Source organism: Papaver somniferum, chromosome 5, assembly GCF_003573695.1.
Source record: "Papaver somniferum cultivar HN1 chromosome 5, ASM357369v1, whole genome shotgun sequence".
Classification (NCBI taxonomy): domain Eukaryota; kingdom Viridiplantae; phylum Streptophyta; class Magnoliopsida; order Ranunculales; family Papaveraceae; genus Papaver; species Papaver somniferum.
Window position 1 is genome coordinate 84,464,364 of NC_039362.1, and position 72,089 is coordinate 84,536,452.

The 72,089-nt window shown below is 37.5% G+C and overlaps 2 protein-coding genes across 2 annotated transcripts; both read left to right on the forward strand.

Annotated features, from left to right (window-relative positions):
• Positions 1 to 22,115: 22,115 nt before the first annotated feature.
• On the forward strand, positions 22,116 to 25,650 carry LOC113282071 (GTPase activating protein 1-like). Its single transcript, XM_026531003.1, has 3 exons — positions 22,116 to 22,569; positions 23,424 to 23,519; positions 25,039 to 25,650. The coding sequence occupies exons 1-3, from the start codon at positions 22,375 to 22,377 to the stop codon at positions 25,327 to 25,329; spliced, it is 582 nt and encodes a 193-aa protein (XP_026386788.1). The 5' UTR covers positions 22,116 to 22,374; the 3' UTR covers positions 25,330 to 25,650.
• Positions 25,651 to 36,750: 11,100 nt separating this feature from the next.
• On the forward strand, positions 36,751 to 40,028 carry LOC113282072 (probable auxin efflux carrier component 1c). Its single transcript, XM_026531004.1, has 6 exons — positions 36,751 to 38,216; positions 38,300 to 38,567; positions 38,731 to 38,816; positions 39,099 to 39,256; positions 39,448 to 39,524; positions 39,627 to 40,028. Exons 1-6 carry the CDS (start codon positions 36,950 to 36,952, stop codon positions 39,691 to 39,693), a joined length of 1,923 nt encoding a protein of 640 aa, XP_026386789.1. The 5' UTR covers positions 36,751 to 36,949; the 3' UTR covers positions 39,694 to 40,028.
• Positions 40,029 to 72,089: the final 32,061 nt, after the last annotated feature.

Below are 72,089 nucleotides of genomic sequence, written 5' to 3' on the forward strand. Positions count from 1 at the left end.
ATCTGTGGGAGACAAATTTATCCTTTTATAAACTTTTCTGTGTGAGACAGATCTGTTTATTATCAAGTCTGTGATTTTGGGTTACAACAACTCTTGGTTGTGGGGGAGATCAGCTAAGGGAATCAAGTGCGCAGTATCCTGCTGGGATCAGAGGCGTAGGAGTATAATTGTACCTTGGATCGGTGGGAGACTGATTGGGGTTCAACTATAGTCCAGTCCGAAGTTAGTTTTCAGTAGGCTAGTGTCTGTAGCGGCTTAATACAGTGTGTATTCAATCTGGACTAGGTCCCGGGGTTTTTCTGCATTTGCGATTTCCTCGATAACAAAATTTCTGGTGTCTGTGTTATTTCTTTTCCGCATTATATTTTATATAATTGAAATAATACAGGTTGTGCGTTCGTGATCATCAATTGGAAATCCAACCTTTGGTTGTTGATTGATATTGATTGATCCTTGGACATTGGTCTTTGGTACCGTCCAAGTATTCCTTGTATTTGATAAAGACTCGCTATTGTTTTTAGCTTGAGTAGAAATCAAATCAAGAGAGAGATATTAACTCCTTGAGATACTTTCATCTAGATTGAGTCTGACTGTCTAGTTGATTCTCTAGCAAAGTATTTCGGAGTTAGTCCATACAGATTCCTATGCGAAATATTGGGTGGTGTTGTTAGACCCCCGCTTTTTCAATAAGTATACTTGATTATTAGCAAATCTTACTCAACAGGATTTTTATGAGTAAGAATTCAACCCCGGTGATTAAATAGCACAAGTATGAGCTTTATGCTCATCAAATGAATATCTTCATGGTAATCATCTTTTTCCTTCTAATTTTTGGAGGAAACCCTTTTTGATATGAAAAAGTATCATAAAACTTATTGTCATCAAAATAAGATACTAAGTTTGAATCCTTACCAGAGAAAGTTTGTATGGAGGATTTTGATAGCTTGGTGATAAGATCCTTGTATCCTTCAATTATCAGATTAGGGTTGTCCTTCATATCTCCATTGTTGTTTCCACCTACCGGCACCTTTCTCACATCTTGACCATCATCCTTCACTTTAGATTGAGAAAGACTTTTCTGAAATCTCCTTGACCGATTTGTAAATACTACAATTAGTTCGAACGTTCGATGAGCATATTGAACTGACTTTCCTGGAAGAATTCACAGGGTGAGTACTAAAACCAATCGGTTTAGACATCTAAATGTCAGTTACACCTTTGAGTATTAAATCTAAGGTGTGTTGAAGTTGACCAAAGTAATTATCATTCAGCTTCAGTTTGCTCTTCCGCTGAACATGTCCTTTTGAATCACAAGAAAGATATACTTTCTGATCATCAGAGTGATTAGAGTGTGTAGCATTAGTAACATCGTTAGAATATTTCTTCCTTCCATGAAATGTGCTAAATCCATGATCAGTGGAAGAACCAAGCACCTCTTTAGCAATAGGAAGGGTTTGTAGTTTAGCTTCTGAAGCTGGTTTCATTTGAGAAACATGATTAGAACTAGCCATGTTTTCTAAAATTACAGTAGAATCAGAAGTAATTGGTATGACTGACTCCACATAACGACCTTTATCTTGAATAGAGAGATTACTCAATAGTCGTTCAATTTCACGGGCATCTTCCTTGAGTTTAGCCTCGAGTAAGGTTCGGGACGAACAAACTACAACATTTTCCTCACGAAGAACCCTTAATTAGTAATCACGATCTTTTACCATACCAACCATTGTATTGACCTTGTGTTTCAGCCTATTGATTTCAACTGCCTGGATTCTTACAAGTTTTAGAATCGCTGCACTCTCTTAGGATGCTTCCCTTTCTACTTCAGAATCAGATTCGTCATTAAGATAATCAGGGTAACACATATCAATACTTGTCTGTTTCATAGGAACAGAATGTTCATCTATACATGAGTTTGACAAGTCTTTCTCTTTAACATATTTCATAGAAACATGACTTTTGTCTCTGGTGATGCGTTTATCAGAGATACCACTACTGTCTATAGAGTCAGATTGCTACAAAAACAGACTTATGAGGTCTTAAACGTGTTTGCCTGCTCTGATACCAATTGAAAAAGCGGGGGTCTAACAATCGCATCCAATATTTATTTTAGGCAATCTGTATGGACTAACTCCAATATAATTCCAAGAGAATCAACTAGACAGTCAGACTCAATCAAGGAAAATATATCCAAGAGTTATATCTCAATTTCTCAAATCAATCTGCAATCGAACAGATAAAAATCTGTGAGCCGGATTAATATGAGATGGTACCAAAGACCAATATCCAAGCGTCAATCAATTTCAATCCACAACCAAAGGTTGGATTCACTAATTGATTAAACTAAGCACAACCTGTGATATTTCAATTATATACTCCCTCCGTCCTATTTTACTTGCCAAAATTGGTTTTTGCACACAGATTAAGAAATGTAGAGAGAGTAGATTTTTTCCCAAAATTACCCCAAGCTAGTATTTAAGATACGTAATTTTTACATATCTAGTTTTCTGGTCTTTACTTAAAGAATTCAAAAAAATAAATAAAAATAAAGGATATAGAGAGAGAGGATAATTTAAAATTGTGTATAGGAAATAGAATTACACAATTCTTAATAATATGACCTGATTCTAACAGAGGGGTAAATTAGGATAAAAATGGAAAAATATAAAACTTGACAAGTAATTTAGGACAAAAAATTCCCCAATTTTGGCAAGTAAACTAGGACGGAGGGAGTAGAAAATATAATGTAGAAAAGAAATAACATAGACACCAGAAGTTTTGTTAACGAGGAAACCGCAAATGCAGAAAAACCCCGGGACCTAGTCCAGTTTTGAACGCCACACTTATTAAGCCGCTACAGACTCTAGTCTACTACAAGTTAACTTCGGACTTGACAGTTGAGACCTAACCAATCTCACACTGATTAAGTACAGTCGCGTTCCTTACGTCTCTGAATCCCAGTAGGACTCTACGCACTTGATTCCCTTAGATGATCTGACCCACAACAAAGAGTTGCTACGATCCAAAGTCAAAGACTTGATAAATAAATCTGTCTCACACAGAAAAGTCTATTGAATAGATAAATATGTCTCCCACAGAAATACTTATGAAGTTTTTGTTCTGTTTTTTAATAAATCAAGGTGAACAGGAACCAATTGATACACCGAACTTATATTCCCGAAGAACAACCTAGTAATATCAATCATCTCACAATAACTTAACAGTATGGTACCGGAACAAGATATTGTGGAATCACAAAGAATGAGACGAAGAGCTTTGTGATTACTTTTTATATCTTACCTATCGAAAATTAAATCTCGAGAAAATCTTAAAGAAGATAGTACTCAATACGTTAGAACAAAGTAAGATCAGAACACGCAACTACAGAGAAAATACTTGGGTCTGGATTCAGAATCCTAATAAAGTCTTTATGTCGTTAACCTATAATGGTTTTAGGAAAAACCTAGGTTAAAGGAGAATCGACTCTAGTGGCAACTGGTATCACACAGGAGGTGTGGGGATTAGGTTTCCCAGTTTCTAGATTTCTCCCTTATATAGTCTTAAAATCAGGGTTTGCAATCAATGTTACCTTGGTAACAAAGCATTCAATATTCACCGTTAGATGAAAACCTGATTAGATTCAAGCTAATATCTTTCAGCCGATATATTTTCTTTGCCTGTTACACACAAATGAAATGTACCTTTATTTAGATATGGGTAACCGTACCTAAACATGTACACTTAGTTGGCTCAACAATAGTTAACCGAAGTTAGCCATATAACACTTTCATATCAACCTTGTTCATCTTAATCACAACTAGTTCAAATGACTCAAATGAAACTAGTTATAGAGTTGTTCAATTATTTATATTCTCGTAGAAGTGTACAAGACACAATTGAAGCAAAATCGGTTTTGATTCACTCGAATCAATTCATGAACATTATAGCCACGGTTTGCAAAGATTGCATTCCTTATTATATAAATGTATTTTTTCATGAGTATGTATACATACTTAACCAATTTTAGAACTTAACCCACTCAGGTATGCAAACGGGTACGCATACCTAAGTTTTCGGACTTGGTCTTGTTCGCCAGTATGCAAACGGGTACGCATACTGTCGTTCATGACAGAACTCAGTTGAAATGTACGCATACGGGTATGCACACTATAGTTCCCGGACTTCAACCGTTGAATCAGTACGCATACGGGTATGCATGATAAATTCCCGGACTTGGAATACACTTGCAACAGTTAGCATACAAGTACGCATATTGTGCTATATCCAATCAATGGTTAATTTTTCTAAACTCCAATTTTAAACATTGAAACATTCTTGGAAGACGAGAATAGCTATCTCACACGAACTATTAGCTTCAAAGCAATTTTCAAGTGATCAAATGATCAATACGAAACATTCCGAGTCTACATCAAATGACTGTCTCACACAAATCATATAAGATGTTACCAGGCGATTTTCACATGATCATCTTTTGACTTTCGTCAAGAATAAAAGATGAACTTGGTTAAAGCGAAATCTTACCAACACATATTTAGAGAAAGATATAAGAGTTAAGCTCAGCTCAAAATATCAAATGTGTATAATGTAAAGTCTATATAGCTATACGACTTTTGTCTCAATAGGAGATAGAATAGAAATAGACTTCTAAGTGATATATGAGTTCAATTCTCCACATACCTTTTGTTGATGAAGTTCCACAAGCTCCCCTTAGTAGTTCTTCGTCTTCAATCGATGAACGCCGTGAAGTCTAAAGCTCAACTACACATTCTATCCTAATCCGAGATAAAACTATAAGCAGACTAGTTTTGACAACTAAAATTGACAAACAAGCTTGAGATAGCAACGCTTGCGAGTTCGACCGAGCAGTGCTCTAGCACTATCGAGCAAAAAATAAAGTGTTTATTTGACATTTGGGACTCTGGTAGAAAAACTTTTGTATCCTTCCTAATTTGGGGCCTAGGACATTTATTTGGGGACCTATAAAATTCCTCTCCCACCTTTCACAAATGGCTTCGGGGTGTCATATTTGACAATAAGATTAATTTATCCCCAAAAATAGTCCTTCTACTAACTCATATAAATACTAATCTTCTACTAACTCATATAAATACTAATCCTTATCATTTTCAGTAAAAATCAAATATATAAAAACCTAAACAGAAAAAACTTTCTATTCTCATCTAATCCTTCCAAATTTCATAAACCCTAATCAATTATTATTTTTTTGATCTTCTTCTCAAACGATCTCCGATCCAACCAAGAAAAAGTAAATCTCCATCAACGCGTTCTATTGTTAGCATTTATTCATTGATTTACAAGCTTAAAACTTCAATTTTGAAAAATCAAAATCTCTGATTTACCCAGAATCGGTTTATGTAAATCTATTGTATCAACCGATTCTGGGTTTTGTTCTTCGTCCATGAAGTGCGGAGGAACCGGTTTATAGGATAATTAGCATTAACCGATTTCGGGTTGAAATCAGAATATGAAAAGACATCACCAGAATCGGTTTATAAGTGCATTAGCATAAGCCAATTATGTAAATTTTTTTAACTCTGCGCTCCAATAATCGGGTTTTGTTTACGTGGTAATGTACTGATTGTGAAATTGTCTCTTCGGATTCCATTTCACAATCAGTTTTTAAATATGTATGACATAACCGATTCCTGATGTTTGAAATTTCTGTGTGTTTTTGTGGTTAGAATCCGATTACGTATGTTGTCCTATATACCGATTGTTGAACTAGATTTTTTTTTTTTAGATATGGACTTCGGTCGTCTAGCATTTTATTCACGAGAGTTTACTCAGGAGGATGCTCATTGGGTACTATTGAGGGGTGAATTCAGTTTTAGGTTCTACCCGTCCTAGCCACACCAAATGACCTCACTATACTAAGAATAGCAAGAGAGAGAGTTGCCTTTCCCTTGTACCTTGTCCTTCTTTATAAAGAATTTCCAAAAGCCCCTTCCTTTTATGACATCATGCCATGTGTCCTAAAATTCTTTAATTACTACTAATGCCATTCCTTCTCTAATAAAACCTCCTTCTTTCCTATTAATTCCTCCCTTATCCTTTCCATCTAATAGACACTTTATTGGTGGACTTGGGATTTAGTCCCCAAGTCCCCATGTCTCATGTTGGGTTTGCCTCCCTTTTTAGAGCACACTAGCCCGGCTAAGGGATGATATTTTTCGTGTATCAACATTAGTCCCCTGACTATTGGGTCAATTGTCAAATGACCCGATAGTCAAATCATCCTTCATTCTCGATCACCACACGTCGCAAGCAGCGGGACGTTTATTATGCCATTTATGATGACATTTCCTATATATATAGGTGTCGTTCCTTCTATTCGATCATCCGCTTCAAACACCTCGTTTTCCATTTTTGCTTCTTCCCGTAGGATACTTTACTTAAATGGCTCATTCCCTTCATGGGTACATTCTAACCTTAGCGCCTATTCCTGCACTGGTCTCAATGTTCAAGGAGGCGGAACTGGAGCGCCTGTTGTTAGTGAAGGCCGAAATTGAGGCGCTTCGCGAACAAAGATTAGAAAAAAGGGACTCCATGCGTTCCTAGTTCGCGGAACGTCATGAAGTGCATCAGGCGGCTTAGAGGGTCGGACACATGACATCTACCATTCAGCACGCTTTAGATGATGTTGTCACAGCTCGGTATGCTGCCAATTCGCTTCTCATGGAGTCCTCACTAATGAAAACAACTATAGATCATGCCATCGTTGATTGCTGTTCGTGTACCCCTGACCAAGTGACTCCGCGGCTCCCGGGGTACACTCTGTCCCTAGCGGATGTCTCGGCGCTCGTAAACTTGCTCTATCCCAAAGATGAGCTCGCACGTTTACTAGCGTTAAGAGCAGAGGTGGAGGCGTTGTGGGTTCTCAGGAGGACTCACTTAGACAAAACACGTAGGGAGTGTGATGAACATGAAGGCACTCTTGCGCTCGCTTTTAATGCGAGAGGTAAGGGTAAAGTTATGAGAGATATCCATAGGTTGATAAACGAGGCTAACTGGGAATTATCTCAGGCCACCGTTCAGTGTGACGAGGGGCGTTTAATGGCGGAAGCCGTGGATATGGACATTGCCCGTTGTCGCGAGCTGATAGTTGGTTAATGTTGCGTGTCGTTTTGGGCGGCTTATTTTGCTAGCTTTTTCTTTTATGCACTTGTTTTGGTATTCCGTCTCTTGTGGATTTCTCTTTGATGTTAGTACTATTTATTGTTTGTTTCTATGCTTCTCTTCCCTGTTGTTACTTTCACTACCCCTTTTTGTCTCGTGGATATTGCCCTCCTAGTCTTTGATCTCTAAGTCCCCAGGACTCGTTTCAAGTTTAACTTCCCTCTAGAAGGTACCCCAGAGCTGCCTGGGGAGCATCGTCTCCTGTATTTCATTGTCAATGTAAATCGACACGTATCTCTAGGTGTAACGAAAAGGGGGGGAGGGTATGGACGGTAACTGCACCGTGAATCACGCCCTTTACCTTTATATACAGTTCTTTACCCTAGTATGCTTACTAGTTTCTTTTTAATTTCATTTTCTCCTTCTCTTGGTCAATCATATTTCCTGCATGGCCGAATCTCTTCACGGATATGTGTTATCCTTGGTGCATGTTCCCACGTTGATTTCTGCGAGATTCAGACGCTGAGAACTGAAGCGAATTCTGCTTGTGAAGTCCGAAATCGAGGAACTTCGAAAGCAGGGGAAGGTAAATGGAGATGACAAGCGCGAGAACTTTAGATTACAGCATGAGGCGTACCGGACTGCTCGGCAAGCTGAACCATCAGGTCGCGTGCCATTAGAGATCCAACGAGCGCTGGACGAGGCTACTACCACTCGTGACGCGGCCAATCAATTATTCGCAGATTCTGTGATGTTTATGGCTACTATAGATCGCGCCATTTCCGATTTCCATCTATGGATTTCCGATAAGACAACCTCACCACTTCTTGGGCATACTCTGACCTTGGCGGCTGCGTCTACGCTCGTACCTCACTTCTATCTTTAGGAAGAATTGCGCGTTTATTGGTCCTAAAAGAGGAAGCGGGTTTGTTATGGACGCTTCAATTGATTCGTTAGGATAAAGCTCGTAAAGAGTACGATGAGCATGATGACACTCTTTCGATTGCTCGCGGAGCCGGCGCTGAGGATGAGGTTATTCAAGACATCCATCATTTGGTGCATGAAGCTGATCAGGATCTTCGTTTGGCCACTGCCCAGTGTGATGACGGACGTTTGATGGTGGAAGCTTTGGATGTTGATATTGCTCGTTGTCGGGCGTTAATGGATGATTAGGTTGCGTACCCCTCTGCAGTTTTTGTTTTTGTTTTGACACTTAGTTCCTATGTTCCCTTTTGTGTTTATTCTGAATCAGCAGGAATGGTTTTTGCTTTTAAGTTGGAGTATTGTTTTTCTCTGTTTTCTTCCCCTTCTTTCTTCTCTTTTTATTATTATTATTTTTTTTTATTTTTTTAATGCGCTTACTTCCTTCCTCTCGCGTTCGCGTTTCTCTCTATTTTTTTGTGAGAGGGGTATGCGTACTCCCTTCCTCTTTTATGAGGGGTTACCACTGATAAAAGAGGGTTAACTCCCTACTAACGCGCCTACTCCCCCTTCTTTTTGTTGAGAAGGTACTGGGTGGGGTGGGCGTTAGTGAAACTCGCCTACTCCCCCTTCTTTTGTTGAGAAGGTTTCGGGAGGGGTGTGTGTGTGTTAGTGAAACGCGCCTACTCCCCCTTCTTTTTATTGAGAAGGTGGGCGGGGTGGGAGTTAGTGAAACTCTCTTGCTCCCCCTTCTTTTAATGAGAAGGTGCCGGGGGTGGGTGGGGGGTTAGTGATACTCGCATACTCCCCTTCTTTTTGTTGAGAAGGTGCGGGGGGGGGGGGGGGGGGGGGGGGGGGGGGGGTGGGGGGGGGGGGGGGGGGGGGGGGGGGGGAAACGCGCCTACTCCCCCTTCTTTTTATTGAGAAGGTGCTGGGTGGGGGATGGGTGTTAGTGAAACTCGCCTACTCCACCTTCTTTTTGTTGAGAAGGTGCCGGGGGGGGGGGGGGGGTTAGTGAAACGCGCCTACTCCCCCTTCTTTTTATTGAGAAGGTGCTGGGTGAGGTGGACGTTAGTGAAACGCGCCTACTCCCTATTCTTTTTGTTGAGAAGGTGCCGAGGGGGGGGGGGGGCGTTAGTGAAACGCGCCTGCTGGATGGGGTGAGCGTTAGTGAAACTCGCATACTCCCCATTCGAAAGAGTGTTGGGTAGAGCGGGCATTAGTAAAACGCGCCTACACCTCCTCGATTGTATTTCGGACGGGTGATGTTGTCGGTAGAGGAAAGTCGATCGGGCGCCTTTGGCTTTTCGAGATCTTTTTCAGATTTGTCAGGTGATCAGGTGCCTTTGGATTTCCTGGGACCTTTTGTGAATTCGTCAGTCGACCGGGCGCCCTTGGAATTCCCGGGACTTTTCGTGAATTTTTCAGTCGATCAAGCGCCTTTGGCTTTCCTGAGACCTTTTGTGAATTTGTCAGTCGACCGGGTGCCCTTGGCATTCCCATGACCTTTTGTGAATTTGTCAGTCAATCAGGCGCTTTTGACTATCCTGAGACCTTTTATGAATTTGTCAGTCAATCAGGCGTCTTTGGCTTTCCTGAGACCTTTTGTGAATTTGTCAGTCAATCAGGTGCCTTTGGCTTTCCTGAGACCTTTTGTGAATTTGTCAGTCGACCAGGCGCCCTTGGCATTCCCAGGACTTTTTGTGATTTTGTCATTCAATCAGGCGCCTTTGGCTTTCCTGAGACCTTTTGTGAACTTGTCAGTCGATCAGGCGCCTTCGGATTTCCTGAGACCTTTTGCGAATTTGTCAGTCAATCAGGCGCCTTTGGCTATCCTGAGACCTTTTGTAGATACGTCGTTTTGGATAACTTACTTTTATTGCTCTGGGCAGATGTTTACATGGTGCGACTTCACGCATAAAATTTTTCAACCACTTGGCGTTAATAGGCGTTTTGACTTTTGAAAAGGCGAGGGTACCCAAATATACCTCAAGCTAAAACTTTTCCTACCTATAAGTCCTTTCTCCGAAAGTGATTGTCTATGGAATGAGTAGAGACAATACAACTAATCCGTTCACACTTCGTGTGATCGTCTATGGATACGAGATCGAGACAATACAACAACGAAGTATGTTACTTGATAAAAAGGTTCAGACTTAACCAAACACAATAGGATTCACTTATCAAGTAAATAGGAATTAACGTTTGTGTAATTTACTTTAATTATAATAAAATAATTATAATGCGGAAATATAAAGTAAATGACACAACAAGATTTTTCTAACGAGGAAACCGCAAATGCAGAAAAACCCAGGGACCTTGTCCAGAACTGAATACTCTCAGGATTAAGCCGCTACACAAAATTACACCTAACCTCGTATAGTTGAGACCAAGCAACTAAACCTATAGTTCACCTAGTTCCGTCTGTATTCCCACGCCTCCGACCTTAGTCGCGTACTTGGAACAATTCCTTTAGTTCGTATTACAAACAGTAAAGGAACAACAAATCTGTTTGGTATCAACTCTATTCAACCAAGTGATATGAGTCGGACAAAGGCTCTTCCGTTTATCTTAACATAAACTCCTTCGTAAGGTTCTTAGATCTATCTTATGTTCAATTACCGAAGTAATCATTTAAGATTAAGCCAACAACACTATTAATCCAAATAATTGTGTTGATGCTGATTTACTCAGTTAATCAATCCAATCCATCACAAAGATAACCCGATTAGTAATTGGATCCTCTTTTACCGAAACAAGTATTGTGCACACCAAAGATTATGAACCCACAAATCAGAAATCTTCAATATCTTCTTCTTCAAATCTTCTTAGATCTTTAATAAAAACCTGCACACAATCACTTGAATCTCTTGTGATCAATCACGCACAGAACAGACTTTGTTAACAATAGATTATCACAAGATCGTCTTTAGAACTAACAACAGTCTAAAGATCCATGTTGAAATTCTGAACTAGTTTGAGTGAATCTTATATCAGAAGAGAAGATTCTCAAGCATAAACAAACTAGGTGCAATCAAAGTTCAACCACTGTTAGTCAATCAAATCAAAGAAAACAAAAGATAAACCGCAATTATCTAGTTTCCCACCAATGGTACACGCTAGATCTTCTCAATCCCAAAGAAGATTTTAAACTGAGCGGTCGTAAGATATTTCGCCTAATTAGGTTACTCTCCTCTCCGAATAGGCGGCTACATGAGTAACAACACAACAAAGAGGAAGTCTGTTTTTACGAAAGATTAGTTTGCAAGAAAGGAAAACTTCAAGTATTTATAGATAAGGAAGTTTGGACACCAAGGAATTTCAAAAACCGAAAATATTCTCAAGATATTCATTGAAGCACAAATTCGGTTTTTATAATTCCTGGAAATGCTATGTCTAAAAATAATGATCGAAATCTCTCGGAAAATCTCTAATTAGTAAATGCATATTACTAATTGTTATTTCCCTACAAAATGAAGTTAAATACCTTAATTAAAAGATTCTTAAATTATTTATGTTTCGATCCTGGGATTCTCTTCCCTTAGCTATTAAGGAATAACTTTAAACAATTAAAGAAATAAACATTCATAGGACGTGTTCAAAGTATGTCGACATCTTAACTTTGTAAGTTCTCTTTCACACTTACAACCTTGAAACCGATTTGCCACACTTCCAAACAAGTTTAGAATTGGTTCATCTGACTTTGAAGAACTATGCGATTGATCAAATAACATTCAATCACAATCATGGGTTTAACGGTTCTACCAAAACAAGTTTCGGTTCTACCTTCCATGTGAGTACTGTGCATAGTCACACTAGCTTTCCAAAATTCGGTTGACTAGGTACTAGGATCGGTTCCCTACATATATATGGTATTTAACTTATATGTGTTGCACATGTCCATAGGATCGGTTCCCCTTTGCCTAAAAACGTGTTGCACATGTCCATAGGATCGATTCCCCTTTCTGCTATAAATCTTGCTGCACCTCATACAAGGATCGGTTCCCCTTTGTGATGTACTGCACCTCTTACTAGGATAGGGTTCGCTTTCCCATATTTGGTCAGACAAAAAATCACAAACCTGATCATACCATCTCAAGTAATTACTTAAGATCGGTTTCACTAATAAAAGTCATACCAATACATAAGTCAGGCCTTTGTGAATAGTTCTACCAAGAACACAACAAGTCGTGAACAGTTATACTCAATCACACATATTGGTTGTTCATAAGATATGCAATGAATAACAAAACCAATAACACCTGGCGATTTCCTTTTCGATTCACAAAGAAGTTTGTGAACTTACTTCCTTAGAACATATGTAAAACATTGTTCCCTAGGATGAAATACTCACCTCATACCCATACATAATCACAATAGCATTCAAATGATTATGCCGATGTCTTATCTACAAAGTTTAATGGTTAAGCAATAAACCTCGTAAGTATTCCTTGATACTATGTCTATCTAGAGTTCAAATATGCTTCGCAGTTTTGTTTTCAATATGCACAAATTGAAAGATATGTTAGGTAATGAAACAGTTCAAGTCAAATATCACTAACCTCAAGTGGAAGAATGATTGTTTTCGTTGTAGCTACTTGCTTCTTCACATCTTCAAGTCTTCGCAATACTTGTAAAGTCTCATATCCTAATACTTTCAAGCTAACCTATACAAAATTGACTCTAGTACATAATCAAGCGACTCTTAACATGAGTTTTGATTCACTAAAATATGACAACCAAACTTGACATACCAACGCTTGGTGGGTTCAACCGAGCTATGCTCTAACAACTTTGGTTCCGTTGTTCATATGCCTAAGCTTGTAGTATCCACTTTCTGTCACTTTCCTTACCATGAACGGTCCTTCCCAATTTGCATCAAACTTTCCGGCAACTGGCGTTTCTTTGTACGTGTGGGGCGATTTTTAAGACCAACTCATCCACCTTAAATGCTCTTTCCCTGGAGCTATGGTTTTAGTAATTAGATGCGTGCTTTCTGTAGGCTTCTGCAGATCTTTCCGCTCGTGCTCTCCTTTCCTCTATTGTGTCCAAATGGGCGAAGCGGCTTATTTCGTCAGGTGTGGTGTGGCTAGCCATTGCCACCCTTGCAGATGGGATCGCTATTTCTGCAGGCAGTATCACATCTTCTCCGTAGACTAGCGAATAAGGTGATGCTCTCGTGGAGATGCGCTTCGAAATCCTATATGCCCAGAGCGCCAGTGGCAGCTGTTCGTGCCATTCTCTATGATGATCGTGCACTGTTCTGCTAAGGATCCAGATGAGCGTCTTATTAGTCGCTTCCTCCTGCCCATTGCCTTTGGGGTAGTAGGGAGTTGACGCGTGGAGCCTTATATTGTATTGGCGGAGCAAGTCAATGACGTCCTTATTCATGAACGATTTTGCATTGTCTGCCCTGATTATCATAGGTGCGTCGAACCTGAAAATGATGTGCTCCTTGATGAACGCGACTACTGTAGCTCCTGCGTAATCTTTAAGGGGTATTGCTTCGACCCACTTGGACGCATACTCCGCGGCTGTTATTATGTATTTATGGCGCTTTGAAGACATCGGGTTAATCGGTCCTATGAGGTCGAGTCCCCAGCTATAGAACGGCCACAGCGTCACTATGCTGTGTAGTAGAGTGTGAGGTGCTTGGATCAGATTTCCATGTGTCTGGTAGTTTAAGCATTTTCGAACATGTTCCGCGGTATCGCTTTCCATGGTTGGCCAATAGAAGCCTCCCTCATAAAGTTGTAAGAACAGTTTTCGCATCCCCTGATGTTCAGCATCGTGGGACCGGGTCATTACCTCTACCGCCTCCCAATCCGACAAACACCGTAGCGCGGCGTTACCATAGCTTTTGCGATAAAGAACGCCCTCGTGTATGAAGAAACGTGTTGCCTTCTTTTGGATTGTTAGAGCCACCTTCCTATCACTAGGTAACCTCCTGTGTTGGATGAAATCAATATAGGGTTTCCTCCAATCTGCTTCTTCAATAACACAGACTTCCACTGGATGCGGTGGAGCTTGACAATCGGTGCATCTGTCTTGGAGTGCTGCCACTTGAGCTGACATGCTCGGACAATACACGCCCAACCTTTGAAGTTTCCTGTATAGGCGGACAACGCCGGTTTTCCCACATGTTTCCGCCTGCATCTCCTGGAGAAGCTTCTCAGCTTCTCTCTTATTCACACACCTCGCAAGGGATCCTACGGCTGCCCTATAGTACAAGTCTCATTGGATCACTACGAATTGCTTCAAGGCTTGGGTGGGGATCACTCATCCTTCATCCATCCGGGTCAGGTCTTCAATATATACCCGCCTCCAGTCGTCTGCTTCCTCGAAAGACAGGTCCTCTTTCCAAGTGCTTGGTAGCTCTTTTCTTCGTATCGTGACAGTGCCTTCTTCCTCGCCGTTCAATTGTACTTTTCTCCCCAGGGTTGCCAAGGCATCTGCGTTCTTATTTCCGCCCCTACCAGTATGATCCAGAGTCGACCCCGTTTGGTTCATTAATCTTTGGGCCTCTGCCCGATAGGGCGCTAAGTGCGGTTCTTTGACATGAAAGTCTCCATTCACTTGGTTTGTCACGAGCCTCGAATATCCCTTGACTTTTACGCTCTCCAGATTGAGCTCCTTCGCCATTCGGAGTCCCAAGATCAGTGCTTCATACTCCGCGACATTGTTACTACATGGGAAGTCCAATTTGAACGAGTATGAGAGCATCTCCCATTGTGGTGCTTCGAATACTACTCCGGCTCCTCCGGCAGTACCATATGATGACCCGTCAAAGAACATGGTCCAGGGCTTGTCAATGTCTGCGGCCGCCACTTCTCCGGGTATATATTCGTGTACTTCATCATTTCCTTCTCGATGAAACATTGCTATGAGATCGACTATTGCTTGTCCCCGAACTGCATTTGGGCGTTGATATTTGAGCTCGAACTCCGATAGTTGTAGTTTCCCCCTGGTAGTTCTCCCCGTTAGGACAGGTTTCGAAGCTAAGTAAGCTATAGGGTTCGCCGCCGCTACTACGATGGTTTCATGCGTCAAAAGATAAGGCCGCAACTTCTGCGTTGCATATATGAAAGCTAAGCACACCCATTCTATGCATGGGTATCTCAATTATGCATCTCGCAGAACCCGACTGACATAATAGATAGGGGATAGATCGTTCCCTCTCATGTTCTGTACGAGGACTGCACCTATTGCCGAGCTGGTAAATGTTGTGTAGAGATATAGAGGGACTCCACGTATCGGAGGCTTAAGGATCCTGGGGCTGACAAGGCATTGCTTTAGTTTCTCGAACGCGACGCACTGTATTTCCCCCCATACAAAGGGCACGTCTTTCTTTAGTAGGGGGAGGAATACAGTCATTAGTTGCGCTAGACCGGCCACGAAGCGTCGAATGTACGATATCCGTCCTTTAAAAGCTTGCAGCTATTTTGTGCTTGATGGTGGTGTCATCGTCGTGATCGCCTCAACTTTGCTCGGATCCACTCGGATTCCCTCACTAGTTACGACGAAGCCTAGGAATTTTCCCGACGTTACCCCAAAGGCACACTTGAGGGGGTTCATTTTTAGTTTGAACTTTCTGCACCTCTCAAAAGCCGTCTTCAGGTGAGAGGTGTGGTCATCGGCCTCTTGTGTTTTAACCACGATGTCATCGACATACACTTCTACCGTCTAATGCAGCAAGTCGTGGAATATGGACGTCATGGCGCGTTGATACGTGACGCCAGCATTTTTTAGGCCAAATGGCATCACCACGTAATAGAAGTTGTCGTACGGAGTTTGAAAGGCGGTCTTCTTTGCGTCCGAGGGGTCCATCTTTATTTGGTTGTATCCGCTGAAGACGTCCATGAAGGAGTACCTCCCTTTTCCTCCTATTGCGTCTAGCGTCATATCGATGTTTGGTAGCGGAAAATCGTCATTCGGGCATGCTCGGTTTAGGTCTCTGTAATCTACACAACATCTGACTTTCCCGTTTTTCTTTGTCACAGGTACAATGTTAGCTAGCCAAGTAGGGTGCTGGATAGGCTTGATGAATTTGGCCTTTAGCAGTCGCTCAACTTCTTCCTTTATTTCAAGAGAAGTGGCCCTAGGGAACTCCCTTCTTTTCTGTTTCGCGGGCTTGAATTCAGGCGACACCCCGAGATTGTGTACCACAAGATCGCTGTCTAGACCCGGCATCTCGTCATAATCGTAGGCGAAGACGTCCTTGAGTAGCGCGATCATGGCTTCTCTTTCCTCTTTATCTAAACTCTTGCTTATCGTGATAAGGCGCTTATCTTCTTGTGTCCCTATGTTGACCTCCTCCATCTCATCTACAGTGAGGTCCCCTGGTGTTCGTTCTTCGGAAACCTTGGCGATAGTGTATTTCAACTGGTCTCGTAACTCCTCGTCATCAATTGTGCTATAGGGAAGCTCGGACAAACTTAGTTCTGCGCTCTCACCAGGAGCCTCCGCTTCGTTCATTAGTACATCGGCGTGATTTTGCACATTCGCGGACACTCCCTCGGTTAATTGCTACAAGCGATACACGTGTCCTCCATCTGGCTTGGAAAAGCGCTGAAAGCTGGGTTACTCCTCTTGCTTCCTCTTCCTTCCTGTTGGAAACACCAGCCTGGATGGACTAAACACGGACTTGACCGGCTCCGATTTTTCTTCCTCTCCCCATTTTGGTAACGGGATGAGTTGCACTTCCGACACTTTGTCTTCTTCTTTTGGCGTGTCATAGAAAATTACGTCCGCCATGTATGCTTCCTCTGGGTCGAAGGGGTTACTTGTGGCAGGGGTTCGGTACTGCTTACCTCCTATGTTAGTCTTCACACATTGGTGGTATGTTGACGCGACCACCTTATGATTAAGCAACCAGCCCCGCCCAAGTAACACATAGAATGTAGTATCTTCTTCTAATACATAAACGGCGTAGGCCCTCGTATGGGACCAACATTCATGACCAAGTTGATGATCCCAATGGTTGTCTGAGCGTGGCCTCCAAACGCTTTCACCGTTGTAACTCGCATTCTGATTGCAGACCGTTGCATAACCAGGACGTCTAGCGTATGCATTGAGATTAGATTCAGGGACGCGCCTCCATTGATGAAAGCTCTCTTTAGCGGTTGCCTGTTGATGTACGTCGTGAGATATAAAGGTCTAAGGTGTTCCTCCAGATAGCAGATATCTCCATTTGTGAACACAATCGCCTCCTTGGAGAGGAGACCACAAGGTTTTCCCGCTGCTATAGCCGCTTTGGCCTTGGACGCTTCCTTGACCTGATCTTCACTGAAGCTGAGTGAGTCGAAGAACTGTTGGGTTAACACCGTTTTAGCGAACTGGCTGGCCACGCTATCTGTGTTTGCAAATGATGGGTTCTCCATCTCGACTTCGCACACTTCTTCCTCATTGTCATCCCACGGTTTCCAGATGCCTCCGCTTGGATCATGGGAGAGCATCATGACTTGGTGTTGGATCGTTTTTCCGCCTTCCAGATTGTTCAGCTCAATTTCGCATATTTCCAAAAAAAATTTGGAACATCCTCCGAAGGTTGAAGCAGTCGACCGTAGGATGCTGTATCTTGCGGTGGAAATGGCAATACCTGGAATCATTTGTGTCGATGGCGCTGGGGTCTGTCTTTGTTGGGGGCAATTGGGTTTCTTTGTTTGCTATCCATTGTTCCAATAATCCCACAATTTGTTCTTTGCTGCAGGGCAAGGGTGGTGGAAGTGTCTGCGTACTCCAACCCTCTCTACCATTATTTTCACGAGTATTTATACGCACGGTTGATACGGTGTTAACTGAGTTCCGCAAGATGTAATCTGGATTCGGTTCCTCGATGCAGTCGGCGATTCTTGCGGCTGCTTCTTCCAGCTCTATGAATGTGGGAAAGCGAAAGTTGACTAAGCTTTTATTAAAGGATGGAGTCATACCTCGTACACATATTTGCACTAGCACTTCCTCCCTGACATCTTCGTGGCAGTCCAAGGTGAAAAGACGAAACCTAGCAATGTACTTTCCTATCTCCTCGCCTGGGCACTGATTATATTTTCTCAAGTCTATAGTTGTGACTTTCCTTTTTGATGAATATAATTTTCCGAGGAATAGCGTGGACATGGTCGACCACGAGCCAATGCTTCCCGGTTTTAGGTTATCGTACCAAGTGAATGTCGTATCAGTTAGCGACTTTGGGAATTCTCTCAGACATAGTTTCCCATCAGCTGCGATCGTTTATAGTGGATAGGAATCGACTGAGGTGTTCCCTTGCATTGCCATGGCCATTGTAGACCTTAAATTTTGGCGAAGTGTAATCCTCCGGGTACTGATATTCTGTGATGCCGGAGGAGTAAGGACTCGCCATGAAGTTGTAGTTCTCTTGCTTTACAACCGTATAGTTCATATCTAAGTATCTTGCCATCGCCTCCTGTGTCATATCTACAGGTTCTTCTTCCTTTTCCTCCAAGTTCTCTGTTGTTTCTTTGGCACTCTTCTCGGCGTTGGCTGCCTTGATGAGTTTTCTCAATTCTTGTTCTCTGCGTATGTGGTCTTTTAGCTCCTTCTGCATCTCTTTGAGGGAGGTTGGATGAGTGGCGCTTTCTCAGTTTCCTGCTGTTTATCTTCTTCGTGCGTGGTACCTGGTTTCTTACTTATGTGATTGGGTCTGACACTATCCCTACTCTCTCTCCTTCTGGGTTAAGTGGGGGATGTTTGGACTCTCTGTCGCGCCTGAGCTGGCGCCTTCTGGTTGTGTCATGGTGAGCTAGGCACGAGCCTCCGGCTGTGGTCGCCAAATGTTTAGGGGTGAATTCAGTTTTAGGTTCTACCCGTCCTAGCCACACCAAATGACCTCACTATACTAAGAATAGCAAGAGAGAGAGAGTTTCCTTTCCCTTGTACCTTGTCCTTCTTTATATAGACTTTCCAAAAGCCCCTTCCTTTTATGACATCATGCCATTGTCCTAAACTTCTTTAATTAGTACTAATGCCATTCATTCTCTAATAAAACCTCCTTCTTTCCTATTAATTCCCCCTTTTCCTTTCCATCTAATAGACACTTTCTTGGTGGACTTGGGCTTTAGTCCCCATGTCTCATGTTGGGTTTTCCTCCCTTTTGGGGGGCACACTAGCCCGGATAAGGGGTGATATTTTTCATGTATCAACAGATACCACAACCAATGGTACCCACAAGGCTCTACAAGTTGTCCTATGGCCGTGAGACCAATCTTGAGCAAACTCTCTCACTGGCAGATAAGCTTTCACTAGAAGAGCTTGTTGATCTCATCAAGTTTGCGAGGAGAAGTAGGGATGCGATTGCAGCTGAGAGGGATCGCGACAGACATTTTTAGAAGGTATGTTTGAAAGAAATGGTTGAAGATCAAGCCTTTGATGAAGCTGAAGTTGCTGCACTATGATGTGGATGATCTCTTCTATATATTATAAGTAGTGTTAAATTTTTTGTTTTTAAGACTTTTAGTTGTTTGGATGGTGTATTTTGAAGATGATTATGGTTTAAAAGGTTTATGAATTTAACACACTTAAATTTTTAATTATAACTATGTGTATAATGGGTTTATGGCAAAACAAGTTTATGCATGCTTCATACTTTGTTTTGCAAATACAGGCACACAATCGGGCTATACGACTCCACTTATAAACCGATTGTTGAGGAATTTCACCATGGAATCGGTTTATGTGGGTGTCAGTATAATTCGATTCTTCATGCCTTATAAATGCACTTTTCTGTATCTTTTTCTAATCAGAATCAGATTACATGTGCAAATATATAAACCGTTTACTGCCGGTGAGAATCCAAATTTTTTACATGCACAAAATCGGTTTATGTTGTCAAACATAAAGACTGATTCTGTTAGGCATAAAAATCAGAATCAGTTTTTAAGGACATTCGAGAAAACTGATTGTGCCAAATTATTTCACCTTTTTCAAAAAACAAAAATTAGCCGTTGGGGTCTTTCTCTATATATAGAGACCTCATCCTTGGACCCAATTTGTTTCAAAATTGCTCATTCTAAACCCCCTCACTTCACATACTCCACAACTACTCATTTCATACCTCCACATACAAGAAATGATATCGTTTGACTCTGCCGAAGATTTGACAATCACCAAAGCAGGGTACGCCGAAAGTCGAGTTGTGGTTCACTCCTTGTCCGAGAGATTTTGGGCGAAGACATATAACAAATTTAGGCAAGATTATGGGAACTCGAAGAGAAGAAGTCTTCAACAAATCCATGATAGGCCCAAGTCATCAAAGATGCGATAGTTTCTTTTATAGGTATCCAACAACGGATTTTGAACGCTAGCCACTTTAGCATGTCCCTTCAACAATTTGTGAGTATCTTTATGGTTTATTCTACACAATCTACTTTTATCAATTTATAACTACCAAAGTAAGTTTATGTTGTGTTTTTGTAGCATGAAGCCCTGAAAGCGCGCTAATTGGAGGAAAATGAGGAAGCGTTCACATTTGACGAAAGCTATCAATTCATGGTATCCAAAATTTTGGAGTACGGTCTGGACTATATGGTGGGTGAATCAGACTTGGATTCATCCGACGCAGATTGATAGTTTTAGGAGTTTTTGTGTAGATTTTGTGGGTAGTTCTCACAAGACTATAACTCGTCCACCAGGGTCACCTAGGGGTTCAAAGACTTGATGCACGTGCTAAGTGGATCCTTGATTCCTACAAAAAGGAGTAGATTTGAAATGAATTAAAGTATGAATAATTTTTTTTTCTTACGAAAACGAAACCATCAATTTATATATGACAACATAAAAATCCGATTATGGGAATCGGATTTTATCTTCACATACTTGAACCAATTCTTGATGTCCTTCTTAAATACCAAAACACCAACCCAGAATCGGTTTTATGAGTGCATGAACGTAAACCGATTCTGGATAGTGTTTTTCGAAAAAAAATAATCATATTTTTTCAGTTGTTTGATGTTGATCGATTTACATTAGTTGATCTCACATCTAATACGGTGAATCAACACTTAAAATGATTAATTAACACTAATTAATCGGGGATATAATGGATAGAAAGAGAATAATTGGTTAAGGGTTTTGGGAAATTACTTCCTAATGATCTTTTTTGTCTTTTAGTAACAAACCCCAAATAAATGCCGCCTGTCCCAACTTAAGAAGCTTTTGAAAAAGCAAAGAGGTCCAAGTAGTGAAAAGAAAATGAAATGGATATCCCCATAATTAATAAAGGGGATACTAATATTATCGGGATGATACCAATACAAAAATCCAATGGTCCTCATTACTTGCTTTATATGGATATTGATTGATATTCCCCTGAACTTCTGGTATCCCCTTCTATAAATTATGTCAAATGAGCAGGATTGGGAAAGATGTTTTCAATGTGTACAAAAGTGCTAAACATCTATAGTTAGCCATATTAGGGTTTATCTTCGATCACAAAGTGTGTTGACCAGGTTGAGGTCGTGATATTAACATTTACAGAAAAACGGTCAAGGTATAGGTCGTTCTCTGTTTTACTTGATGTCCCAAGCTTTAAGATGAGGTAACTACTCCATTAGCTATACGTGTACGATCGGTGACTATAACTCGAGGAGCAGCGGGGGGATGGGGGACCGATGTAGGTGGGTACCCTCTTTTTTGGTCCAGGTACTTTCTCGTTTTCCAGAAAAAAAATCAAGGCTAAGAAAAAAAAGTGATGATATTTCTCCGTAACGGAGAAATATTAGTTCTACGATAACTAATTTTGTGTTTTTCCTCGCTAATGGCAACAATCACCAGCCATCCATGTTGCGGTATGCTTCTGTGCTTTCATGTTCCAGGTTGATCAGCAACGCGTAATTTCAGACAGTAATTATCGTCTGTTCCATGCTGACCACTTCAAATTTGGCAACATTCTAGGATCCCGACAACATTATAGTATTTATAGGCGTCCATTAAATACCACACAACTCGGGGTATCTCCACTTGAGAAAAGTCAAGTCAGTCTTTTTTGTCCACAAATATTTAACCATTTTAGTCTAAATATTTTCCCAAAAAATCACAAAAAGAAAAAAAGAATATGACCATTTTAAAGTGGATTTGATCTGGAAAAAAGTCTCTCTTTTGTTCCATTAATTCATTAAATAAGCAATAAAAAAGAAGAAATTTGTAGAACTACAGTCCCTTTTCTCTTCTGGTGTCTTTTCACATTAATTGAAATTAATTTGTTTATGGTATTATTTTTATAGCTTTTTCAGAATTGATTTATTACGACGTAAGTGGGGTCTTATATACAGAAGGATTGTCAAAATGGAGGAATCATCGCATCAAAGTCCAACTTATTCTAATTTCTCTTCACCACCATCTTCTCCATCTTCCCAAACACCATTTTCAATGGATAACTTGTTGGGTCTTCTCAGAATTAAAGTCATCCGTGGGATGAATTTAGCTATTCGGGATGTTCTTACTAGTGATCCCTATGTTGTCGTCAAGATGGGTAAACAGGTTTGATTTTAGAAACTTCATTTTTTTTTTTTTTTTTTCTTGCTATTTTTTGGTATTTTGAATGTGACCCATTTGTTGATTCTTGATTATTATTATTTTTTTTAGTATTTTCGTATGTTTTTGAGTGATCTACAAATTTGGATGGGATATGACCAAACCCTTCATGGGTTAAAGAGTTTTTGTTTATATCTGTAGAGAAAGGTGTGAGCTTGCCAATTAAGTTCTTATACTTCTGTAGAATTCTAAGTTGATGAGAAATTTTGGCCAAATTTTATTTTGATGTTCAATGGTCATGTTTTAATTTTTGTTGCTCCTCTCTTCGTGCTGTTATATATCATAGTTAATCACTAGAAATCTCACTCTTTTTTGTGACAACAACAGAGAAGGTTTGTTATTTACTTCCTCTTGATTTTAGAATCTGCTAAAAATACCTATCAAGTTAATTTGCAACTTCAGAGAGACAAAGTAATCTTGGGTTTCCCCTCATTCTTCAGCTGACTTGTTTGATTTTTAGTCCATGTCAAAAATGAGACAAAATATTCTTCTAAGTTTCCAGAGTTTACTTATCTAGTGTGCTGTACTGATTATATTATTAAAAAAATCTAGGCCGGTTTCCCGCTGTAGCGAAATCTTCTGAAGGTTGTCATTTCCAAATTCATGCTTATATGTAGTGCTAGTTGTTCGGTGGTTTGTTTGAGTTTTGGATAGAATCCATGGTAGGAGGCGAAAAGAAGGTCTTGTTGTCATACAAAGAGAGAGATAGTTACTTCTTCATCTTAATCTTGTTTGTTAAATTTTTAGTCGGTGGTATTGTTTTTGTGATTGTGTAACGAATGTTGCAAAATTTGATGCAGAAACTCAAGACTCGTGTGATTAAAAAAGATGTAAACCCTGAGTGGAATGAAGATCTAACTCTTTGTGTTCAAGATCCTAATTTGCCAGTCAAACTTGTAAGTATTCTTCCCTATAAACTAAAATGGTTGGACATTTGCTGTACAACAGCAATTTTTTGCTAAAACTTGTGACAAGAAAATCTTGTTCGATTGCTACATTTTTGGGTTATACATACCTTCTGTCTCTGCATTAACATTTAGATAGTTTTTTTTGTACATGTTGCCATTACTGATTTACTGAATTCTCTTTGCTGGTGCGAAACAATTGTGTCTGTACATACTTGTCAAATGCTTCTCAATTCAATGGGTACCTCGAGAGTGTTTCTTTCATTCAGACTTTAGTACTCCCTCCGTCCCTAATTAGATGACCTAGTTAAAATTTACTAGTAAATTTAGAAATGATTTATCTCTCAAACTATACAACGGATTTTCGTAAACTTTGTATCATTGGAAAGCATTTTAAAACACCTACCTAATGAATATAAATATGGCTATCAAATTTTACATATTTCTTATAATAATACTAATCTAGTACTCCACTTATTTATGGTATAGGTCATCTAATTAGGGACGGAGGTAGTAATATTTATCGTTGAAAGATGGTTTATGTGTATATTTTCTTTGTTGAAACTTGAAAGGATTAAACGGTGTATCGTTATGACTCACTTAAGTTTGGAACTTCACCTCGCCATTAGCCCATAAGTAATAAACTTAAGTACATCTTCACGTACTTGTGCCAAACAGCAAATTAATCAGTTATGGCTGTTAAAAAACAAAATGTAATTTTCTTGCTGATTCCCAGTAAAGTCGGTTAAGTTTTTATCTTGTAGTTACAGCTTTTCTAGGGTGCTAAAGATGATACTCTGTATAGCCAACATAATTAAAGATCGTGTTTGAGTTTTGAATCAGTCTGCCTAGACCTTGTCAAGATACTTGGCTGAGGAATATGTACTAGAAAGAAAAGAATGCTACTGTCTGTCATCATTTCTGTCACTTGCAGCCATTAATACTCAGTTTAGTAGAGGAATAATGCCTGGGAACAGATTTTCAGTACTCAATTGAGGAAAGAACCCAGACATAGAACGAAGTTCACTATATGTTATCTATCTTTTACACACAGCAAGACATTCCATGAATTGATATGGCTGTTTTGCCTTTCCTTTATGAACTGCACGAGCCCAATAGGAAAAAGGGGACTAGTACTAGCAGAAATACCTCCTAGTCCACAGGGTAGCATATGCATTGAGTTCATAAACTGTGAGACTTTTCTTTAGTTTCGCTTCTCTACCAGGATATTGGCAAAATGTGGCTTAAGATTTGCGGGTCTTTGAAAGTGCTTATGCAATCTTTAATCTTCAGTTGTACAATTGGGAACTGCTTCCTATCTGTTCTGCCTTGATGCTTTCCGTATTTCATTTTATATGACATTTGAGTCTAATCTTATTGTTTCCAGTTGCTGGAAAATACTGCACGAAGTTTAAGACACATATGAGCCATTTTTTCCCCTTACAAATTTTCTATGTGGTTACTGGAATCAGTAAATATTTCTCATGATCGTATTTATTGGTTTTCGCAGACAGTGTATGACAAGGACACATTCAGTTTAGATGACAAAATGGGTTATGCTGAATTTGATATAAAACCATTTTTAGAGGCTGTGAAGATGCATTTAGTCGGACTTCCAAATGGTACCATAGTTACAAAAGTGACCCCAGGCAGGAAAAACTGTTTATCTGAAGAAAGCATTATTATGGTGGAGGATAATAAAGTTGTTCAGAATATGATTCTCAGGCTCAGAGATGTTGAGTGTGGTGAAATTGAACTTCAACTCCAGTGGATTGATCTGCCAGGTGCCAAGCGTGTTTAATTAGGGGTTTCTATATATGTAACGTAACACCTGAATGGGTGCTAGTATATATTCCTATTGGAAAAACATACTAAACTGGTTGATGCTTCAATGGCAGACTTCCAGGTTAGTATTTAAAACCAGAGAATGATGTTTCGTGAAATCTTTAGGCTTGTAATTTTAGCAGTATTTCTGAACTTATGCACTGGTTTGGCATTATAGAGGTGACTAGAAACTTGTACGAAGAATGTGTTTCTCCTTTCACTTATGGCCATACCTACAAACCGTCCAATCTGTAATATATTAGCAGTATGTGCAATTTCATATTTGGTTTGAACTCAAGTCAGAACTGGTCTGCCTTAGAACTTGTTTGTTTGCAGCTGACTCGGCGTCTGAATCTGAGTCAACCCCTGACTCGGACCGAGTCAGCAGTCAGACCGTTTGTTTTCCATTTTGAGTCAGATCTGACTCGACCTCTGACTCAGACATAACCCCTGACTCGGACTCATTTGAGTAAGGTAACAAAATACCCCTGACTCATGGGACCAAACCACTGACTCACTTATTTCCGAGTCAGATGAGTCAGATCTGACTCAAAACAAACATATCGACTCAGATTCAGATGAGTCAGGTGATTTCACTCAGATCCAGATGATTCAGATCCAGACGACTCAGATGAGTCAGGAGTAAACAAACATGGTGTTAGACTTTCATAGTGTATTTAGAAGATGGAAATGGAGTAGTTTTCTCTTGATATGATTCCTGAAATGTTGTTTCCGAGGGGTGAGACAATATTTTCCTCCCTTTTGGGATTAAGATTCCAGCGTCGAGGAACTTAAAAGTTGCAGAAGGATATTCCACCCTGTAAGCCAACTTGCCAAACAGTAAACAAAGTGACCCTAAGTTGGAAAGGAAAAAAGCACATATGTTCTTGTACGAGTCTTAAGGAACATCATGTGTTCCAAGGAGGAGTTTGAAAATGTAGGTGAGACATGAGAGCGGTGAAGCAACGATAAGAAGATAGCCGTGCAGCCGTGCTTTAATATAATCAAAAGAGATATTGAAAACTGCTCCAAGTGCTGCGATGCGTGCAACTAAACGTGGTCTTGGACTCTTGGTTGCTCATTCCCACTTCAGACTTCTATGCTACCACCCACTGTCTCTTTCTGACACACTTCCTTTTTTCCTCGGCCAATTATTATTAGAATCTTATATTCAATGGCTTTTTGATCTTTTGTCGCCTGCTCTTCTCATTAGTTGCCTCCTAAAACATCAACTCCTACCTTTTTACATCAAGTTTTGAGACGTTGGAGTATTTAAATTTGCCAAGCCAAGTTTTCGTTTGAGACCAGCCTGGTGTTGGAGTATAGACGTAGGTTGCAGGATAACATCATTGTCAAGATAGTCAAAAGTCTCAAACTGGTAACTTTTCATTTCAGCATCTCAACCAAGTCAACGGTCAACATATTCCGTCTACATTTGTGAACCGAACAGAAAAGGTTGCTGCAGGGTTACCAGTGCCGAGCAAAATCAACCCTTCAATCATATGGAATTTGGCCCCAACCTTAGAATCAAATTTAGGTTTGTGCTTCAGACAGATTTGTCATGTCAACAAATAAGAAACTGAGTGGAAAACTAGGCTTGTTTTTCTAGTACAACAATCGATGGTGAAATAGCATGCGCAAAGAATATCCGGGAGATTCATTTTCGGCAGGAGAATATTTGAAATGATGACTGCTTTTGAACAGCAAAAAAAAGTCCGTTGATTTTGAGGTTATCTTATAAGCCAAAGGGTTACTGGAGGCTGGGCTGTACCGACGCGGACACAACACGATACGGACACTATAAATTTTTTTAAAAATTAGGACGCGGACACGTATATACATATTTTATATATATATTATTTATATATACAAGTATGTATTTATACAGCAAAGTCAACAGTTTCGATCATAAAAATTAGAAAATAATGCTACATGTGTATAAATTTCAAAAGAAAATGAGAAATCGTTTGTTTATACACATCGAAGGTCAAGCAATCAATCACTATTAAACACATGACACAACCAAAATGCATTATTAGAACAACACATGCCCAACCAAAGATATATGTGATGTCATTTCCAATTACAAAACCCTAGTAAAGACTTAAATGATTGATCTAATTGTTTGTCTTTCTTCATTTAGTTAATAATATTAAAAATAAAGGAAGAATTTTAAATGAAAAAAAATGCTTTAAATTCGAGTCATCGGTGCGTCCAAATAAGACGCGTGCAGGACGCGCATATTGGTGCGTCGGACACGCGTCGTGTCAGCGTTCAACGTGCGTCGACGCGGACACGACTCAAAAAACGGAGCATCCGTGCAACCCAGATTGGAGGTTGCGTTTGCCTGGAAGTGCTAATTAGACGTTTTCCTTGCTCTTTCTAATACTCCTTTTTTTATGTTGTGTCATGTTTTCAGTTAAAAAGTTTGCTCCCATGTTGCTCGAGCATTTTTCATGATTATAATTTAACTCAGATTGTTTAAAGATTGGTCAGTTTATTTATTCAAAATTGCAAAATTTACCACTGAGTTAATTAATTTTTATGTTAGGAAAAATCTATTAAAGATGTGAACCGTAAAATACCGAGCAATGTCAGGAAGATCCTTCCATCTTTTGTTTGATCCTTCCATCTTTTCTTTGTAACTATGTTCCGAAATCGTTTGTTCATGACAAGATTTATGGCTTGTTTTGAGACCATGTACACGTTCATGTCCCCCTCATTCGTGTTTCATCTTTTCTCTCTTATCAAATATATATTGATGCATTGGGTCGTTGTTAAAAAATGAACTACCAACTAAATTATTGACAATAATATTACAATGAATGAAACACCTACGAAATGCCAAACAATATTAACTTCTTCCATTTATTTGACCGTTGGAGGTTGACGAAAAGAATAGCTAGGCTCATCAAATCGAAATAATATCTTACTACTTTAAACTAAATTCCATTTGAACAAAACAATTTGTATTCATGATAATCACTTTTTCCTTGTCCAACCTTAGGAAAAGAATTTTCTCTCCGATTTTTATTTACATGTAAAACTACGATCTCGATTACTAACTTTTCGATTATTTGAAGATCGATTATTTGACGACCCCTTGATTCTTTGGAGATGTTACGTTTCACTTTTTGAGATTCCAAATGGTCATTTAATTATCGAATTCCGTTAGGGTGGCAATGAAAAAATTTACCGATTCCCACCCATAGTGGCCGAAGAAAATGGTCAAACTGCACTCCAATCTGAACATTACTCACCCCTTTCAAGATGAATCGGTTAACTCAACTTCAGACGATCATTTGAACCTAACTGATCGGCTAAGGTTAGGCTGAGAATTGGCTCATATTGAGAGGATGAGCGTGTCTCAGGTTGAGCCTATTGAGCAAGTCTGGGACGATAACGGCTAGTTCATCCCACAAGTTTTAATTCTTCTCCTAGAAATTCAATCATTTCCGTTCAAAAATAACACCTTCTCTAACTTTTCCATCCATAATTTCTGAATAATGGCCCAACCTTATATTAATCCTACAGAGTTTGCCTTATATGACGATTTTATCTCTTTATAGAAACTTTGTTGTATGTTATTCGGATAAGGGTATGAAACGACGTCAAGATGGTTTAGCGAGTTATTGGAGGAGGATTTATAACTTCTGCACTGGCACTGATAACCCAAATAATCGTAATATAGCTGGGTAGTTCAATCGATTAGGGATTATAAGAAAACAAGTTAGAAGGATCTATAAGTTTAGTTAGGGTTGCCATCAATATCAACTTAAGGGTAAAACCAATGGTGCAGTTGTATTGAGAGCTTGAGAGGAATGACAAGGATGAAAAGGAGCCAATTATGCTCACGAAACTCATTTCGAAATTCTTAAAGAATTTTTGATAACCCGTATAGGATGTTAAAAAGTGCATTTACGACTTAAGTAGGACGTTGATGGAGTTCTTATAAATTTAATTTTACTTTCACTTCTAAATAGAATAGTTCTAATTAAATGTAACAGTTTACATTAATAGACTTAATCTCAATTTCAATTTCAACTACAAATATTAAATTAAACTTCATTCTTTTAAACATAATTATAACTACTCAGTTCATCCCAGCTTCTGTCATATATGTCCTCTGCATCATACTCCCAAACCCTTTGAAAAAGCGGGGGTATAACAACCGCACCCAATAATTCGTTCGGCAATCTGTATGGACTAAACTCCAACTTAATTCTGAGAGCACCAACTTAAAAGCGAGACTCAATCAAGAATTATATCAAAGAGTTTATATCTTTTTCTCAATGCAATCAGCAAATCAAACAGATAGACATCCGCGAGCCTGATTGATATGAGAAATAACTTGGAAGATACCAAAGACCAATGATCAAGTGTCAATCAAGTTCTATCCAAGAAACAAGTTCGGATTTATCAATTGATTGAAGTACGCACAACCTGTGATATTTCAACTATATAAAAATATAATGCGGAAAAGAAATAACACAGACACCAGAATTTTTTTTAACGAGGAAACGCAAATGCATAAAAACCTTGGGACCTAGTCCAGGTTGAACACCACGCTGTATTAAGCCGCTACAGACTCTAGCCTACTACGAGTTAACTTCGGACTAGAATGTAGTTGAGCCCTAACCAAGTTTCACACCGATTAAGGTACAATCACGTTCCTTACGCCTCTAGAACCACGTCGGATTCCGCGCACTTTATTAGCTTAGATGATCTCACCCACAACCAAGAGTTGCTACAACCCAAAGTCGAAGACTTATAAACAAATTTGTCTCCCACCGATATGTATATTCTTTATTCTGATTTTGTTCTGTCTTTTGATAAAATCAAGGTAAACAGGAACCAACTAATAATCCGGTCTTATACACCCGAAGAGCATCCTAGAAAATATTAGTCACCTCACAATAACCCAATTGATTTATAGGAAAAGTTATTGCGGAATCACAAGAGTTTGAGACGAAGAACTTTTGTGATTACATTTTATATCTTACCTATCAGAGATAAATCTCGAGTAAATCTTAGAGAAGATAAAACTCAATACGATAGAATAAGTAAGATCAGAATATGCAAACTACAGAGAAAATAGTTGAATCTGGTTTCACGAATTCCAATGAAGTCTTCAATTCGTTAACCTAATAATGGTTTTGGAAAAACCTAGGTTAAAGGAGAATCGACTCTAGTACACAACTAGGAACACACAAAAATGTGGGGATTAGGTTTTCCCATTGCTAGAGTTCTCCCTTATATAGTCTTTCAAATCAGGGTTGCTTTCAATTAAAGCTAAGATAGCTTAGTAATAAAGCATTCAATATTCACCGTTAGATGAAATCCTGATCTAAGATTCAAGCTAAGCCTGCTTAGAAATAAAACAATCAATTTCCACCGTGAGATGGTCTTAGCTATTCAGACATAAATGAAATATACCTTCATTTAGATATGGTTTACCCTACCTAAACGTGTATATTGAGTTGGCTCAATAATAGTTAACCGAAGTTAGCCATATGCACACTTTTTCCTTAGGCATATTAATCTAACACTTATATATCAAATATGAAGATCAATGAATCATGAAAGATAATCAAATGAATCTAATTATGTTTCAAATAGAGTTGTTCAATTGTTCACTATCTCATAGAAATATATATGAACACATTGAATCGAAATCGGTTTGATTCGTAATCGTACAAAGTACTTATACAAGAATCAATTCATGAACATTAAGCCACGGTTTGAAAAGATTGCATTCCTTAGATCATAAATGTTTTAGTTCATGAGTATTTGAATCATACATGACCGATTCTAGAACTTTACCACTGTGTTCGCCAACCAGGTACGCGAACAGTAGCTCCTGACCTTGGCCTAGTCAAGCCGTTCGCAAACCTGGTGCGTGAACAACCGTTCCGGACCCAACTCAGGTAAACCTGTTTGCATGCTAGGTAGGAAAACAAGACTTCTGGACATTCTCGGGTAAATCCTTTTGCATACTAGGTACGCAAACAAGAGTTTCGGACCTGAGTCATCACATTACAGTTCGCATACTAGGTATGCATACCGTGTTGTATCCAGTCATGGGTAATTGTTCTAAACTCTCATTTCAGCCATTGAAACATCCTTAGAATACGACAGTGGTTGTCTCACACAAACCATTATCTTCAAGTAATTTTTAAGTGATTGAATGATCAATGCGAAACTTCCCAAGTTAACATCAAATGAATGTCTCACACAAATCATATAATATGTTCAAGGTAATTTTCACATGACCATCTTTTGACATTATATTCAGTTTCCAGCAAATAAATTGTTTCCAACTAAACTCGTCAAGAATAAGATGAACATAGCTAAAGCATAAAGATTCCAACACATATTTCGATAAATAGATAAGCGAGTTAAACTCAGTTTAAAATATCAAATGTGTATAATGTAAAATTCTATATAGCTATATGACTGAGTCTCATTAGAAGATAGAATATATTAGACTTCTGAGTGATAGATAAGTTTTAGTCTCCACATACCTTTTTTTGATGAAGTTCCTCCAAGATCCTCAGTAGATCTTCGTCTTCAATTGGTGAACGTCGTGAAGTCTAAATCTCAACTACACATTCTATCATAATCCGAGACGTAACTATAAATAGACTAGAAATCAAGTATATAGTTTTGATCAATAACTAAACTTGACAAACAAGCTTGAGATGGAAACACTTGCGAGTTCGATCGGCCAGTGTTCTAACACCCTTGATGTCATCTTGCATCTTGATATAATGCAACATGAGATCATTCACCTCGATTTCCAACCATTGATTTAATCCTAGAGCTTAAGATTCTTCAGGATCAAATGCTCTTCTGTAATCTTTATAACCTTGAGGATTTTGCTAAAGAATTGACAATATGGATATAATTCTTTTACTAGACGATATCCTTCCATTTGTATAATGTTGAATTGTTTGTCTTCCTCCATATCATGGGATGGTGGAGTCCTTATCTTGACTTCTTCAAAATTATGTGTGTGTAGAATAGTACCAACATTCCACCAATACAAACAATTTTTTTTTTTCTGATGCTTCTTCCATCAATATGGTATAAAGTAAACCAAGAAAATTTATATACAATAATTTTAGCACCATGCAGTAGATTCCGATAAAAAAATTTTAACTTCGTACCAACTATCTCCTCGTTTTTGAACAGTGCTATCTCGCTCGACTAATGACCTTGAGCTCTAGCTAATTCTGAACCGGAAAGTATATTAGGGTTGGTTTCTTCATCCGAACTTGATTGTATTGTCGGTATAAGTTGACTGGATTAATTCCTAGGTGGTTTTCATTTTTTTTTATTCCACCTAATATCTTGAGATTGAGATATTTCTATCAAAAAATTTAGAGAAGTTGAATAAAAATCAGAAGGATTTTCGGTGGAGAAACATTATGGAAAAGATTAAATTTGGTATGAGTTGAGTGTTTGACAGAGCATGTTATTTGTACGGATAGAAAAACTAGCTTTTTTTTAGCTGTTGAAAAATGACCATTATTATTGGAATTTGTGTAATATCCTGATTCAGCAAGTAGGATATGTTGAATAAAATATAGGTAATGGCTCGTCCTTTATTAACACCTAGGAATTTTCAGCACAGTTGCTCGTGCAGGAGTAATCCAGGGATGAGCGTCCTCCCGGAAACTCACTGCTTGATGACCACAACGAGTGCCCATACAATATCCCAAACTATTAGATGACAGCAGTGGCGGAGTGGGAACGTATCGGTTGATGGTCGAGTCATTACAACTTGACTTGATCGTAGGAACTTAAAACGAAGTATGTAGAAAAATTAAGTGGGGACAATATAGATGGAGGGTTGATTCATTGCAACTTGAATCGATCGTAGGAACTTGAGACGAAGCATGTACGAAAAACTCTTTTTCCAATGTGGGAAATCGAGTTTTCCCATCCACGTGGACCATCAAATAGACTTATTTGTCAAGATTACCCCCCACCCCACCCACCCCCACCCCCACTTAGGGACGAGCTTATGAAGGGGCTAAACTAGGCTTTAACTCGTCTCATGTTTGCCCAACAAAAAATTGATATGAAATTTTGAAAGTTTGTATTTAGCGCGTCTATAATAATTATGTTATTCGTAGGCTATGCAATTTCTGTACATGTGAATGAGAAACTAAGCTCAAATCTTATTTAAAGCAAAATACCTACTTCTTCTCAACATATCAATCTCCAAAAAGAAAAAAATTCATGAACTTTAAATTCCTTTCAATAGTTGCGCTTATTATAATTTTATTTGGTTTAATCTCTATTTGTCTATCTAGTACTAATATTTTATAGGTGAATCATAACACTCTCACGATTCGTTCTAAAAATTTTATTGCAGCTTTTATCCCTATCCAACAAAACTACTTGTTATAAATAACATCTTGTTGTTGCATCGAAACATAAGAATGTTGACTAATCTGGCTAATGTTGAACTCGGTAAAATGAAATGGTTGAATAATTAAAAAATCGGATTATTCAGGAATACACATTGAATTCTGAGATTACGCATTGAATTTCTGGTAGTAGATCCATAATCAAAACGTTTTTATGGTTATTCCAGAAGAAATGACACAAAAGATACGGTAAAACTAAGACATTTATTGTATGAGGTCTACCCAATGCTAGATGGAGAGGCGCATAATAGATTGATATGAACATCATGAGTTGTCCTGTAACAAAACCCATTGTTGCCGATACCTCCTTTTCGGTTCTTTCTTCCATAACCCGAGCTCGGAGAAGGAAGAGATAAGAAGGTCCTATGGAGAGTGTGGTCAGAAATCAATAATAGAGTCTGACCACAACGATCGAAATTATTATGTTCATGCATAAGGATAATAGATTACCTAGAAGAAAAGATTTCAAAATCATCAAAACCCCCATTTTTTTCTTTTTTATTGCAATTTCTCGATTATCATATGATAATTTCTTAACTTTCCATGTATAGAAATAGAAACAGATAGACTAGAAATGACATTTCTTATGTCAATGACACCAAAGGGATATTAAATGAATGGAATTGAGATATGGATGGAATATAATGACATAGAGACACTCTGAGGTTCCCTATGAAATGAGGCATGGAGTGGAGCCACCACGAAGAAGTTCTGGGAGTTACGAAGGAAGCTTCAGGCTCATATTGGTCATGGGTTGAGAATGGGAATTGAACTTTATGAGCTCGAATTTCCCGTTGTTCCTCAGTAGCTCAATGGTAGAGAGGTTGACTGTTAACTTATTGGTCGTAGGTTTGAATCCTATTTGGGGAGATTTTATTCATTCTGAATGAAATGAAAGGGCCCGCGTTGATCGTTAGGAGTAGATAACTCGTTCTATGTCTTTTTTTCTATTGCATTCTATCCCATCGTATCACATTCTGACCTGTGATATTTGAGAATCACCATGGGAATGGAATCTCACCCTATATGAGTGATAATTAGGAAAATGCCAAGTATTATTGAAGAAAAAGTCAAAGAAATATGGTACTTCTGCCACAACTTTGTCGAAGAGGGTAGGAAAATTTTCTGGCAAATATCGAGTGTTCGTCCCTTGATAATTTATATTTTTCTCCTTAAATTATCTTATTTTGATGAATATGGATCGGCGATACCTAGTATCCGCCTAACATTATTTGGACGGATATTAAGTATCCTCCCAAATGTAGCCAAGCCTTACTGTGTTATTTTATTTTATTTCTTCTTAATGCCTTCAGATTTTAAAAAATTATGTTGACAACATCGACTAGAAGAATAAACATGTTGTTCCCTTTTGGTAACTCAACGGTTCGCTTCGCTGTCCTTTTCACGACAAAGCTCTCTGCACAATTAGTGTTGATTATAAACTAAAATGGCTGACACCTCAAAACCTTGCCCTTAAGGGTCCATCGCATTTGTACGAAGGGTTCAGATTGAGCCACATCATGGCGGATGAATTTGGGAATGTCAAGCATTTCCGAATTATAAATCCAGAAACACCTTAATGTCAAAAATAATGTTACTCACTTGGAGTACAAAACCAATGTCATAAAATCCATCATCATCGTCGTAGGAAACATCTACTGAAAACCCATATATTGAACGAAAATGCTTGACACTCCCTTTTTTTTATCCCCGTACTTTTTTCCCATAACGTGTCGTAAGGATATTAGTCCACGACATTCATCCTCGGACCCACCATAGGCCCTTAAGGGTTCACCACAACATAAAGATTGTAGACAAAAAACATGTCATTAGGGATAAAATGGAGGCAAGAAGTGGAGGGTGTCAACTGTCAAGCATTGGGTTAACAGATTATTTAGACCTCTACCCTGATTGCCTGAAACACTGTTTGTTTTCCCACAGTAGTAATTGCTCTAACAACATAAAACTGCAACGGGTGACCATTACCATTAGCCTAGGTCGTGACATAATGACATTCACCTTATAAATTCAATGATTCATCCATTGGGAAGATTAAGACATGAGTGAGCAGAGCACCTTAGCAAAGTCCAGATGGAAGGCATGTTAACATTTTAAAACATTGGTGCAGGCCCAACATTTTAAACACACATGATTCGGCTTTTCTACTTTTCTTTTTCCTCTTTACTCATCTCACTTTTTAACTAGACTATCAATTTCTTAATCTAAAAGATAAGTAAAAGAATTAGTAAATAAACTAAAACAAAAACGTACTTATAAACCTAAAGTCTCTTTTTTCTCTTCTTAATGCTTTGGGGGCCGGGACTCTGGAGAGACAGGGAAAAATATAACAACTAAAACCCAACTCCGAAAGTTACACACTGGCACAGTTTTTATCATGAGTATATATGTATCAGAAGGATCCATTGACATGCTTATATTGATACTAATATCTTGTCATTTTTGTGTGACGTTTAAATGAAAACTAATTACAGATTAATTTTTAAATTAATTTTCTCGTTGAATATGACTCACCTATTATAAAAAAATTAGTGCATTCGTTATGCGTAATCTTTCTATTTATCAGTTTAAATTTCAGATGTATAATTTTAAGAGTAGACTTTGAGCCGTTATCTTTCGCAAAATTAATTACTTTATTCTTAAGAATCATCTTGTGGTAAATTTTTATTTTGTCTGATGTTATTCTTACATTCCAACAGAGATATAATTTCTGGTACAGTATTAAAGTCGTTAGGTGATATTGGTGAAATCTGAATTTAAAATTTATCGGCATCACTAACATTCTGTGAAATTTGAGTTCAAAACTTGTCAGTATCGTTGATATTTAGTGCAATCGGAGTTTAAAATTTGCCATCAACATCCTTTGCAGAAAAAAAAAAAAAATAAAAAATAAAAAAAAATAAAAAATAATGGAGTATATACTGGAGCAATAGTCATCGATTGTAGTAGCTAAATAGTAGTATTTTGCTTGTGTAGTCTCTCGACTCTCTCCACTACACAAACACAAATAAAAATATTCACAAAACATATGCTTCTTGGAATCCTAAATCTTCCTTCTTATTTTTCTTCTTTGTTGTTTCATTTCTCTGATCCATTGATTTTGAAGTAAAATTCTCACCATCACCATCATCGGAAGAAAAGATGATCAGTTTATCAGATTTCGATCATGTTATGACAGCAGTGGTACCACTATATGTAGCTATGATATTAGCTTATGGTTCTGTAAAATGGTGGAAAATATTCTCACCTGATCAATGTTCCGGTATCAACAGATTTGTTGCTCTGTTCGCTGTACCACTTCTATCCTTCCATTTCATCTCTACAAACAATCCATACACCATGAACGTACGCTTCATTGCAGCTGATACACTTCAAAAACTCATGGTTTTATCAGTACTATTCGTCTGGTGTAAGCTAAGTAAAAGAGGTTGTTTAGAATGGACGATAACATTATTCTCTGTTTCAACACTTCCAAATACTCTTGTCATGGGTATTCCATTACTCAAAGGAATGTATGGTGAATTCTCTGGTAGTTTAATGGTTCAAATTGTCGTTCTTCAATGTATTATTTGGTATACGTTGATGTTGTTCTTGTTTGAATACAGAGGAGCTAAGTTGCTTATAACTGAACAGTTCCCTGATACTGCTGGTTCAATTGTATCAATAACAGTTGATTCAGATGTCATGTCTTTAGATGGTAGACATGATTTGTTAGAGACTGAAGCTGAGATTAAAGAAGATGGTAAACTTCATGTCACTGTTAGGAAATCAAATGCATCAAGGTCTGAAATCTTTTCAAGAAGATCACATGGTTTTTCATCAACAACACCAAGACCATCAAATCTAACTAATGCAGAAATCTATTCACTTCAATCATCAAGAAATCCAACTCCTAGGGGTTCAAGTTTTAATCATACAGATTTCTATTCAATGGTTGCTGGTGGTAATGGTGTTGCTGGTAGAACTTCAAATTTTGGTGCTTCTGATGTTTATGGACTTAACAATACATCAAGAGGTCCAACTCCAAGACCATCAAACTATGAAGATGATACTAATAACAAATCAAGATTTCCTCATCATGCTCCTACTGGTACACATTATCCTGCTCCTAACCCTGGAATGTTTTCTCCTACTACTGCTTCAAAACCTGTTCCTGGCTCCACAACTACTGCTACTCTCACTAATACTGTTAATAATAGTACTACTAGTGCCAAGAAGCCTAATGGTGGTGCTGGTGGTGGTGGTCAAGTACAAAAATCAGAAGAAGGAACAAAAGACCTTCATATGTTTGTTTGGAGTTCAAGTGCTTCTCCTGTTTCTGATGTTTTTGGTGGTGGTCAAGATTATGGAGCTATTCATCAAGATCAGTCCACTAAAGAAGTTAAAATGGCTGTTTCCCCTGGCAAAGGTACTTTCTTTTTCTTTTTTCTTCTTCTTTTTTGGAGGTTGATTTTGATTGATTTGTTTTAATGTTTGGCTTGTTGTTTACAGGTGATCAAGTTCATCATAATATGCATCATCATCATCATCAACAACAACAGGAAGAGTATTTAGAAAGAGAGGAATTCACTTTTGGTAACAGAGGAGTAGGAGTTGAAATGGAAGAACCTACAAAGATCAGTGATAGTAGAGGAAAAGCAATGCCACCAACCAGTGTCATGACAAGACTTATCCTGATCATGGTTTGGAGAAAACTCATCAGAAATCCAAACACTTATTCAAGTTTAATTGGTTTAATCTGGTCTCTTGTTTGTTTCAGGTAAATTTAAATTAACAAGAAGAAAAAAACATTCTTCAGCTTTATTATTCTATAAACAACATTCTTGAGTTTGTTAGATTTTTTTTCTTTATTTTTTAGTTTACTTTTTACTTTACTGAATTTGGGTTTGGTTTGGTTTGGTTTGGGTGTTTTGTTTCTGCAGGTGGCATGTTGAGATGCCAGCCATTATAGCCAAGTCCGTTTCCATACTGTCTGATGCAGGTCTTGGCATGGCCATGTTCAGTCTTGGTCAGTCTCTATCTCATACACCACTCTCCCTCCCCAAAATATTCCTCTATTCTCTTTCTGTATCTTACTTTACTGTACAAAAAACCTTTATTTTTTCTTTAATTAAGAAAGCAAAAAAAAACCCAAGTGCTCATCAAGATGTTAATTAAACACCTGCTAAGTGTTCTTTAATGACATATTAGTGGTGTTGTTGATGATGATGAGGATGATGATGATGGTATTACGATGATTAAAGGGTAGACATGTGATGGGCATTATGTGTTTGTTTTTTTTACTTGACAGGGTTATTCATGGCATTGCAACCAAGGATCATAGCATGTGGGAATACCATAGCAGCTTTTACTATGGGTGTGAGATTCCTTGCAGGCCCAGCTGTTATGGCAGCTGCTTCTTTTGCTGTTGGTCTTAAGGGTGATCTCTTACATGTCGCCATTGTACAGGTCCTCCCTTCTCCTTCTAAAACAAAATCTTTGTTTATCTTTGCCTCCTTCTGACAGAACGAATCCAAAAACACTTTATAAGAAAAATGGAAAAAGAATTTGAAAAAAAAAATTATTTTTCTTTGGCCAATATAAATTTGTTAATTTTGTGTTTGTTTGGTACTTTTTTTGTTTGGATGTTAATGAAACAGGCAGCTCTACCACAAGGAATTGTCCCCTTTGTATTTGCTAAAGAATATAACGTACATCCTGATATCCTCAGCACTGGGTCAGTAGTCCCAAAACCAAAAAATTATCATCTCTAATCTAATCTTTGTTTAGTTTTCTAATTTAGATGAAAGTTTGATTTATTATGGGTTTGATTCGGCAGGGTTATCTTTGGGATGTTAATTGCGCTACCAATAACACTGGTTTACTACATTCTGTTGGGGCTTTAAGATGAAAGCTTTAGCCTTAGAACCACCCGCAGTTTCTGGGTGGTTTTCAATTGATCCGGACAAAATACAAAACCATACGACACGACGGATTAGGCATCGAGATAACCGAAAGAATTCGAAGACAACCGGAAAGTGAGCTTAAGAAATGAACGGAATGAGCAATGTTGGTAAACTGAATGGGAAATATTTGATTAGTGGTTCTAATATAGGGAGTTTAGGAATTGTGTTTAATCTTGCTTAGTAAAAAAAAACATGTGTAAAATCTTTTTCTTAATTTTTTTTGTTTTGTTGATTCGCCAGTTAATTAATTAATCAATCACTCACTTTTGGATTCATTAAGTTCCCATACCGGAACAAGATAAAGACTTTACTCTTTTGGGCGTTACCCTGATGAATGCATATCCTCACCAAATGAATGAAAAATGCATTAAAACTTGATAGAATTTGGACATGAATTGTATGCTGATGCGATGGGACCTTCTTCTTCTTCCTCCTCAGATAATGAGAGAGGGAGAATGCAAGTGAAGTGAAGTGAGTGGGTTGAGTGATGGGTAATGGGTCCTACCATCCATTTCGGAGGAGAGTGGTGGGCTTGATCTGACGTAGACCCATTTCGCATATTACCCGACAGCTATCTTCTTTGGTCGCAGTCACAATTATTAATTTACAAAGCCACTCGTCGTATTGCTTTCTTAGTATACACGAGGGGCAGGGGGTCATGCGGTTCTCTCTTTACAGCTAGTGTTTACTTGTTAGCTTGTGATTGTCTTTCATGTGTGCTGCAAGTGTCGAAAAAATTGTACAAGGAATCCAAAAATGTCCCATGAAAACGTGAATGTCACCATAATCCTGCTTAATGAGCGTCAAAAATGTGATTATGGTAATCGCAGCTCAGCAATAGGCATCGCATAGAGCTGGCGCACTATGGTTGTAGTGGCAACTGCTTCCCTGGTTACATACATGAGTACACATGGCCTAAGACATGATATGCTCCAAACGAGCTACTGTCGATAGTTGGAGCCATGTTATCCAGTGGTCAGAAGATGAAAACATTAGAGAAGACTGATGAAACCTTTGAAGTAACCTCTTGTCGAAAACAGATTCCTTAATAATCCAACCATTGTCTGTGCGGGTCATTTATTGGATGGGATTGAACATCGAGCTGAACTTCATGTCTGCCCAAGGAAACCAAATTGAACGCGACCCCGATCCGGATTCGCGTGGCTTCGGGTTTTGGGCGTGAGTGACAGAGAAATATAAACCTTTCCGTGCATAATATGCACTAAGGTGAGCAATGCGCATGGAGATACAGTTTATCCAAGCTCCAAGGAGGCTCAGCCTTGGTTAAACTGATGTTGTCAAACATATAAATATTACGGACCCGATAAAAATCTTAAATACCCGTCGGGTCTGGATATTAATCGGATCCTCTAAATTCAACAATATTTATTGATAATATATCTTTATAATTGTCATGTTAGCTTGATTTTAATAACTTTTCTTATAAAATTATTATTATATCTATATAAATGTTCTAATTAAGGTTAAACGAAAGAAAATTAAGGGAAAATGAAAAAATAAAAAAAGTGAAACTATAAGAAATCTTTTCATTTTAAGTAAAATATAAATATTCGGATACCCGATGCCCGACAGATATCCGGCGGGTAATACCCGTTAGGACCCGAAACCTTATCGGTTTCTAATGGGTTTTCCCCGGGTAGTGATTTTGCTAATGAGTCCAATATTAGGACCCAGAACCGGAACTGATATATCTAGGTCCGGTTCGATTCCGGGTAATCGGGTACCCGTTGGCAGCCCTAGCCAACACCACTAGAAAAACTTTTATTATAATCAAAGATTTTTACACGCTCTTTCCACAGTTAACAAGACTTACCCGAAAACACCAGTGGAGAAACCTTAGAAATCAACTTAACCATTTCTCTTCTACACCTTTTTCACGGCTGCTAGTAACAAATGAAAAATATAGAAACACTAAAAACTTGGTTTATTGAAACCCCCTAAACCCTAAGCGCTAGAACACCAAAACTCTCTCTACAAATTTTTCTCTCACATAGATATTGACCTCCACGGTAGCACTGGAGCCTCCCTAATAAAGAGACCAAAAATCCAACACAAGGTTTTACCACTCTTCTAGGTCGGATTGCTCAACTGATAGCTCGGCATGGGCTATCAGCCAACGAAAAAGGATGAAAAATTGGGCCTCTTCCCTCCATTGCTGATTGGTTTTATAATTTGTTTTTAGCCAAAAAAAATGCAGTAAGAAAAGAGAGTTGAGGGGAGATAAATCGTCTCAATTCAGTTTAATTTTCTTTGATTGTTTCATCTTTTTCGTTCAAAGTTTTTTCATTTATTTCATTTAGTATGTTTTGCATTAAGTCTTTCTCCTTTTCTTGTCTCTAAAAGATTAAAATCAGTTGCATTTCTTAGTGTTCTTTTTAATTAGATGAAAATATAATCCCCTCTTTTGATTCCTCTTTTTGTGTCTGTTTAAGTGATTTTTCTCTAGTGGCTTTTACCTCTTTTGTTGTTGTGATCATAGATTTTGCTGAGTATATATACAAGCCTTTGCTTAAGGGTTCAGAAAGGATTGGATTCAAAGATTTTGCTCACAGTGTTTTGTGGAAGAAGACTCGGATCGTCTTTAACTCACTCAAACTCAGTCATCTGTCAGGCCGCCATTTAAGGATTTCAAAATTCAAATTTTTGGAAATCAGTCGAATGCAATTACGTGGTTTCCTTATTTTACTCCTTACTCTCCTTAGAGCCAGCTATACGCTTTCCCAAAATATTGAAGATATCAAACAATTTTGTTACCTTATTAATAGGGATAAAGATTATATGCAATTACCCTATAAATTAATTTTCGTTCATCTTCATTCCCAATATCACAGTACTTCTTATATCAAGCCATCAAACCATCCTATAATACCTCAATCTTTTCAACCATAGAAAATATTGAACAAAAAAATATTGTGATGGAGGAAGGTACCTCTAGTCAAGTATAGATCTGGTGAGCAAGTTCAATAATGCTACCCTAGATTTAGGAGATGTAACTGAAATTGAAGTCATCAAAAATAGGGCTATTTTGCGTTTCCTCCCCTTCCAAGATAGCTAATTAGTGTTTCCTCCCCAAAAAGATTGAAATTAGGGAATCCTCTCATCGTTAGTTTTTCCATCCAAATCTCAGTTAGCTACGTCAGCAAGAATGACCACGTGGATAAAATTTACACGTGTCTCCTGAACTACCCAAAATACCCTCATGTTTTCCACTAATTCCATAACTCATTTTCATCCAAAACCGTAAAAATCGATTCACTTATTGAAAACAACAGAAAACATGATTTGATTTTACTAGATGGAGAACCCACACTTCTACTTCTTGATACTGATTCTCCACCAGTACACCACTACCACCTCCATCGATGAAAACCCATGAAACAAATGCGGGTATCGATTCAATTTAACAAAAATTAACCCCCAATTTCAGAAATCTTTCTTCTCATACGCTTAATTCCTTTTCAGAAATCTTCAATCCCATAAAAACCCTTAATTCCTTCTTTAATCTCATTAATGAGGGGTCCCTGAACTGTGGTTGTTCCAGCACTTTTATAGCTGAAATCACCCCTGCAAAATCGAATTGGGCAAGTACCTAAACACTGCTTTAATATTCTCCATCCATCGCTTAAATCAAACGGCAGAAGATCCCTGTAATTTCGGCTAGGCTTAATATCAAACACTTGCCTTACATTTGGATCTACAACAACACCAGATTTGGGGATTTCGGCTGTAACTCAATTTGGGTTTTGTCGGAATCAAATCTTGAATATTGTGAAGTTATGCTATGAATTCTTTCCATCTCGTTGATGATTTAGCAACAACAACAGAATTTTGGGGTAGCCGTGTATACATGGTTGGAATCATGGGATTTCATATGCAATTTGGGTATAATTAATAAAGTGAATTTGATGGATGAAATTATAGCAGTCGGTGGTGAAGTGTTGTTCGTGGTGGCTGTATTGGTAGATCTGAAATGTAATTGAAGATGGAATGGAATTGGGCTTTTGATGTGGCCTGAGATTGAGTACTATTGCAGGCTTGAGATATGAATGAATATGGAGCCTTGAATCTAATTGGTAGTAGTGGTGTCTAGAGGTTCAGAAGATGTAAAATGGAGTGAGTATGATTTTGTGGCGATTGGTTGAGCTGGTTTAGTGAAGGAAGGTGATGTACTCGAACTTGAAAGGATTTTGGTTTTAAGAAATGGTGATGGTCAGATGGTCGTAATTTGGAAAGGGCCAACGAAAGAGATGAGGTTATTTTCGGAACTTTGTATGATACATGTATATTTTTCCACGTGTATACTTCTGCTGACTCAACTAACTGAGATCTGGATGGAAAAATTAACGATGGGAGGAAACACTAATTTTGATCTTTTTGGAGAGGAAACGCTAATTAGCTATCTTGGGAGGGAAGGATACGCAAAATAGCCCTCAAAAATAACAACAAGGAGGATGAAGCTGAAGACAAATGGGAAGCTAGTGCTATTGGTAAAGTTATTATTGAAGGTCGGATGAGTTATGATTCATTGGAAAAAGGGATTGTTTTCACCTGGCCTTTCTTAACATTGGAAAACTTAAAAATCATTGAAGTAGAACCAAATGTTTTTATCTTTAAGTTCAATCAATGGGATCTACTCAATAAGGTAATTGATGAAAGACCATGGGGCATTAACAAGCATCTCTTAGTTGTTCATGACTACATTCTAGAAATGATTTACACTAAAAAGCATTGGGGCTTTCAATTATTTTGGATTCAACTCAAATATCTTCTGCCTGAGCACATGAATGTTACTTCTGTGAAAAAAATTGGTCAAGTTGTGGGAGAGGTCATTGCTATTGAACCTAAGGATGCTATTCCCATTGGTAATGATCATGTCAAAGTTTGTGTTAATGTGGACCTTTATATGCCTATGAGAAGGGGTGTGAAGTGTTCAACCAATGTTGGAGTCACAAAGTGGCAGCAATTCTTCTATGAACGTCAACCAAAAAGCATTTGTACTGAGTGTTACATTGTTAATCACTCAAAAGATGCTTGCAAAGGTGCAGCTATATTCTTGAAGAAAGCTCACGAGAAGCCATATTTTGTGGGTAAGATCAACAATATCCGGAGAACTATCAGTGTGGTTTCAACCATACCTGAAATTTCATCTACAAAGGCACCAGCAGTGAAGAAAATTCAGAAAAAGTTTATCAAGTCAACTAGTTTTGTCCCTCCAAAATATGGTGAAGTAATCAACTTATCTTCTCTACTCAAAGAAGAAGGAATCTCCATGGAAGAGGATAGCAGACTAGGCAAGAGACATAGGGTTGCAGACAATGATCCTCCTTATTCTGAGTCCTCCTCCCAAAGCACTATGTTGAATCCAACCCCAACCTCTATGAATGCTCAATTGATCTCAACTGGAGATGATCCAACAGAACAGACACTCAAGGGGAATCAGGTATCAATCTCATCATCCACTCTTTATTTGTCAAAGTATTATACCTATACTTTATTAAAACAATACTCTAGGGTTTATTTCTCTTTGCATATAATTACTCTTCTCACTCTGCATTTTTTCTCACGGTTAGCATAATTAATTTTGCATTAAATTTTCCATGCATATCTAATTACGCTTTTCCTGTTAAGAAGATAATGCTAGTTTTATTTTTTTCTCTCATTTCATCTTTTGTCATCATGAAAGTTTTATCTTGGAATGTTCAAGGCCTTCAAACCCCAGTCACTAGAGATCATTTAAGAGATTTGATTAGAACCCAAAACCCTGACATAATTTTTCTTTGTGAAACAAAACTTCATGAGGATAAAATGAAAACCTTACTAGCTCCTTTTAGATTCCCAAATGCCAGATATCTACAACCAGTTGGACTTTCAGGGGGTCTTGTCATTATGTGGAAGGATGGATTTATTTGTGATGTAGTTAGATGTGACAATAATATGATTCATGCAGCAGTCCAAAGTGACCCTAGTCAGCCAGAATGGTTGCTGTCTTGTATGTATGGATATTGTGACTATGCAAAGAAGAAATCACAATGGGAGTTCATTCAACAAATTGGTTTAAATATATCTCAGCCTTGGGTTCTTCTTGGTGATCTAAATTTTCATTTAATTGATACTTCTACTGCAAGTTCTTCACCAAGTGATGGAATGGTTAATTCTATACTTCAAGAAGTTGGTTTAGAAGATTTGGGCTTTATAGGCAGGGGACATACTTGGTCTAACAACAATATTGGTACAGGTGAAAAACGGCCAAGAATAGATTTTTCTTTAGTTGATGGGTCTTGGAATACTAGTTTCACAGACTCAAAACTCCTTCATCTTCCTCAAATGGGCAGTGATCATTGTCCAATCATGTTGGTTACTGATTATTCTCAACCAAAACTTTGTAAGCCTTTTAAGTTTTTCAAAACTTGGTTACATGATAGAACATGTGCAGCTGAAGTAGCTAAAGCCTGGGAAAAATCAGTCCAAGGTTCACCTGGTTATAAACTTATCAAAAGGCTACAATATACAAGGGTATCACTTTCTAAATGGAACAGATTACATTTTGGTGATATTAACCAGAATGTGGATTCTTTACAGCAACAACTATATGTCATTCAAGCTCTTCCCTTTTCACATGAAAATAATATCAAGGCAGCTGAGGTTAGTAAGGAATTAGATAAATGGCACAAAATTCAGTTTGAGTTTCACAAACAAAAATCTAGAGATAATTTTGTAAAGGATATGGATTACAACACACAATATTTTCATACCCTTACTAAAATAAAGAGGGCTAGGAATAATATTGATTCCTTACAAGATGGTAATGGTAATTGGTTACACTCAAGAGATGACATAGCTGCAATGCTCACTAATCATTTTAAGAGTATAAGTTCTTCAAATAATATTTCCATTGATGAGCAACATTATCTTCATATTCCTACACTAATCACTGAAGAAGACAATAGATTACTTCTCTTACCTCCTTCTAATGAAGAGATTGTGAAAACTTTAAAAAGTATCGAAAGTTGGTCAGCCCTAGGCCCAGAAGGTTTTCAAGCTGGTTTCTACAAGACTCAGTGGAGCATAGTTGGTGATGATGTCTGTGACATGGTTAAAAATTTCTTCAATACTAATTTTTTACCAAAACATCTTAATAAAACTTACATTTCACTGATTCCAAAAAAGAAGAAAGCTTGTACACCTGCAGATTTCAGACCTATTGGGCTATGCAATACTTCTTACAAAATTATATCCAAAATTCTTGTCTCAAAAATGAAACCACTCATGGAAAGAATTATATCTCCTTATCAAGCTGCTTATGTGTCTGGGAGATTGATTAATGATAATACAATGATAGCACATGAATTAATTCATTCTATGAAAAGGAAGGAAGGAGAAAGTGGTTGGTTAGCACTCAAACTGGATATGTCTAAGGCTTTTGACAGGTTAGAGTGGCCTTTTCTTCTTAAGGTTCTTTAGAGTTTTGGCTTTTGTGATGATTGGTGTAATCCGATTCATCAGCGCATTAGTACTACTTCTTTATCTGTTCTTCTTAATGGCTCTCCTTGTGTTGAATACACTCCTACAAGAGGCTTTAGACAAGGAGATCCTTTATCTCCTTATCTATTCATCATTGCAATGGAATTGTTTTCAAGAACTCTTCTAGAGGCTCATAATTCAAAGGCTATCAAGGGAATTACTGCTGCAAGAGGTGCCCCTCCTATAAATCATCTGCTTTTTGCAGATGATTGTCTCATTTTTACTCAAGCAAATTGAACCAGTGTGCATAATCTCCTACAAGTTCTGCAGGATTTTAGTTCACAATCTGGTCAGGTCATTAATTTTGACAAATCTTCAGTACATTACAGCAACAATATGGATCCATCTGTGTGTAATACTCTTAGTAGCATATTAGGAGTTAAAACTATGGAGAAAAATGAGAAATATTTAGGCTCTCCTCTTATTATTGGTAAGTCTAAAGTCAAGGCCTTTGAGGAACTACAAAATGCTTTTGAAAGAAGACTTGGTATTTGGCAAGGGATCAACATGCATCAAGCTGGTAGAACTACTATGGTTAAAGCAGTTCTAAACTCAGTTCCCATGTATCAAATGAGTACTTTTAAGATTCCTAAAACCCTTCTTAGGAAACTAGATACACTACAAAGGAAGTTCTGGTGGGGATTTAAGTCTAATAGAGGTTTGAACTTATTATCTTGCCAGAATATGTGTATTTCTAAAGATTTGGGTGGTCTTGCTTTCAGAGATCTGGAATTACTAAACCATGCAATATTAACTAAAGTAGCTTGGAGAATATATCATCAGCCTGATCACTTACTTACAAAAATACTCAAAGCTAAATACTTTAAGAGAGAAGACTTTCTGCATCTTACTGGTGAAAGAAACAATTCTTCATGGACATGGAAAGGAATTGAGCTTGGTCTTTCAATTCTTCAGCAACATTACATCATGGAGGTAAATAATGGTAAAGGTACAAAAATCTGGGTGGATAAATGGATCATTGGTTTAGATATAAAAGTTGAACCTCGTCATCCAGCACACTTACAATATGTTTTTGTTAGTGAGTTGATTATTCATGGGACCAACAACTGGATTTTCCACTTCTTAATGAGCTTTTTCTACCATAGGTTGTGGACAAAATTAAGAATATGCAGATATCTCAACAAGAAGATGATATAATTCGTTGGATTCCCAGTAAAGATGGTAACTTTACTGTGAAAAATACTTATAACAAGCTTACAGAATCAAGAGTTCAAAATCAAGTTGTTATTGACACTGTACCAAAAGCAGTATGGAAGGCTCTTTGGAAAATGAAACTCCCACATCGGGTGAAACTTTTCATATGGAAAATCCTGAAGAACATTGTTCCTACTAGAATCAGATTATCTCATGCCATGCACGACATGGAAACTCATTGTGAGATCTGCAAGCAGGAGGATGAAACTCTACCATTTACTAATCAGATGCAATCATGCTAAAGCAGTCTGGAAGCTTCTCAATGTTAACATTGATGAATCCTCAACAATTGTCAGACAATAAAGGACTGGATTATCTCCTGGTTTCAAGATGTTCAAAATTCTAATGTAGACGATCTGCAAAGTTGGAGAAGCTTATTAATGGTGAGATGTTGGGTAATCTGTAAAGAAAGATGTGATTGCATCTTTCAGGATAAGTCTCTAAATCCAGTTTCTACTGTCTCTAAAATTAACCATCATCTACTTAGCTTCAGTTCTTCTGTGCTAGAAAGTTTAGAAAATAATCCTACTGAAAGTCCAAATTTAGGATTACATGATAATAATTTTAGTAACAACTTTAATGTGCATTGCAGGGGATAGTCTGAAGTATTTAAATTCCATGTTAATGCTTCTTTTGATCAAGATACTAATGACTGTGGATCTGGTATTTTTTTATACAATATTGCAGGTGACTGCTCCGGTTTCAAAGGATCTTATGCAGCTGGAGTGATTGATGCTGAGGCTGGAGAATGTAGAGCAGTGTTGGAAGGTTTGAAATGGGCTAAAACGATGGAGCTAGATGAGATTCATCTAGTTGCAGATGCAGAAACTATTTTCAACTCAATAAATAAAAATACCCTACTTGTGAGATGGGAAAATAGGAAAGTGTTGAGAGATATTAGACTCTTGTTAGCTTTTTTTTTCAGTTTTCAAAGATTAGTTATGTTATTAGATCTCTCAATCAATTAGATGATTCCATTTCCAAATCAGTTCGGAGGAATAAGTCAGTGATTGAAGAGTTTAGTCATGATAAACAACATATCATAACTTTGTTATCCAGGTATTTCGAGCCTGAAAAAACTTAAGCAATAAAATTCTCCAGTTATCCAAAAAAAATATAGAGAACACAAACTTAATCCTTAAGAAACGCAAACTTTAGGAACAATTTTTCCTAACTTGGCTCTTAAGTCCCTAAACTTTAGGAACAAGTTTACTTGAGGTAGAAGTTTACCAGAAAAAAAAAAGTTTACCAGAAATCCAATCTTAACCACCAGCTTAAACCAACAATTCTCCACATAATTACCTCAATCTGGTTTCTCACCATCTCAAATATACTCGTACAATTAGTTTTGAAGTTTACATCGAATTTCCATCTTCATAGAACCATCTATTGGACCAAAATACCATGACGCTGATAAAAGTCCTCAAACCATCCTCTTCTTGAAGAATACTTGTGAAATTGGTCACGCTTCACAAACACCATGAAAATCTTCAATCACCATCAACGAGTCCTTGCACAGACACCACCATCGATCAACAAGAGAAACATCTAGAAAAATTACTACTAGATCCATATAACCAATAAGCTAACAACATATTGAACTCTAACCAAAAAAGGATGAATTAGCTTCAAAATCATACTCCAACACATGTCATCATTAACGTGTATCTGAAACAAACCATCATACATCTCCATTGTGATTAACATGCTTAATCCTTTGAGTGATTCACAAAGACATGAGCAATATGACATACTCTTTACCACCATCATACCCAACATACTCTCTCAGAATATATATCATGTGAATGCCCATAATGATGTGATACATGCTTTCGATAGCGGGCACATTCTTGATATTACGTGCAAGCCATCAAGAATACTGAAAAACCGGGGGTCTAACAACCACACCCAATATTTCATTTAGGCAATATGTATGGACTAACTCCAATATATTTCCAAGAGAATCAACTAGACAGTCAGACTCAATCAAGGAAAATACATCCAAGAGTTATATCTCAATTTCTCAAATCAATATGCAATCGAACAGATAGAAATCTGTGAGCCGGATTAATACGAGAAATAACTTGGATGGTACCAAAGACCAATATCCAAGCGTTAATCAATTTCAATCAACAACCAAAGGTTGGATTCACCAATTGATTGAACTACGAACAACCTGTGATATTTTAATTATATAAAAATATAATGCGGAAAAGAAATAACACAGACACCATAAATTTTGTTAACGAGGAAACCGCAAATGCAGAAAAACCCCGGGACCTAGTCCAGATTTGAACACCATACTGTATTAAGTCGTTACAGACTCTAGCCTACTATAAGTTAATTTTTGACTGGAATGTAGTTGAGACCTAACTAATCTCACACTGATTAAGGTACAATCGCGTTCCTTACGCCTCTTGAACCATGTAGGATTCTGCGCACTTGATTCCCTTAGCTGATCTCACCCACAACTAAGATTTGCTACGACCCAAAGTCGAAGACTTGATAAACTAATCTGTCTCACACAGGGAAGTCTATTGAATAGATAAATATTTCTCCCACAGAAATACCTATGAGTTTTTGTTCCGTCTTTGATAAATCAAGGTGAACAGGAACCAATTGATACACCGGTCTTATATTCCCGAAGAACATCCTAGTAATATCAATCACCTCACAGTAATCTTAATCGTATGGAAGCGAAATAAGATATTGTGGAATCACAAACGATGAGATGAAGATGTTTGTGACTACTTTTTATCTTACATATCGGAGATCAAATATCGAGAAAAAAATTAGAGGAGTTAGTACTCAACACGATAGAACAAAGTAAGATCAGAACATGCAACTATAGGGAAAATAGTTGGGCTTGGCTTCATAATCCCAATGAAGTCTTTAAGTCGTTAACATTTAATGGTTTTAGGAAAAACCTAGGTTAAAGGAGAATCGACTCTAGTCGTAACTAGTATCACACATGAGGTGTGGGGATTAGGTTTCCAAGTTTCTAGAGTTGTCCCTTATATAGTCTTCAAATCAGGATTTGCAATCAATGTTACCTTGGAAACAAAGCATTCAATATTCATCGTTAGATGAAAACCTGATTAGATTCAAGCTATATCTTTCAACCATTTGATCGAACTTAGCTTGTTATACACAAATGAAATATGACTTTATTTAGGTATGAGTAACCGTACCCAAACATGTGCACATGGTTGGCTCAACAATAGTTAACCGAAGTTATCCATATGAATACTTTCATATCAACCTTGTTCATCTTAATCACAACTAGTTCAAATGACTCAAATGAAATTAGTTATAGAGTTGTTCAATTATTTATATTCTCACAGAAGTATACAAGACACAATTGAAGCAAAATTGATTTTGATTCACTTGAATCAATTCATCAATATTATAGCCACGATTTGCAAAAGATTGCATTCCTAAATATATAAATGTATTTGTTCATGAACAAATCGATTTTAAAACTTAACCCACTCAAGTATGCAAACGGGTACGCATACTTAGAGTTCCTGACTTGGTCTGGGTTCGCCAGTATGCCAACGGGTACGCATACTGTCGTACGTGACCAAACTCAGTTGAATTCCTAGACTTGAACTTTTCAGCCGGTACACATACGGGTATGCATACTAAGTTCCCGGACTTCAACTAACAAACCAACACGCATACGGGTATGCATACTATGGTTCCTAGACTTTGAATAACTTACAAGAGTTAGCATACAAATATGCATACTTTGCTCTATCTAATCAATGGTTAATTGTTCTAAACTCTATATTAATCATTGAAACATTCTTGGAAGACGGGAATAGTTGTCTCACACAAACTATTAGCTTCAAAGCAATTTTCAAGTGATCAATAGATCAATACGAAACATTCCGAGTCTACATCAGATGACTGTCTCATACAAATCATGTGAGATGTTACCAGACGATTTTCACATGATCATCTTTTGACTTTCGTCAAGAATGTAGATGAACTTGGTTAAAGCGAAACCTTACCAACACATATTTCGAGAGATATGTAAGCGAGTTAAACTCAGCTCGAAACATCAAATGTGTATAATATAAAGTCTATATAGCTATAAGACTTTTGTCTCAATAGGAGATAGAATGGAGATAGACTTCTGAGTGATAGATGAGTTCAAGTCTCCACATTCCTTTTGTTAATGAAGTTCCACAAGCTCCCCTTAGTAGTTCTTCATCTTCAATCGATGAACGCCGTGAAGTCTAAAGCTCAACTGCACATTCTATCCTAATCCGAGACATAGCTATAAGTAGACTAGAAATAAAGACTTATAGTTTTGGCAACTAAACTTGACAAACAAGCTTGAGATAGCAACGCTTGCGAGTTTAACCGAGCAGTGGTCTGACAATCTCCTCCTTTGTCAATTTTAGTGACAAAACTATCAATACATATGGATTACAAAATAAATAAACTTTGTAGCTTCTCATCCAAATGTTTGATTTCCTTGGTTCTTCAATATTACTCGAAATATGCGTCACTTCCAAGTACTCCAGTGATTCTGAACGTGTTCAACTCAGCATCATAGTTGTTGAAGATCCGTAGCCATAACAATAAGAAAACAATTGTTCTCAATTATTATTATACAGTGTCATAGTATTATTACACAACATCAAAGTCCAATTGTATCACAATTTTGACAATAATACTACGGTGATATGTATCACTCCCCCTTAGTCAATACTTCATCTCACAATGAAAACCATTCCCCCTTACATAATGATCCGTAAACCATATGTATTTGTAGTGTGAACTACACATTAATTCTCCCCCTTTTGTCAATATAAATTGGCAAAGGTACGAAAACTAGTGGGATCATAATGAAATTATCATAGAGATATTTCATGACTACAAGAGAACATAGTCGAAACTTAGTGTATTCATTAAGGATTTTATAAAGATACAAGAAAACTCCTAAATTTTTTTTTTTGTAAGTAAGATATTGCATTGAAAAGCTAAGACTCAGCAAGAGTCGAGGTTACAAAAATAAAGTAGAGCCATCTAATCTGGGGTTTAAAGGATTTCCCATATTAGACTTATCTAGTATAAGTTGCTTAATACAACAAGTTGGTGGAGATATTCCCCATTCAATAGGAGAATTCAAAGTTCTAATAAACTTAGACAAGATATCCGCTACTTGATTTCCTAGTCTAGGAATAAAACCAAAACCCCAAAAATTGGTACATTGATGAGCTATTCTATTTGCTTCAATCATATAGGCTTTGGCACGCCAAGAGATATCCGCATTGAGTCCATTGATATAATTGAAAATGCTTTCACAGTCCCCTTCAATATTGAAATTTTGAAGTTGTCTCTCTTTAGCCCAAACTGCTGCCTGCAAAACTCCTATAGCTTCTGCCTCTTGTGTTTCCCTGCTCTTGTTCCTTCACAATCGCTTGTATCATTTCTCAAGATAAAAGCATAAGTAGAAGGTATTAATTCTGAGATCCAAGAAGCATCCACATTTATTTTAGTGTATTTGAACTTGGAGCTTTCCATGTAGGAGTTAAACTCTTTTTTTGTCTAGGTTTAGTAGGTTTTCTAGTTTTGCTAGACCAGAAATCAATATGTCTCTGAATTTCTAAGGCTAAATAGCAGAATTTTTAGATTTGTTCTCAAAGATTATATCACATCTTTCCTTCCAGATAAACCACATTTTAGTAAGAAGAAGTTCCAAGGGAATGTCTGTCCTAGGGTTAATCATCCAGGTTTTGCATAGTTCCAGAATTGTACTTGACATATCTAGATTTAAAGAGGCAGAATTAGGAGAAGAGTTCCAAACTGATTTAGCATAAGGGCAATGGAAAAGAAGATGTTTTCTTGTTTCTGTTTTAGTCCTACACATTGTACATAAAGGTGTTACATCCTTAACTTTACCAGCAAGTTTAACATTAGTAGGAAGTGCATTTTGAAGACATTTCCATAAGAATAGTTTGATTCTTTCTGAGATATTTAATCTCCATAAGGCTTTCCAAAAAGACTTCGGTAAAGATAAACTGACTATATCTAGACCATTTTCATTCAATATCTCATACATAGATTTTACAGTGAATTCACCAGATCTGGTTAGAGTCCATCTTAGCTGATCTTTTCTAAGGTTTGGTTACTATCCTTAAAAAGATATATTTGACTAATTTTGGTGGCAATGTCAGATGGGAAGGTTGAGAAAAGTAGAGAAGAGTTACATGTACCAGTTTCTGTATTAATCAAGTCCGATACCCAAACTAGATTGTTATTGCTAGCATGACTAAGGTGTTGAATGTTATGTTTTAATCCAGGAATCCAGATATCTTTCCAAATATTTATGTCTTTTCTATTTCCTATGTAGGATCAGAATCTTGCAACAATTATGTCTCAGCGAAGTTATCAATGGTATAGCATAATAGCGTCGCAGAACAATTTCAGAAACAACGTCAGCAAGGATCATGAGAAAGATGTGATAGTCTTGCGAAAATTAGAGAGCTTGTGAAATTAACATTTGTAAGGTTGCGAGAATGTCGCAAACCATACCCGAAAATAAAGGACAGATTAGCTGTCATCCACTATGTATTTCCTTATAAATAGTCATTCGAGTTGTAAAGGAGAGAGAGATCTTTCTTGAGTAAGAAACAAGTAAATAGGAGAGAGAAAGTTCAGAGCAGAGATCATTCTTGACTTCTTTATCTTTCTTGTAAGAACATTCAAAAATTAATCAATAAAATTAAGAGTGTAAACCTAAAAATGAGTTGATCAACAATGAAATCATATGAGGGGTGTAGTGTAGGATTTCCTGCAACTACATAATGGCGCTAGAAAAAGGGACGAGTTGAAGATTATTCTAGAGAAAGCTAAAGATTGATATTGAGATTTGTGAAAATTTAAAGTGATTGATTAATAATTTTTCATAATTTCTTGCAATACTGTTAGCATTGAAGAAATGGCTAGAAGAAGAAATACATCCGAACAACCGACTACTATTAGAAGAAGCAAGAGAATTGCTGGAAGAGAAAGAAGTGAAATGGGAGAATCTACTAGAATGAGATATAATAGAGAAAATCTAATTCAATCGCCAATTCAACAAACATTAGTTCAAGAGAGGAATACAAATTATGACAGAGTGAGCGTACACACTTGGCGATCAAATTCAGCAGAAGAAATAGAAGAAGAGCAACAAAATAGAAATTATAGACAGGAAGAGAGAAATCAAGAAGCAGATGAAGGAATAATTCATGGAAATGAGGAAATTGGAGCGTTAGAAACATTGAGACGAAGAATACATGAAGAAAGAAGAGCCGAGGCAGAGGAACGTGCGAATTTAACAAGGAAAAATCACGAATTAAGGATGGAGAATATCAGATTGCAGAATAGAAGATCGAAAAGTATTACAAAATCATATTCCAGATCGACTAGAAGAGAAATGAGGCAAAATTCACCCACGATCAATGCTGGAAACAATATTTAAGAAGAAATATCAAATCCTAATGAAGAATATCGCGAAAATAGAGAAAGAACTGATGATCGTTACATTCCACAAAATGAAACTTTTGATGATGGGAAAATTGGAGGAAATCAAGAGAACGGGCAAATTCAGAAAAAAAATAACCAAGATGGCGAAGGAAATCAAGAGGAGGGAAGAAGAATTTTACATGTGAGAGAAAATCAAAGAAATCAACAGACAATTGAAGAAGATATTGAAATACATAATGTTGAACAAACACGTTTAATCTGCGAACGTGAAAGGTTGAGAGCGGAAATGGAAGAGCAAGAGCTTCAGGAGACAATTCGCCAGAACAATCATGACAATCGAGAAAGAAGGCGTATACAAAACCGGAATAATGATAATATCAATGAGGAGTATGATATAGTGAAGAGAATGGCTGAAAGACAGCGAATTGAGTTGATAAGAAATGAACAAAATTATGGAGGGGAAAATAAACGACATCATCATTTGCAAATTCAAGATAGGGATGAGGAAGAGAATCGCAGAAGAAGATGAGATGAGGATAATGAAGAAGAGATACGAAATTTCGCAAGAGAAGATAGACGTGAACGCAGAAGAAGAGAAGCAAAATTAAAGAGACCAATGGGCCAAGATTCAGGTGTAAATAAACAAATCTTGAAAGAATTAGAAGAAATGAGAGGAATGCTAAATAACAGAGGAGAAGTAGGTAGAAGACAATTGGATGAAGCAATAGAAGAAGCTGCGAAAACTCCATTTACAAGGGAAGTACAATTAGGAGGAATACCACTAAAATGAAATTTGCCCACATTAACCAGCATTTTCGATGGAACAACTTGTGCAATTCAACACATTAAAGCTTATGTGAGGTGCATGTTACAATGAAAAAATCATGATGCGGTATTGTGCAAATATTTCGCATCCAGCTTAACAGGAGAAGCGTTAAAATGGTTTGAAGGTTTACCAAAGAATACAATAACCTCATTCAATCATTTGCAGACCACATTCTTGGGAGCATATATAAGTAATAATTCCTCACGACCTGGTATAGAAGATGTGTTTGGATTAAAACAAAGGATTGGCGAAAGTTTGAAACACTTGACTATGGAGAACTATGTGTAGTGAAATGGCTGGCCGTGTAGATGAGAGATATCTCATATTATCATTTATCACTGCTATGTTTGCAACAAACCTGTTGTATGTTCAAATTTTAAGAGTCAAGAATACGATTACAATGACTGAATTGCGAGAACTTCAAGAAGAATACATTGCTTTAGAGGAAAAACAAAATGAAATGGAATCATATCCAGTCGCGAACACCAGCTCACAAACAGCGAATGCAAGCTTATTACCCAAGCTAATAAACACAGTGGCGAATACTTCGCAAGTACAACAAGAAAAGGAGACAAGTAACAATCAGCAGAAATTGGTAGCTATGGGGAGCTGAGATCAAGAAGAGTATGAAAGAGAAATAAATTTCTACAGTCGTGGAGGAAATAACAAGATTCAAAGACTCGATTAACCGCAAGAAACTTATGGAGGTCAAAGACCAAACTTTAATAGAGGGCAAGGAGGTCACAAAGTAATATGGGAAGAAATCAAGATGCCACCTCTAAAGGCAAGTATAGAGAAGATATGGGAAGCTATAATTTTTATGGAGAATATATCAACACCATGGAACATGGGAACGGAACCGCCCCCAAATCAGAAGTCATGAATTTTGTTCTTATCATCATTTTCATGGACATACCACAAACGATTGCAGAAATGTAAAGAGAATTATTTTGAGAATGATAGATCAAGGAAAACTAAACGACTTTCTAGTAGGGCATCCGCAATCTCAACCATTACCACCCCCGCCAGAACATCACAAAGTGAATACGATGAAAAAGAAAGAAACATTCTTCATAGAAGTTGGTGCAAAAGCAAAAAATCTATTCTGCCACTCTATCGTACATTCATATAAGACAATTGAAGATTTTCATGATAATGTTTTAAGTAGTGTGTTCGTCAGAGATAATAATGGAAGAGAAATTATGAATATTGCGAAAATTTCGCGACTAGAGGAATTGCAGAAACAGATCATTTCTTTTACCGCAAAAGAAATTCCCGAAGGAGAAGAGGTGCATGACAATCCATTGGTAATAAAATTAGAAATTAATCCAAAACCAAAAGAAGATGAGGATGATGAAGCTGAAGATTCATGGGCAATCAATAGAATCCTAGTCGATACTGGAAGCTCTGTGAACATCTTATTTTATCATACTTATAAAACCATGGGTGGAAGAGATGATGATCTTATACCATCAACATATAAGATATATGGTTTTAATGGTACTGCTAACAAGCCTAAAGGGGAGGTTACTATGCAAATTCCATTGAAGGGAATATCTTCTGAAATCTCATTCTGTGTCGTTGATGTAGAATCACCCTACAATGCATTAATTGGTCGACCTTGGCTACATGGGATTCTAGGTGTAGCTTCAACTTTCCATCAATGCATCAAATTCCCTCACCCCAATGGTGTAGGAATCATAAAGGGAGATTGGGTTGAAGGAAAGAAATGTTACGAAACTGAGATAGAATCTTGCGAAGGAAGAGCAAACAAGAAGGAAAACTGGCGACACAAAATCAAGGATGTACAAAGAAGTGAGAAGTTGATGGTGGATACAATCGAAAAGAAAGGAGAAGAGATGTTGCAAATTAATGCTAGCTCAGATAAAAAGGATGAACATACCATTACCAAGGAAGCAGTAGCAGAAAATCAAAAGAAGCAGAGGAGGGCAAAATAATAAAAACAAGAAATGTATGAATGATTAAGTTGTTGCGATAATCTCGCAATAAGTAAAATTCTCAAAAATACATTTGATTGAACAACAAAATTGAGATTGCGAAATTCAGATACAATATATGATTGCGAGACTCTCGCAGAGATAATGAATTTTACAGAAAATAATCAGAGAAGAATGACAAAAGAGAAAGAGGCGAACCTTTATGGCGTACACCCTAGTTCGCGAATACAATTTCGCAAGAGGCAAATGTAAGACCTAAAGTACGTCATATAAGGGGGTACCTATTGCATGATCAGGGAAAGGCTACACCGCCACCGGAACCTGAGTCATGGAGATTTGGGGTCAATGAAGCCCATCCGGGAGAGGCACCTTGGATTCTCAACTTAAGCATATGACTTAGGTTGGGCGACTAAGGTAATAAGGACTCTCCCAAGGAGTGCAGAATCTGATCAAGGCGCCGAGGTACACGGTTGAGTCAAGAGTGCCGGGGCGTTTGAAGCGTCCTTGCCATTCTTGACAAGTCTTGGCTTATACTGCACTCGGCCTGAAGAAAACCCCACTTAGGGTGCAGTCTCGTAACCATAAGCCCTATAGGTAAAAGGGATAAGAGGCTGCGAAAACAACTGGTTGTTGTTAAGACTGGATGGGAGGAGCTAACCTTGTATGGTAGAAGTACGCCTCCTTGAAGGGGCAACCAGGGGGAGATAAGGGCGGCACCCTCCATTAGGGAGCTGATAAGTGTCTTAAGACGCAAATGTCATGAGGCTTTTATTCGCAAGGATATTAAGGCTTGTCATATTTGTGCAACAATCCTGAAGAGGCAATAATACAAAAGAAAAGATAAGACGAGATCAATGGGTTTTCGCATGAAAGTGCGAAGACGTCCTGCGATTTCGTCGCAAGACGGCAATGTCATGGGGCTTTATTTTCGCAAGAATATTTAGGCCTGTCATATTGTCGCAACATTCCTGAAGAGGCCATAATACAAAAGAAAAAGTTAAGGCAAGATCAATGGGTTTTTGCATGAAAATGCAAGGACGTCCTGCGATTTTGTCGCAATGACAAGAGGTGGCATAATAAGACCTTTAATTAGGAAGGCAAAATAAGACCACACAGGAATGAGATTTTGAAAAGAAACAAAATTCACTTCGCAAAAGTTGCGAAATTATACAATAAGAAAATTTATGAATCTCTCATTTGGATTCAAATAACAGAGGCAAGTATGGGAATGTGAAATTAGAAAATGTTATTTGTCTCCATATGAGAGATTTACTCAAAAATTCAAGAATTAATATTATATTGATTAATTATATTGCAAAGAAGAATTTTCATTTACGCAGGTCAAAATGAAAGAAACACAAATATACAGAAAGAAGAAATAAATGTACAAGTATTACAAAGAATCAAAGAAAGAAGTAAAGATATTTCTTGGTTAATCCTCATTATCTTCACAGACTTGTTTCCTTCTTCATCTGCGTCAGAATCTTTATCACCATCAGAACTTCCATCACTATCAGATCTTCATCGTCAGCTTCGCTATCAGAGATAATCAAACTGGGAGTATTCTGTGGGATTTCTTCTAAAAGACAAGGATAATCAGAATGTGGGATATTATGATCATCACAAACCATTGGATGGTTTGATTGCGAAAATGCATAGCGTCATTCTTAAAATTCGCAACGGTGATTTGATTTGATTCTTCAATCTAGAATACTTGTCGTTGCGAGAAGAAAGATTCTTTGCGAGTTCCTCCTTTTCAGCTTCAAGTTCTTCAATCTTTTCACGATATTTATTTTCAGAATCTGCGAACAAAAGACAAATTATTATTAACTTGATGAAAATTCATAAGAAGCAAAATTAGTAAAGAAGAGCAATTAGCAACCTTCTCTGTCAGAAATCATGTCTCTAATCAAGGCTGTATGTTCAACTTGGAGACTAACATTTACGCCTAAATCTTTTCTAGCATCATCTAAAATTTTCGCAGCCCAGACAAATTCATCCTCACTACTTATGAGAAGACGAGAACGAATTTGATTTTCCCTTTCGCAGAGTTCAATATTCTTGCGGTTAGCTTCATCTCGCTCAAGTTGAACTTCAAGGAGAGCCTCTTGGAATTTCGCTAAAGCCTTGGCACCTTGATCAGAGATACGATCCTTATCATCTATGAGACCGCTAATTTTGGTTCTTAATTCATTGGTTTTTCTTTGGAATCAATAAGGAGACGCTTAAATCTGTTGGCTAAGCCTAAACTGGATCTATGATCAATTTCTAAGAGGCGAAATTTCGATCTAAGTTCATTTAGAGAAAGAGATGAAATTCTATCATTTGAAAAGCTATTTAAGGAATTGTTAAGACGTTCAAGAAGGGTATCATTATCCAAGGCATTAGGAAATGAGCGAAGAAGGGTAGCTTCATCAGAAAGACCATAATGTCTGCAAAAAGGATTATTTAAATAAGATAAAAAACAGGATGAATGAATAAAGAGAAAAGTAAATACCGTAAAGCTGATTATTAGCTTGTTGAAGACTAGAAATTTTATTCTTATACGAGGAAGAATCAATTTCTAATTGTCTATTTTTCTCGCGAAGACTTTTAACTTCAGCTTCCAATTCTTCTTCTTTTTGCGAAATTGAAGATTCTTCTTTTCAAGATTTTCGCGTCTTCTCTCTAGATCTGAGGCAACACAAAAGAAGCTTTTCCAGCCTGCGAAAAGAAATAAAAAATATTAATATAGAAAGATATTTTGAGTTATAACAATGAAAAAGTAAAAAGAAAAGTATACCAGACTATTGAGAGAATGCAAGAAGTCGGGAGTCACTGATCTAGAAACTCCGCGAAGAGAGTTATCACCATCCAGTAAAGGGACATCACAAAGGGTAGCGAGAGCTTTGCAGGTATTTGCGAATTGGCTATCTCCCATCCTTGTAGAGAATCAGAAAAAGGCCAGAAAGCTTAGCCATAGAAGATTCAGGTGGAGAATCTTCAGTTGCAGCAAGATCATCGTTATCTCATCACCCTTATCATTTCAGAATTTCGTTAGGAAGAACATTTGAAGGAGAAGAGAACGAACTTTTCTTTTCTTTGGAGGAGGACCAGTTGATTTTTCCCTGCGAAGAGTACCTTTACCTTTATCACCAATCTTCGCAGCATCAACAGATTCTTCTACTTCAGCAATAACTTCACACACAGATAGAAATAAGAAATGGAAGCATGGAAGTAACAGTACTATTTAAAGTCATAAGAGAAAATTTCTTACCTCATCTGTGTATGAGCGAAGAGCTAACAGAGTACTAGATTTCCCAGTCCTGTTATAACTATCCTTTAGTTTTTGGATCTGCGGAATGTCGCAAGAGTTAGCGAACAGAATAGTAAAAATCAATAAAGAAATTAAAATGAGTTAAAGGGGAGAAAATACCTCTTTCTCCTTCTCGGGCCAGAGAAGACCCAAGGTTGATATGCAGCGAGATTCGCAGGAAGAACGTTTGATCCAGCAATGTAGGGACCCTTTAGCATTAAAGGAAAACACACCATTTGTCATCTTTGGATTGGCGAGGAGTTGTGTTTTTACCAGAATGCCAGTCAATATCTTGCATAAGAATTTTGGCTTCATCAATGTTATCTTTCCTTCTTAATCGAATACCCCAGCGAGTATTCTCTTTCTTCATGGAGATAAGTTCGTAGTTTTCAAAGAAATTCGCCACTGTATATTTCTCAGCAACTATCTCTAGGTTGCGAATTTTGGATCCCTAAGTTCTTTGGAGTAAAGAGATCCTCTACCAGCACCACGATTAGCGAACTCTAGCATCAGACGGATGCAGTCCCCACTTAGTTGGAAATGGCTCGCGAAAATCCCGGATGAGCGAGAATTTCATAAAATAAAGGAATGTCTGGGTTATAAAGAGGAATAGGGAGACCTGCGAGAATTTGACCTAGCGAAATTATGATTGATTGATCATCACAATTTTGATTGGAGAAAAGCTTGACAGAAAGAATTGATTTGGCATTCACACACCAGGAATGGGGAGAGTGTAAACCTTTATTAGCAAGATCTTTTTGGACATCTTGTAGATTCTTCTCATATCTATGACCACTTGGAGCCATGTTTGAATAAGAGTATGGGAATGTATAAAGTAAAAGATTGAAGGAAGAAAAAATTACAGCACAGAATTTGCAGAAGAATGACAGAGTTGCAGAGATGAGAGAATAAAAATAGAAGAGAAAGTAAAAAGAAAAGTGGAAAGGGGGGAGAAGAGTATATAAAGAAAATTTACTTCTCGAAGAAATAAACACCATTAAGACGAAGAGATGTGAGCGGTTGAAAGGTAGCGGTTACAGAAGACGTGTCAAGAAATAAATGGAAGAGAGAGTACGTGTGATAAATGTGGAATATGAAAAGATAAGCAGCTGTGGCATTTCTCACATCATTCTCTACTTTGCAGAGAAGATATGAGAAGAGGCAAGATGTAGGATCAGAATCTCGCAACAATTATGTCTCAGCGAAGTTATCAATGGTATAGCACAATATTGTCGCAGAACAATTTCAGAAACGACGTCAGCAAGGATCATGAGAAAGATGTGATAGTCTTGCGAAAATTAGAGAGCTTGCGAAATTAACATTTGTAAGGTTGCGAGAATGTCACAAACCATACCCGAAAATAAAGGACAGATTAGCTGTCATCCACTATGTATTTCCTTATAAATAGTCATTCGAGTTGTAAAGGAGAGAGAGATATTTCTTGAGTAAGAAACAAGTAAATAGGAGAGAGAAAGTTCAGAGCAGAGATCATACTTGACTTCTTTATCTTTCTTGTAAGAACATTCAAACATTAATTAATAAAATTAAGACTGTAAACCTAAAAATGAGTTGATCAACAATGAAATCATATGAGGGGTGTAGTGTAGTATTTCCTGCAACTACATCCTACTTCCCAAATACTAAATTTTTGAACTAGTTTTAAACCTTACCTGATGCAATTCCAAGTCCAAGATCCGTTATCTGAATGTTTGGTCCTAAAGGGAGATTTATTTCTAAAGTACTTTGAACCCATAGTTTTTACCCATAAGGCATTTGTTTCCTTTAACATTCTCCAAGCAACCTTGGCTAGCATCGCAAGATCAAACTTGCGAGCATCTCTAAAACCTAGTCCTCCTCTAAGAATAGGTTTGCAAAGATTCGACCAGGCCTTAGGGTAAAAACCTATGCCTCCTGCGTCCTTTCCCCACCAGAAATCCCTTTGAATGGCATTTATCTTATTAATAATTTGCTTTGGAAGAAGAAAGCATCCCATTAAGTAGTTTGGGATACTAGAGAGAACTGCTCTGTTTAGAACAAATCTACAAGTTTGAGCAAGGACTAAACTTTTCCATCCACAATATTCCATAGCCGCACTCCCCACAAAGATTTGGCAATTAATCACAAGTCCAATTAAGAACTCTCCTCCATAAAATTCCATTCCCTAAAGAACAACAAGAGCGACCTTACTTTTGCAAAAAAAGAAGGATTTTAATTTGATACTAAACAGAAACAAACTACTATAACTAGAAACAAATGAGGAATTGAAACAACACTTCACTGAAACTTCAAGTTTTTATTGCCCAAAAGCTATTGATAGATCCATGGGCAATACATCAGCGAGAATTCTAATGAACCAAAACAACACCAATAGACTGTCGTAAGTGTTGAAACGTAGCAGTATCTAGAGGTTTGGTGAGGATATCAACCAACTGTTTGTCGGAAGGCACAAATTCCATACTATTGATACCATTTTCATAGAGATCTCTAATAAAATGATACCTGATGTCAATGTACTTAGTTCTTGAGTGCTCAACAGGATTCTCAGTGATGCGAATCGCGCTAGAGTTATCACAAAATATTTTCATTATTCCAGTGTCAATTCCATAATCAACAAGCATTTGTTTCATCCATAGAAGTTGAGTACAACATGATCCTGTAGCAATGTATTCTGCTTCACATGTTGAGATAGATTGTGAATTTTGATTCTTGCTATGCCAAGCCACAAGATTTAATCCTACATAGTAGAAACCTCCAAATGTACTCTTTCCGTCTTCCGCACATCTTGCCCAATCAGCATCCAAATAAGCAGTAAGATCAATGTTAGTATCAAAAGTATAATAAAGACCATACCCGATAGTTTGTTGAATGTATCACATGATCCTTTTTGCAGCTACAAGATGAGACTCCTTTGGATTAGCCTTAAATCTAGCACAACAACCAACACTAAAAGCAATATCAAGTATAGTAGCTGTGAGATATAAAAGGCTTCCAATGATAGATCGATAAAGTTTTTGATCCACCCTTGCTCCTTTCTCATCTCAATGTAATTTACCAGTGGTGGGCATAAGAGTTAGTTTTGGAGTTGACTTATCAAGACCGAACCTTGTCACAAGATCCTTAGCATATTTTTCTTGAGATAAGTAAATTCCATCCTTATGTTGTTAAATCTGTAATCCTAAAAATAATTTTAATTCACCAACATTGCTCATTTCAAACTCCTTACCAAGAGAGACTTAAAAATCTTTTGCAAGTTTCTTAGATGTTGATCCATAGATGATATCATATACATAGACTTGAGCAATGACAACATCTTTCCCACTTCATTTGGTAAACAAAGTTTTATCAGCTCCACCTCTCGAAAAATCTTTCCGAAGAAGAGAAGTAGTTAGTTTTTCGAACCAGGCACGAGGTGCTTGTTTTAACCCATATAATGCCTTGTTGAGCTTAAGGACATGATCTGGGAATTCGGGACTTTCAAATCCCTTAGGTTGAGCGACATAAACCTCTTCCTTTAAATTTCTGTTTAGGAACGCGGATTTTTATGTCCATTTGAAACAGCTTATCCTTAAAAAACCAAGTATGAGCTAATAACAAACGAATGGACTCAAGGCGTGCCACAGGAGAAAAAGTTTCGTCAAAGTCGATACCTTCAATCTGTGAATATCCCTGAGCGACGAGTCTGGCTTTGTTTCTGACAATGATGCCAAATTCATCAGACTTGCTCTTGAATATCCATTTGGTACCAACAATATTGATATTGGAGGGACAAGGTACAATCTCCCATACATCTTTTCTTTGAAATTGATTTAACTCTGCATGCATTGCATTCACCCAAAAGGGATCACTAAGAGCTTCATCAATATTTTTCGGTTCTACTTGCGATAGATAACAACCAAAATTCCAAATAATTTGAAGTTTTCCTCTCGTCTTAGCTGTAGAATCATTTCCTCCAATAATATTGTTAGTATCATTATTCATTTGAACCAGAGGTGTCGAGGAGGAGAACGTTCTTGTTCAACAGGAATAGACCGGTTAGGGCTTTTCTCCTCGTCACTAGAAATTTCAGGATCAGTAAACTTTGGAACAACTTCTACTGATTCTGGAATTTCCTTGACTTTCTCAATTGTCTCAGTTGGAGGCAATTCACCATGAGAGCTATCATGACGAAAATTGCTCAGATCATCGATGATGACATTTGCAGATTCCATCATAACTTGGGTTCTGAGATTAAAAAATCGAAAACCACGACTATCAGATGCATATCCAAGAAAGATACCTTCATCACTTTTAGAATCAAATTTACCTTTGTGTTCTCGATCTTTCAGAATGTAGCACTTACTTCCAAACACTCTGAGATAGTGTAGGTTGGGTTTCTTACCGTACCACAACTCATAAGGAGTATTTAGGGTTCTTGACCGTAGGTAGACACGGTTGATCAAATAACATGTTGTGAAAACAGCTTCTCCCCAAAACTTCAACGATAAGTTTTTGTTATGGAGCATTACCCTTGCCATTTCCTGAATGTTCCTATTCTTCCTTTCTGCAAATCTGTTTGCTTGTGGAGTAATGGGTGGTGAGTATTGTTGAATAATCCCCAGTTTGTCACAAAATTCAAACACCTTAGTGTCTTTAAATTCAGTTCCAAGGTCACTTCTAATTTTCTTTAGCTTGCGACCTTGTTCGTTCAGGAATTTATTAAAAATAATCTTGAATTCATCAAGGGTTTCATTCTTATGAGCTAAAAATGTCACCCAAGTGAATCTGGTGTAGTCATCTACCATAACTAAAGCATACTTCTTCCCAGCAACAGTAGGTTGTTGAATAGGGCCTAAGAGATCCATACGAATTAAATCAAGTGGAGATTTAGTGAGAATATCTCGAGATGATTTATGTGGAACTTTCGTTTGTTTACCCTTTTAACAGGCACCACAAACACCCTCAATCTTGGCATTGATTTTAGGAGCACCTCTAACAGTTCTTTGTTGATGATCTTAGTTAGAAGGCGATAATTGATGTGACCAAAACGTTCATGCCAAAGATGAGTAGATTCCACCTTAGTCAAATTGCAACAATTGCTAAACTGAGTATCTAAAAGATAACAATTATTTTTACCACGAGTTCCCTGAAAAATTACTTTTCCAGTTTTGTCTACAATGTCACATCCATTCGCATTGAAGACAACTTTATGGCCTTTGTCACAAATTTGACTAACAGAAAGAAGATTAGCATTCATACCTTTAACGTATACTACATCATGAATTTCAGGAACCCCAGGCAGTTTGATCGTCCCCTTCTTTCTTATGTAGCAACAACTTCCATCTCCGAATGTTACTGGTCCTCCTTCAAAGTCGTTTGAGTTCATTAAACCACGAAAGATTTCCAGTCATATTCGGCTACATCCACTATCAAGAAACCATTGAAATGGTGATGTTGATTTTAGAGCAAAATCTCTCATACTAACACTACTAACCCGATGGGGTTTTCTTATTAGATTTTTACACCTTTTGAGAGAAGTAAACAGTTGTTCAGCTTTCTTGTGAAGATCACTGGCAACCTTTAAACTTTTCTTGAAGGAAATACACATATGTTGAAAATGATTATGAGAACCACAAAACATACATGAACCAACATCAAAAAACTCATTTGAGAGATTCTGAGTCGTATCAGGTTTCACAAAGCCTAAACCTCGCTTATCTCCTGACTTTCGACAATTCTTCATGGAAGAATTAAAGGAGTTATTCATATCCATAGAAGTAACTTTGACAAACTTTAAAAATCCTTATAATTTGCAATCTCTGCAACAAGATCAGAATTGATCTGGATTTGTTCATCCAACTTATTTTGGAGAATAACTAGGTCTTCAGAACATTCTTGAAGATCTGAGTTTTTGATATAAATTTCGCAATGAAGACCATCAATTTTCCTTATCAATCGTTGTTTTTCTCGACAAAGATTTTTGATGATTTTTTCTAGATCAACGCACTCAACCTCATCGATGGTTTCTAGAACACACTCGGAGTTGAGTAGATCTAATTCTGGTAAAGCGTTTATAGAGACTTTACTATCCATAAAGTCATATTGAAGACAGACTTCTGAGGTCTTAACCATGTTTGCCTGTTCTGATACCAATTGAAAAACCGGGGGTCTAACAACCACACCCAATATTTTGTTTAGGCAATCTGTATGGACTAAATCCAATATATTTTCAAGAGAATCAACTAGACAGTCTGACTCAATCAAGGAAGATACATCCAAGAGTTGTATCTCAATTCCTCAAATCAATATGCAATCGAACAGATAGAAATCTGTGAGCCAGATTAATATGAGAAATAACTTGGATGGTGCCAAACACCAATATCCAAGCGTCAATCAATTTCAATCAACAACCAAAGGTTGGATTCACCAATTGATTGAACTACGCATAACCTGTGATATTTCAATTATATAAAAATATAATGCGGAAAATAAATAACACAGACACCAGAAATTTTGTTAACGAGGAAACTGCAAACACATAAAAACCCCGGGACCTAGTCCAGATTTGAACACCACACTGTATTAAGCCGCTACAGACTCTAGCCTACTACAAGTTAACTTCGGACTGGAATGTAGTTAAGCCCTAACCAATCTCACACCGATTAAGGTACAATCACGTTCCTTACGCCTCTTGAACCATGCCAGATACTTCGCACTTGATTCCCCTAGCTGATCTCACCCACAACTAAGAGTTGCTACGAACCAAAGTCGAAGACTTGATAAACAAATATGTCTCACACAGAAAAGTCTAGTGAATAGATAAATCTGTCTTCCACAGAAATACCTACGAGTTTTCGTTCCGTCTTTTGATAAATCAAGGTGAACAAGAACCAATTAATATACCGGTCTTATATTCCCGAAGAACAGGCTAGTAATATCAATCACCTCACAGTAATCTTAATCGCAGGGTAGCGAAACAAGATATTGTGGAATCACAAACGATGAGACGAAGATGTTTGTGACTACTTTTTATCTTACCTATCCGAGATCAAATCTCGAGAATATATTAGACAAGATAGTACTCAACACGATAGAACAAAGTAAGATCAGAACACGCAACTACAGAGAAAATAGTTGGGTCTGGCTTCATAATCCCAATGAAGTCTTTAAGTCGTTAACATTTAATGGTTTTAGGAAAAACCTAGGTTAAAGGAGAATCGACTCTAGTCACAACTAGTATCACACAAGAGGTGTGGGGATTAGGTTTCCCAGTTTCTAGAGTTGTCCCTTATATAGTCTTCAAATCAGGGTTCGAAATCAATGTTACCTTGGTAATAAAGCATTTAATATTCACCCTTAGATGAAAACCTGATTAGAGTCAAGCTAATATCTTTCAACTGTTATATCGAACTTAGCTTGTTATACACAAATGAAATGTGATTTCATTTAGGTATGAGTAACAGTACCCAAACGTGTGCACATAGTTGGCTCAACAATAGTTAACCGAAGTTATCCATATGAACACTTTCATATCAACCTTGTTCTTCTTAATCACAACTAGTTCAAATGACTCAAATGAAACTAGTTATGGAGTTGTTTAATTGTTTATATTCTCATAGAAGTATACAAGACACAATTGAAGAAAAATCGATTTTGATTCACTTGAATCAATTCATCAACATTATAGCCACGGTTTGCAAAAGATTGCATTCCTTAATATATAAATGTATTTGTTCATGAACAAATCGATTTTATAACTTAGCCCACTGAAGTATGCAAACAGATACGCATACTTAGAGTTCCGGACTTGGCCTGGGTTCTCTAGTATGCGAACGGGTACGCATACTGTCATACGTGACCAAACTCAGTTGAATTCCCGGACTTGAACTTTTCAGCCGGTACGCATACGGGTATGCATACTAAGTTCCCGGACTTCAACTAACAAACCAGTACACATACTCGGCTCCAGAATATATTCGCAAGACCAGATCTCTGACGTTCCCTGCTCCTCATGAGAAGCATCTGGACTGGACCAACCCCGTCCCGCGTACCTTCCCACCCTTGGAAGGTCGGGTATGTATACCATGGTTCCCGGACTTTGAATAACTTGCAACAGTTATGATACAAGTACGCATACTGTGCTCTATCCAATTAATGGTTAATCGTTCTAAACTTCATATTAATCATTGAAACATTCTTGGAAGACGGGAATAGCTGTCTCACACAAACTATTAGCTTCAAAGAAATTTTCAAGTGATCAATAGATCAATACGAAACATTCTGAGTCTACATCAAATGATTGTCTCACACAAATCATGTAAGATGTTACCAGACAATTTTCACATGGTCATCTTTTGACTTTCGTCAAGAATAAAGATGAACTTGGTTAAAGATAAAGCTTACCAACACATATTTCGAGAAATATGTAAGCGAGTGAAACTCAGCTCGAAATATCAAATGTGTATAATATAAAGTCTATATAGCTATACGACTTTTGTCTCAATAGGAGATAGAATAGAAATAGACTTCTGAGTGATAGATGAGTTCAAGTCTCCACATACCTTTTGTTGATGAAGTTCCACAAGCTCCCCTTAGTAGTTCTTCGTCTTCAATCGATGAACGTCGTGAAGTCTAAAGCTGAACTACACATTCTATCCTAATCTGAGACATAGTTATAAGTAGACTAGAAATCAAGACTTATAGTTTTGGCAACTAAACTTGACAAACAAGCTTGAGATAGCAACGCTTACAAGTTCGACCTAACAGTGCTTTAACAAATACTTTAACATATATTTAACAAACATAAATATATAACATTTTATGCTTAACTTCGAATCGCTGCCTCTCTTGCTTCTACATGAAATCTCAAAACCTCATCATTTATATAAACTTTCAAACCCATTCTTTATAGTGTATGTTTAATAACACCCTTCAAGAAGTATATATGTATTCCACCTCATTCAACCTTATTTTTCATCCATACTACATCATAAAAAACCAAACGAAGAACATACACTTCTATCAAGTTGAACCTTTATTTGTAAAGCACATCACAAATCCATGTTTGTGCAAACACCGTTTGAAACATTATCTTCAAAAATATTTTTCCACCCGAACAATAAACTATCTATCTTACCATGTTCAATCACACCAGCCCGTCTAAGGGCTATGATACCAATTATTGGGTATAATAAGAGACATACGATAAAAAAGGGCAATTGGTGATTTGAACCAAACATGGGAAATAATAAGAGACATACGATAAAAAACTACACAATACAAGATATGCGTGGTTCACCTTTACAGGCTACATCTACAGTCAACACTACCAGAAAAACTTCCATTATAATCAAAGACCATTACACGCTCTTTCTGCAACCCAATACAAGAACCAAAGAGTTAAAAAGACTTACCCTAGAACACCATTGGAGAAACCATTGAAATCAACTTTCTAAACCATTCTTCAAACCAGCCTCACATCGTCTCTTCTACACCTTCTTCACGGCTGCTAGTAACAGAGAAAAAATATGGAAACACTAAAAACTTGTGCCCTAGACCCTTAACGCTAGAACACCAAAATCCTCTCTCTATAATTTTTTCTCTCACATAGATATTGACCTCCATGGTAGAACTCAATCCTCCCTAACAAAGAGACCAAAAAAACCTAACACAGGGTTTTACTACTCTTCTAGGTCGGATTGCCTTCGAGTAAGTAAACTGAAGATTAAAAATACTTCAAATTTTTCTTTTTCTTTTTTTCTTTCTGAAAACAACTTGAAAGGAAGAGTAAAATGTCTTGTTTTGTTGTAGAAGATAAGGATAAATGATTAAGAACAACTTTAACTGGTACTTATCCAGATTATAGACAATCTTTTTAATTATCTTTTTTCACCTTTTCTCTTTGTTCTGCAACTGAAAAGATGATATATACATGAAATGTTAACATGAGAAAAAAATCAAAATGTAATTTCAAATGTAAAATAAAAATAGTATAATCAGGAGGACTTGATTTCAAAAAAATATTACCTCTTGACTTTCG

Bases quoted from the DNA above. Each gene is read 5' to 3' on its own strand.
- LOC113282071 (XM_026531003.1), top strand. From the start codon at position 22,375: ATGGAGGAATCATCGCATCAAAGTCCAACTTATTCTAATTTCTCTTCA. The intron at 22,570-23,423 runs GTTTGATTTTAG...AATTTGATGCAG, and splicing joins TCGTCAAGATGGGTAAACAG to AAACTCAAGACTCGTGTGAT. The intron at 23,520-25,038 runs GTAAGTATTCTT...TGGTTTTCGCAG, and splicing joins CTAATTTGCCAGTCAAACTT to ACAGTGTATGACAAGGACAC.
- LOC113282072 (XM_026531004.1), top strand. From the start codon at position 36,950: ATGATCAGTTTATCAGATTTCGATCATGTTATGACAGCAGTGGTACCA. The intron at 39,257-39,447 runs GTCCTCCCTTCT...TTAATGAAACAG, and splicing joins TACATGTCGCCATTGTACAG to GCAGCTCTACCACAAGGAAT. The intron at 39,525-39,626 runs GTCAGTAGTCCC...TTGATTCGGCAG, and splicing joins CCTGATATCCTCAGCACTGG to GGTTATCTTTGGGATGTTAA.